General features: G+C 39.3%; 1 protein-coding gene and 1 long non-coding RNA gene across 5 annotated transcripts in view; both read left to right on the top strand.

Moving 5' to 3' along the window:
* Window positions 1-10,106, top strand: part of LOC141276333 (uncharacterized) — a 21,249-nt gene extending 11,143 nt beyond the window's left edge. Inside the window, exon 3 of the long non-coding RNA XR_012325694.1 lies at window positions 9,984-10,106. This is a non-coding gene — a long non-coding RNA (uncharacterized lncRNA). The remainder of the gene's footprint in view (window positions 1-9,983) is intronic.
* Window positions 10,107-19,362: 9,256 nt separating this feature from the next.
* Window positions 19,363-52,138, top strand: PAPOLG (poly(A) polymerase gamma). Of its 4 annotated transcripts, none has more exons than XM_033838485.2 (23): window positions 19,363-19,502; window positions 21,491-21,652; window positions 23,147-23,198; window positions 27,844-27,925; window positions 28,153-28,262; window positions 29,468-29,521; window positions 31,651-31,762; window positions 34,480-34,569; window positions 37,714-37,852; window positions 38,484-38,556; window positions 39,344-39,464; window positions 39,808-39,892; window positions 40,307-40,360; window positions 43,467-43,586; window positions 44,017-44,126; window positions 46,094-46,215; window positions 46,465-46,640; window positions 47,055-47,143; window positions 47,225-47,445; window positions 48,619-48,684; window positions 48,869-48,925; window positions 50,726-50,820; window positions 50,992-52,138. In XM_033838485.2, exons 1-23 carry the CDS (start codon window positions 19,486-19,488, stop codon window positions 51,209-51,211), a joined length of 2,427 nt encoding a protein of 808 aa, XP_033694376.1. In that variant the 5' UTR covers window positions 19,363-19,485; the 3' UTR covers window positions 51,212-52,138. The 4 variants fall into 4 exon arrangements, with proteins under 4 accessions (XP_033694376.1, XP_019798315.1, XP_019798316.1 ...); XM_019942756.3 differs by having other exon boundaries at window positions 23,147-23,213; XM_019942757.3 differs by lacking the exons at window positions 44,017-44,126; window positions 46,465-46,640; window positions 47,055-47,143; ... (3 more) ...; window positions 50,726-50,820; window positions 50,992-52,138 and having other exon boundaries at window positions 23,147-23,213.
* The last annotated feature ends 19,951 nt before the right edge of the window (window positions 52,139-72,089 follow it).

The raw sequence follows: 72,089 nt of genomic DNA, 5'->3' as shown, positions 1-72,089 counted from the left end.
AGAGGCTACTATGACTTCCCACCCCAGGAGGTTATTGCAGCCAGGATTGTGGCCACACAAATATCTGGCCCCTCTCAAAGTAAACTTTATTATTTTCTAGGTTTACTATTTCCTTAATGATATGATTTGTAATGTATTTGAAAGGTGAAATATTCTAGACACCTCAAATCATTTTTTTTTAAGAAGATGTTGGGGGTAGGAGTTTATTAATTAATTTATTTATTTTTGGCTGTGTTGGGTCTTTGTTTCTGTGCGAGAGCTTTCTCTAGTTGCGGCGAGCGGGGGCCACTCTTCATCGCGGTACGCAAGCTTCTCACTATCACGGCCTCTCTTGTTGCGGAGCACAGGCTCCAGACGCACAGGCTCAGTAGTTGTGGCTCACGGGCCTAGTTGTTCCGCGGCATGTGGGATCCTCCCAGACCAGGGCTCGAACCCGTGTCCCCTGCCTTAGCAGGCAGATTCTCAACCACTGCGCCACCAGGGAAGCCCCTCAAATCACTTTTTAAACCAAGTTAGATTCAAATAAGATTCAAAAATTAATATATAATCCCCTTGGTTCTTACCAGCTAGGCAGTCCTGCCCAGAATGCACAGCTGAAGAGATGTAGCAGGTCACCTGGTCCTTCCTTAAAATTTCTGTGCCTCAGTTTCCTCACCTGTACAGTCGTGATCATAATAATTCTTATCTGGTAGGGATGTGGAAGGGATTAAAGGAGGTAATTCAGGTGAAGCATTTAGAACAGTGCTTGCCTCTGGTAGGCCTCCTGAGGAGAAGTGCTCCTAGCCTTCTGCCCACAGTTACTGGGGAGTCGGTCTTTTGCAAGGGCACCAGGGAAACTGCTTTCTATGAATCTCATTCTGTATCCAGACGTGAGTAGTCAACACTGTAGTTGCTCATCACCATTAGCTGACGGCTGATGAAAGGAGATAGCATTAAGAAGCGAAGCCCGAGATCACTCACTGGCTGCCTGCAACTGCATCCATTGATGTCTTATTTGGTCTGATTTTCTTCACCTGCCTGGCCCCCTAAGGCATTTGAGTTTGTGATGTCTGATGTTTTGCTAATCTACATTATAGAATTCCCCACCACTTAGGCCAAACAGCCGTGGTTGAACGGCTGAGACAGAGCAGTCCTCTCAGAGGCAAGGGAATAAAGGAAAGATTTTAGCATTTGCCATCACTTTAGATAAGTCACTTATTTAAAGTTTCTCATGTAAAACCTTAACACTAAGTGGAGGAGGGGCTGAGGGTGGATTTAAAGGATTTTCAAGGGTACTTTGTGTTATCTGCTGTGCAGATGTCTTCTGTTTGCCCTACTGGTCCTCTCTCCACCTTCCCCACCATGCTCTGTGCCCAGGACTGCATCACCAGGTTGTATTGCCCTCTGGCTTCCAGTTGAGTTCAGGCAAATGTTGGGGGTAGGGGTGGGGGACACCAGCAGAGATGGAGGGGCAGGAGAGCAAGGTTGGGGTGTCTCTGCTCCTCTCAGGTGACCATGTCCATACAGCTGAACACTACCATGTCCATACAGCTCTGTCTCTGGGTTCCTGCGACTCCCCTACTCCCTCCCATGGCCCCTGCAGGTCTAGTAGTGGAAACAAAGCTTGCTATTAAACACGCTTGGTACCTACACAGAGCCGACACCTTGGTAAGTAGTCCCTGTGAAATAATAAGGAATATATGTTGGTCTCTGCCCCTGGTTCCTGGTTCCTGACACAGAGCTCCTAAAATCCTTGTAAATAAGGGTGCTAGGAAAATCGTTTGCTCTGTCAGTCAGTCTTTGATCCCTATTCCTGACCCAGAGCTCCTAAGACATTTGTATTGATAATTTTCTGGGTGATAGGAATGTCTTTTGTTCTAATGAGACAAGTCTGGGTGGGCTCCTGGATGGAGCCCTGGTCTGGGAAGGTCCCGCATGCCGAGGAGCAGCTAAGCCCGTGCACCACAACTACTGAGCCTGCACTCTAAAGCCTGTGTGCCACAACTACGAGCCTGCGTGCCACAACTACGAGCCTGCGTGCCACAACTACTGAGCCCGTGCACCTACAGCCAGCGCTCCGCAACAAGAGAAGCCACCAAAATGAGAAGCCCATGCACCACAACTAGGAGTAACCCCTGATTGCTGCAACTAGAGAAATCCCGCACACAGCAACGAAGACCCAACGCAGCAAAAAATAAATTAATTCATTCATTAAAAAAGAAGAAAAGAATGACTCTCAAGTTTCTATCTTAGGTGAATAGGGATTACCAGCTGATAAGGGATAAGAAGGATAATAAACTATTGACACACAACTTGGATGCATCTCCAGGGATTTTTGTGGGGTGTTACAGCACCATGTCAGCAATTTATGCTCAAGTGGTTCAAAGAAAAACTATTCTTTGCAGTATTCTTGAAAGCCTGAAATTATTTCAAAGAGAAAAAGAGTAACTGGCAGAGCTTAAAGTCTAATTGTACACGAGAGAGGCAGGAGTCAAGAATGACTCCCAAGTTTCTGCTTAGGTGATAAGGGTTACCAGGTGAGACCAAGAATATAAGGTACAGTAATAAGAATATAAGGTAGAGATTCCCTTTTAATATTGCATTTTAATTTATCAAGGTTATTTTGACAAATTCTTGTACTTTCAGCTAAATTCTAAAAGTTGCCTGTGGTCAGATGATTTGGTACCAGAAATCCTGAGTCTCATTCCTGGCTCTAAATTAACACAGAACACTTAATTTCTTCAATGCTTGCTTTTTCATTTACAAAGTGAGACATAACTCTAGTCTGCAAAGTACTTTCCTCAGGAGAGAGTCATAATTTGAGTGCAATTAACTGCTTGTAATTTTTCAAACATAAAATTCTACTTGAAGTTCACCTAATAGTATTCAAAACACAATGTCCCAAACTGTTTCCTAAAAGTGATTATTTTTTAAACCATCAATTCAATTTGAGGTAATTTTATGCCATGGAGATTAAATTAGAACTAATTCATATAAAAATAATATCCTTTAACACTAGCCATAACAGTTGGACATTGTATTAATAGGAAGATTGTGCAACACGAGGAAGGTGGGGGAAGAGATAAAAACAGCAAAAAGTCAATTTCTACATAGAACTCCATGTTTCCATAATTATTGGTATCCACTCCTCCTATAAGTTTTCTCAGAAAGCAGCAGACAGAATTATATATAGTCCCAGCCATGAAACTAATGAACGCAATACAAAGAATACTGGTAGACATAATGAGAGATTCTACCGTGGGGTATTAGTGTCAGACTTTAATGCTGAAGGCCAGATTTGGAGCCATACCTTAATCTCAATGGGACTGACGGAGCTATAGAGTGTTCAGGTAGACACTGGGTCCCAACAAGAAGCTTTTGTTTGCATATTGTCAAGCCCCCTCCTTCACCTCATCAGAGTGTCTTTCAGGTTGTTCTTGAGAAGACCAGGAAAGCTGAGGGAGAAAAAATAGTGCACATATTCATCATCTCTCCTCACAGAGAAACAATGATTTTTATAGCACAGTAATTTTTAAAATGTTCTTCCTCCTTCCTATTTTAATGTGAGTTTTTAGTTTGAATACACTCATAAAATGATAATAGTCATAAATTCATGAAATATGCCTACAGTAGCAGAAATAGAAGAAACAAGTGCTTAGAACACGCCAGAATAAGATTCTACAGTCCCTGTAGGGATTTGAGGGGCCATAGGTCACAGAATCATTAATTTCAAAAAAAAATTATTATTGAAGTATAAGGTACATACAGAAAAGTGCACAAATCCTAAATGTACAAATCGATAAATAATAAAAAGTGACCACATCTATGTAACCAACAATCTGGTCAAGAAATGGTAATCTATGAAAAAACTAAATAGTCAGAATAGTGGTTAATGTTGGGAGCTGTCATCTGGGAGGGGGACACACCGCTGGAACTTGAAAATGTTCTATATCTCAATCTGGGCGATGGTTATCATAACTGTTTACATATGTAAAAATTATCCTGCACATTTTCTCTCCTTAAGTTATAATTCAATAAAAAAATTTAAGGATTGGTTTTGAACTGCATGTAAATGGAACTGTACCACATGTGTTCTTTTGTATCTTGCTCAACAGTATGTTTGGGGAATTCATCCATGTAGTTGAATATGTTGCAGTTCATTCATTCTTATTGCCAGCAGTGTTAAATTGTATGAGTATGCCATAGTTTATTTATCCATTCTACTTTTGACTGTATCCAATTTGAGGCTAATATGAATAATATTTCTGTACATGTCTTTTGGTATATGTATGTGCACATTTCTGCAGGGCATATATTTAGAAGTGAAATTGCTGGATCTTAGGGTATGTGTATATTCAGCTGGATATACTGGCAGTTTTACAACATGGTCATTCCAATTTACCTCTCTACCATCAATGTATAAGGATTCCCACTAGCTCCACATCCTAACCAATAATTGCTATGTGTCAGTCTTTGTAATCTTAGTCATTCTGGCAGGAGTGTACAGTACACTGTATTGTTGTTTTCATTTTAATTTCATTGATTTTGAATACTTTTTCATATATTAGTAGTCATTTTGTGAAATCTGTTCCAATCTTTTGCCCATTTTTTAAATAGCTTGTCTGTGTTTGTCTTATTGATTTGAAAGAGTTCTTTATATATTCTGGATATATATCGTACGGCTTGCCTTTTCACTTTCTTAACGGTGTCTTTTGATGAACAGATGTTATTAATGTTGGTTTGGTCCAATTTATCAATCTTTTCCTTCATGGTTAATGCAACTTTGTGTCCTGTTTAAGAAATTCTTTTCATCATGATTATGAAGATTATTTCCTCTATTGCTTTTAGAAGCTTCATACATTCAAATCTGCAATTTCCTGGAGTTTAATTTTCTATATGATGTGATGTAGAGGTCAGGTTTCATTTTTTTTTTTCCGTTTGGATATCCAATTGTACCAGTACTATTTATTGAAAAGATCATCTTTCCCCGCTGCTCTGAAGTGTCACTTTTGCCATAAATCAAATGTTTCTGTGTGTGTCTATTGCTGGTCACACTATTCTGTCCAATTGGTCTACAGACCTTAGTATCTGTCCTTGCACAATACTAAGCTGTCTTAATAACTGTAGACTTGTAATAAGTTTTACTCAGTAGCAAGTCCTTCTACTTTATTCTTCTTTTTAAAAATTGTCTTAACTATTTTTGGCTCTTTGCATTTCCATATAAATTTCAAATTTGGCTTGTCAAAACCCACCAAAACAAGCAAACAGAAAGCTTGCTAAGATTTTTATTGAGGCTGCATGAATATTTAGATCAATTTAAGGAGAATTATATTCTAGTCCATGAATGTGTTGTTTTCCTCCATTTATACATTTGAGAGTAAATTGTAGCCATGATTTCATTTTACCTCTAAATATTTCAATCTGTATTTTGTAAAAGCAATGATATTCTCTTACATAACCACAATACACATATCAAAATCAGGAAATGAACATTGATATAATACTATTCTCTAATCTGCATGCATTATTTAAATTTCATTAATGCCTTCAATAACATCCCCTGTAGCAAAAGAGAAAATAAGTGATGTGGTGTGTTTGGTTTTTGGTTTTTGGTTTTTCTGGTCCAACGTCCAATCCAGAATCACATATTACATTTATTTGTTATGTCTCTTTAGTCTTACTTAATCTGGAACATTTCCTGAGTCTTTCTTTGTTTGGAAATGTTTAAGAATACAGGCCAGTTATTTTTTGTACAACATCCCTGATTTGGTTTTGTCTGATATTCCCTCATGGTTGGCTGCAGGTTATGCATTTGGGGAAGAAAAAACAATGAAAGTAACTTTGTCTCTCTCTTTGTGCACCATATCAAGAGGTACATAATGTCCATTTTTCCCTTTGCTGGTCATGTTAATTTTGCCCACTTGGTTGAAGTAGTATCTGCCAGTCTTCTCAACTGTAAGGTTACCTATTTTCCCTACTTCACGTGTTTTGAGTTTTTTGATGCTATTTTAATGCTATTTTTAAATTATCATTTTCTGATTGTTGATGGTATATAGAAATTCAATTGATTATAGTAGATTAAACTTGTATCCATCAACCTCTCTAGACTCTCACTTCTCTATAATTTGCAATGTTTTAACTTTTTAAATTGTTTTCATTCTAATAATTTATTGGTAGATTATGAATTTTCTACATATACAAGTTTGTCAGTTATATATAATTGACAGTTTTTTCCTCCTGTTACAAAGCCTTATACCTTTTATTTTGTTTCTTGCCTTTTGTACTGTCTAGGACAATATTAAATAGAAATGGTGATAGTGTATATCCTTATCTTGTTCCCAATTTCAGGGGGAAAGGTTTTGATATTTTACTCTTTAATACAATATTTGCAATAGATATTTGGAGAATCACTTAACGTATTAGGGAAGATTCTATCAATTGGCACTAGACCTTTTTTTTCAGTCATGAATATATGTAGAATTTTACCAAATGCCCTTTTTTCTCTATTAAGTTAACAATACTTTGCCTTTATTCTGTAAACATAGTTAATTACACTGATTAACGTTTTAATGTTAAACCAACCTTGCACTGCTGGAATAAACTCAACCTAGTTATATGCAATTGTTAAGGTATTTGCTAGGTTCTTATTTTAAGATTAAATTGCAGTTACCCCCAAATGGCTAAAAAAAAAAAAAATCCCAAATATTATTTGGTTTAATTTATGCCCAGGTTATGGTCAATTTTGGTAAATGTTTTAGGCTCCCTTTCCCATGTGCTACGGTCATGTAACAAATCACCAGAACTTAACAGCTTAGAACAGTAATAACCATTTTTATCTCTCATAGTGTCTGTGTCAAGAATTTCAGAGCAATTCAGCAGACTCAGTTCTGCTCAAGGTCTCTTATGAGGTTTAAGTCTGATTGGTTGGGATTGGAGTTACCTCAAGCTTCTTCACTCAAATCCCTGGTGCCTAGGCTGGGGAGACTCCAACAACTGGATTTTGGAACACTTGGGGCTCCTCAACCATCCCTTCTAACTCTGTGTGGTTAGAGCACATCTCCAGCACAGCAGCTTTGGTGTGGTAGGACTTCATATATAGCAGCTCAGGGTTCCCAAGGCACATGTCCCAAGAGGCAGGCAGAGGGAAGCTGCTTTGCCTTTTATGATCTAGCCTTAGAAGTCACACAGCATCATTCCACCAAACTACTGGTTACAAAAGCCCACTCAGTTTCAAGGGTTGGGAACATAGGCCCCATCTTTCAGTGGAGGAGTGGCAAGTCACATTGTAAGGAGAACATGTGATATATATTGGTGAGGCCAGCTTTAGAAAATGTAACCTGCCAGAGCCACATCCCACAAGCCCCACAGCTTGTGGGATCTTATCTCTACCCCCAATAGCATAGTGCCCATCTTCTCTTCATTGTCCTTCACTCACAGCCGCATGGTGAAGTCTCACAAGCTCGCTCTTAAGGCCCATCTCTCAAATATCCTCCCTAGAGTTTTGGAGGGTGAGGAAGGGCCCTAGTGGGCTTACAAAATGGGTGTCACGCATCACCCAGGCTAGAGGTCCTGAGAAATGCCATTATGCCCTTGGGACAACTGGACAGACCCCTGAATGCCTCTTCATTTCAATGTCCCAAGATGAAATTCTTTCCTCAATGCCTCAAACATCTCCTCAGTAAGGGCCTCCTCCCGACCAGGATTGTGTTAGGAGCTGGTAGCGTGGAGAGATGTGTCTGTAGACGTGTCAGACGTGATCCAGAGGACCTAGGGGACATTAAAGGATGTTAGGCCAAGAAGTATCACGAGCAGGTTTGCACTTTAGAAAAATCATCGCTATGTGAATAAGTAATGCAAGAGCAACATTTTAAACCTTCAGAAAATAGCAGAAAAAATACAAGAGAAAAGTGAATGGGTGTCAGATTCGGTGCCAAAGACTTGAGAAAAAGTCAAAATGCAGAAAAAAGGAAGAGATTAAAGTGAGAATAAATAATCTATATGGAAAATAGAGGAGTTGAAATACGCAGCTCGTTTTCTTCTTGAATAGAACATATAGAATAAACTTTTCAAAGATAATAGAAGAAAACATCACCTAATGTGAAGGAAAACGTAAATGCACAGATCATAAGGATTCAATAGAATTTCTGATTCAAGCTGATTGATGGATTTCACTCAAGAAGGATGCCACCAACAGTCAAGAATATCGGGAACTTTTTGGAAAATATAAAGCAGGTGAAACAAGACTGATGGAAAAGCTGAAGACAAACAAATATGAGTGTTCTGAGCAGACCAAGATGCCAAGATCAGTGGCAGTAAGAAGTAGGAGTAAGATTAGCCTACAAAGTTTTGAGTTGGCAAAGTTTTTAACTAAGGGACTGTGGAAGAGTTGAACCCACGTGCCCTTCGGAATACCTAGCCCCATATTTTTCCCTCAGGTCAAAATCTTCTAAACAAATCTCCAAATAGAAGAGACTGCAGGGCTTCCCTGGTGGCGCAGTGGTTGAGAGTCTGCCTGCCGGTGCAGGGGACGCGGGCTCGTGTCCCGGTCCAGGAAGATCCCACATGCCGCGGAGTGGCTGGGCCCGTGAGCCATGGCCGCTGAGCCTGTGCGTCCAGAGCCTGTGCTCCGCAGCGGGAGAGGCCACAACAGTGAGAGGCCCGCGTACCGCAAAAAAAAAAAGAGAATACAAAAGAAACCCAATATATTTTAAGATTTAGAAATAGATAATTTCTGGATATCTCACCCATTTATTCATATATTCAGTAAAAATATATAGACACCTAATATATACCAGACACCATTTTAAGCACTAGGCATGTAATATACCAAGAGAATATGTTATAAACATATATCCAAACAAAATATCATTAAATTATTTAAAGCAAGTACATTAGAAATACATTGTATTAGACTTTAAAGCACCTTTTTCATAAATGGTCATATTAAGTAAAAAAAATATAAGATCAGAAATAATTTTAATAACAAAATCAATAGGTTTGATTTTTTCCTTAGTTTCTTTTGTATATATTTTTAAATATTTCTAATTTTTGTTACAGACAATTCATAAATGCATTATTTTTCAGTTTCAAATAAAAGAATATAGGAAAAAAAAAAGAAGAAAAATCATCGCTATGTTAAAGCAAAGTTATCCTTGTTCCTTACTGCCAAGAACAATACTCAGTGGCACTGTGTGTACAAAATCTCCATTACAATGTATTAGACCCGAGGGAGATTTCTTTGATATGAAGCTTCTTTGAGAGAGAATCATCCAGACCTTGCTTGTTTATATACACGCCAGGAAGCACACATTGAAGAAAACCTGCAATGGAATGGAGTTTGTTTTCCTCAGTTCAAAAGACAGAATTCAGAGCTATAGTAGCAACGACCTCCTCTTCAATTTTTTTTTTGTTGTTGTTTTTCTGCGCTGCGTGTCTTGCGGGATCTCAGTTCCCCAAGCGGGGACTGAACCCAGGCCACAGCAGTGCAAGCCTGGAATCCTAACCAGTAGGCCACCAGGGAACTCCCCAACCTCCTCTTCTAAAGAATTTACTCCAAATTCAGTTCAGAGTTAATTTTCACCATCCCATCAGATAAAGGCTCATTTGATCCCTTAGCTATGAAAAAAATGAGTATAGTAACATACTTTGTAAAATACTTGGGTTTGTTAAAAATGCCAGGGATGCATTCAGCAATGGAATCCTATGAAAAGTCATTACAAAAGGTGCTATTTTCATAATCGCCTTTTGTGGAATCCAAAGCGGCAGCAACAATTCCTGGTAGGACTGTCTTTTCCTGTACCATAACCGAGATTGGACAAGGAAACCGTATACCTGATTGATTCAGGAAATCAAAGTAATAAAACTGCCAGCAACAATGCGACCAAGCTATTAGAAGAAGCCTGGTTGAAAATTTAAGCACCCTTTTACTCATTAATCTCCAACTGCTAAAGACAAACAAAAAGTAAAATTAACATGATTGTAAACTAAACACTTGTGTCCTGCAGCTACCGTGCTGGCCTGCTGAGAGGGAATGAGCTGATCAAAGCCAGCGAGTCCACGGAGAACTGCCGGATTAGTGCTGCTTCCGGGAGCGCACAGCCGGGATCCATTACCCAGCCTGTTTCGGGAACAGGTGAATACCGTAATTTAATCTTGGCTTCAGTTTGGAGGGGAACAGGGAACCTACCTGCCCTGTCCACTAAGTTTATATGTTAATCCCCCGAGCTCTGGGGAAAAGTTTTTAAATTGGTGTAAAGGCTTTTTCTGCCCTTCCGAATGTGTAGAGAAGAAAGAGCTGGGAAGGGTTGCTGAGATCCCTAACTTCAGGCAGTTAAGACGCCTCCCAGGAAAGCTGTTGATTGCTGCCTTGCTTGGTGTGACTCATCAAAGCGCCCAGAGCAACGGCTCTTCCAATGAAGCTAGCAGGATTTTAATGCAAGAAAATACTTGAAGATGCAGGGGCCCACAAACACAAACCAGGAAATTCAGATACTTGGAATTGGAGTTGCTCTCAGGGGCAAACTCATCTAATCAATGGGCTCTTGAATTGCTTAAATCATGTCCAGGACTTTACATATTATTCTAGATAAAGAAAAATGAATAGGCACCTGCCTTGTCCCTCCTTTGCACCAAATTCATATTTTTAGGCAATTAATTGTACAAACAAAATATCTGCATCAGCAATAGAAATTTCACAGTAGAAACACTGAGGGCTTGCACTAAAATTCAGTGCTGAATGAACTGGGTAGCAAAATAAAACAGAAAGCAATCCTTTTTCTTTGAGGAGACAACAAATTATGGATGTAAGCAAAAGATGCTAGACGGCGTCCTCTGACACCCCTAACATGGAGTGGTAGAGACCACCCTGTCACAGAGAACTGAAGAAAAGCAGGTTGAGAGGCCTGTTAGGAATTGTAACACTTGGGTGCCCCTCCCTCGTTGACATCCTTGGTGACAGGCTGAGGCCCCAGTGAGGCACAAACTAGTCATCCAAGCATAAAACCTTAAAGAGTAAGGTCCTTTTCCCAGAGACACTACACACATTGATAAAAACGTGGTTTCACTATGACTACCTCCCCCATTCCACTCTGTCCTCCCCCACAATTCAATTCGATAACAAAATATTACTACGTATCTGAAATGTCATTGTTGCCCACTTCTTTTCCTTTTTATTTCATCTGGATCTAATGTCCTACTATTAAAATTTTGCTTGGGGACCTGTCTTAGTTCAGGCTGTTATAACAAGATACCATAGGTTTGGTGTCTTAAACCGCAGAAATTTTTTTCTCACTGTCCTGGGGGCTGGGAAGTTCAGGATCGGGGTACCAGCAGATTTGGTGTCTGGTGAGGGCACTCTTACTAGCTTGCAGATGTCAATCTTCTCATTGTATCCTCATAAAGCAGAAAGCAAAGAGAGAAAGCAAGCTTCTTCCTGTTTCTTTTTCTAAGGGTACTAATCCCATCATGAGGACTCCACCCTAGTTCTAACCTTTGAATTGGAGAGTGAGGGGCACAAACAATCAGAACCTATATCAATTTCTGACAGTATCCAACTCCTATTTGTTCAAAGTCAACTGAGCAATATTGGACATGAATCCGTGGAGAACAAATTCAACCATATATTTTATTTTTGTTGTTCAAAGTAGGGAGTTTTGTTGTTCAAAGTAGGGAGGTTGCCACCAACATGGTTGCCACCTATCATGCAACAGGGCTTGAGGTGAATTCCACATGGTCATTCAGCTTGAGTTAAGGAACACTCTTTAATGGGGAAACTTACAAGCCAAGGGTCAGGAAGAGAAGATGGCATGGTCTCAGGTCTTCCCATTATCCTAGAGAGAGGGATGCTATGGCTAGGTGCTGTGTGTATTCCAGGAGAGGGACATGTCCCTTGAGATGATACTTTCTTAGAGTAAAATTGTGAAAGGGCAGCCTTGTCAGAATGTGGAAACAGAGACTAGAGCCAGCGTGACTGAGTTTAGGTGCCAGCTGCCCAATACCTGGGGATCTCAGGGGCCCTTAAGAAGTTGCAGCCCAGGACTTCCCTGGTGGCGCAGTGGTTAAGAATCCGACTGCCAATGCAGGAGACATGGGTTTGAGCCCTGGTCCGGGAAGAGCCCACAAGCCATGGGGCCACTAAGCCCGTGTGCCACAACTACTGAACCTGTGCTCTAGAGCCCAAGAGCCACAACTACTGAGCCCGCATGCCACAACTACTGAAGCCCACATGCCACAACTACTGAAGCCCACATGCCTAGAGGACATGCTCCACAACAAGAGAAGCCACCACAATGAGAAGCCCACGCACCACAACGAAGAGTAGCCCCCGCTTGCCGCAACTAGAGAAAGCCCACATGCAGCAGTGAAGACCCAACACAGCCAAATAAATAAAATAGTTAAGGTTTAAAAAAAAAAAGAGAAGTTGTAGCCCCTTCTGTTAGGGGTAGAAATCTATCCTAGGAAGCTAAGTTTGGGCATAGCCCATCCTGCTGGCAGAAGGGGAGACCCTAGTCCTTTCTGGCATGATATGTGGGCAACCTCAGTACTAGCTCCCAAGGTCATTTTGGGATGATCATACTCTTCTATTCATTTTTCAAAGAGTGTTAGTAATAACCTGCTAATGGCCAGTGTAAACAGTACCGTGCTACAACAATCTGCTAGGTAAAGGAAGTACTTAGATTTAATGGAAGATTGTTCAAAGATGGAAAACTTTTATTGAGTACTTGTATTACATTCAGACACATCAGAATATTAAGTTACAGGGAGAAGGCAAAATGGAGATAGCCTATCAATTGGGGCAAAAAGATGAAGATACGATGAGATGAAGAAAGATATAAGAAAGAATAATACTTGAAATAAATTAATTTGACAAATATTTATTGAACACCTGTGCTAAGTTCTGAGGATGAGCAGGTGAGCAAGACAGATATGGCCCCTACTTGTCCTACAGACAAGTAAACAGCCCAATATATCTTAAAAAGCTAAAATATTAATTTTTAAAGAGTTTTTCCTGAATTACTTGTACTAACATTTTAAAACTCTCTCAAGGTGAAACCCTATTTACCTGAATGAACCGAAAAAAAAAAAAAAAGCTGATTGATAAACAGAAGCGATAATAAATTTTAAAGTAGAAATAAATTTTACCTAATCTTTTAAAAAGATTCAGAAAAGTTTTTGAATGTTTATTTTATTCCAGACATATTTTAGGAAAAGACTGTCATACAAAGGCCTATTTAGGGAGAATTTTTAATGTTCAAAAATAAGAATCTTACAAGTGTCCAAGACCCTTCAGGTAACAATAAAGCAACAGTTACCAAGCTTTCAAGGAAATGTTATTATCAAATAGAAGGGCATTTTCAAATATGCCAGAACTAAGAACACATACCCCCTTTATGAATAAGCTATTTCAAGACACATTCTAGAGCAAGAGATGATCAAAAGAAAAAATTCAAGCATAGGGAAGTTGCAGCTGGAAGAGACTGGCAATAGTACTGAAAACATTTCATTTGTAGGGATGAGACTTGATAATTGGTGTAAATACACTTATAACCCCCCCAAAAAAGACAAAAAAATATGAATAGGCAAGCCTCACAGAAAGAAATACAATACAAATGGCTGGTAAAATATGAAAGATGATCACTTTCACCACTGATCAGAAATATGCAAGTTGAAATCACAAAGAAATACCACTTTCCAACCTATTATATTAATTTAAAAGAATTCTTTTTGAATACTAACAGAGGAATCAGCTTGACAGAGGAACCTATTGGCCAAATTTGGGACAATTTTAGCATCAAAAGAACAATGGCTGTAATTGATTGAAAAACACTGACTATACAAGAAACCATGAGTCCATAAGATACTCAAAGAAAAAAAAAGTAAGAATAATAAAACAATCAGGCAAGCAAAGAAAATAAATAAAAACTTCTTTGCAGGTGACCATTACACCAAGTTCTTACTCTGAAAGGGACAGGAATATTTTTCATTTGCAATAGTAATTGTATCACAGGGTGACCTAATAGTCCTAGTTGATGAGGAAAAGCACTTCTTTCAAGAAAAATGCCAGCTATGAATGTAGACAAAATTTGAAAATCACAATTTGCAACCCCTAAGGACATAATTAAGTCAAGAATTATCAGTGAATGCTAAAACTACTAGGTAAAAGTTTGATAGAGAGCTGGATCTTCACCTGGTGCCAAAAGTATCACCTCACAGATCACTAGCTAGTTCCAAGATGATTGTCACCACATAAACCCAGTGGTCAATCTTAATATCGCCAACAATGGAATAACCAGAGCTTCATTATGTGACTCCTAGTTACACCATTATGTGATGCAGTGTTTAACCTGAATCTAACTAAGACATCAGTGTCAACTTCCAATAATAAAAAATATGGGGGTTATTGTTAAATGACAATCAGAAAAATCCAGAAATTAGGACAGTCTAGGGGAACAACTATCCTGGTCTTTCCAAGTCAGTGTCATAGGAAAAATAAAAAGCTGGAGGGTTTAAGAGGGAGATAAGGAGGGATAGGAAAAGGAGTGTCTGTTCTAGATTAAAGTACACTTCAGAGACCCAACAACCAAATGCAATCATAGTTCTTGATTGGATTCTAATATGAACAAACTTACTGCAAAGACATTTTGGGGACAAGTGGGGGAAACTTGGGTGTGTTGATATTATTGTGGTTCTGTAGGGAAGTGTTCTTATTTAGATATGCATATCAGAACATTTAGGAGTGAGGTGGGGGTGGGGGAATTGGACAGTCAAAAGGTACAAACTTCCAGTTACAGGACAACTAAGTACTAGGGATGTAATGTACAACATGATAAATACAATTAACATTGCTGTATGTTATATATGAAAGATAAGAAAGTAAATCCTGAGTTCTCACCAAAAGAAAAAAATTTTTGCTATTTCTTTAAATTTGTATCTATATGAGATGACAGATGGTCACTAAACCTACTGTGATAATCACTTCATGATGTATGTGTTGGGTTGGCCAAAAAGATCAAGTTTTTCCATAAGACGTTACAGAAGACGAAATTTTTGGCCAACCCAATAAATCAAATCATTATGCTCTACACCTTAAACTTACAGAGTGCTATTTGTCAATTATATCTCAACAAAACTGGAGGAAAAAAAATATTAGGAGTGAAATATTTAGGAGTCACAATGTCTATATTTAAAAAAACTTCAATTTAAAAAAAGTGAAACATATGACAAAATGTTAAAGTAATTATTAAATCTAAGTGATAGGTATATGGCTTTATTCTACTACTCTCTCTACTTTTCTGCACATTTATAATTTTCATAATAAGGATAGAAAGCATTTTTAATATCTAGCATTTGTGAAGGTTTAAGGAAATAGACCATGTCATACACATTGTTGGTTAGAGTGTAAATTGGTATAACCTTCTTAGGGGATAATTTGGAATATATAAATTTTATTTTATTTATTTATTTATTATTGAAATATAGTTGATTTACAATGTTGTGTTAGTTTCATGTGTACAGCAAAGTGATTCAGTTATACATATATGTATAAATTAGATTCTTTTTTTAGATTATTTTCTAAATATAAATTTAGAAAATTTCTAAATTGAGTATAGTTCCCTGTGTTGTATAGTAGGTCCTTGCTGTTTAATATCTATTTTATATACAGTAATTTGTATCTGCTAATCCCAAACTCCTAATTTACCCCTCCCCCCTTTCCCCTTTGGTAACCATAAGTTTGTTTTCTATGTTTGTGAGTCTATTTCTGTTTTGTAAGTTCATTTTTATCATTTTTTATTATTTTAAAAATATTTATTTATTTATTTGGCTGCGCCAAGTCTTACTTACAGCACGCGGGATCTTTAGTTGTGGCATGTGAACTATTAGTTGCGGCAGGTGGGGATCTAGTTCCCTAACCAGGGATCGAACCCCGGCCCCCTGCATTGAGAGTGCAGAGTCTTAGCCACTGGACCACCAGGAAAGTCCCATTTGTATCATTGTTTTAGATTCTGTGATATGTTTTCGATATCATATTTGTCTTTCTCTGTCTGATAAATTTTATTTTTAAATATACATACCCTTTGACATAGTAATCCCATCATTAAGAATCTATTAATGACTAGTGATACAAGTGTAGAGGATATATGTATAAGGATGTTTACTATAGCATTATTTATAATATAAACAAATCTGAGACAAATGAACCAGTGAAATGGTTAAATATATTTTGACAAATATTACATATTATTTATGACAAAGAATACCATATTACTGTGAAAAAGTAGGTGTGTACTTCCTATATTGGTTTGCTAGTGCTTCCATAAGAAAGTAACACAGACTAGGTAGGAGGCTTAAACAACAAAGATTTATTTTCTCACAGTTCTGGAGGCTAGAAATCTGAGACATGTCAGCAGGGTTGGTTTCTTCTGAGGCCTCTCTCCTTGGCTTGTAAATGGCAGTCTTCTCCTGTGCTTTCACATGGCCTTTCCTCTGTGCCATCTGTGTCCAAATTTCCTCTTCTTATAAGGACATCAGTCGTACTAGAGTAGGGGCCACACTAATGACCTTATTTAAACTCTTCAAATATAGTCACATTCTTGGGTGCTGGAAAATAGAACTTCAACATATGAAATTTTGGGGACACAATTCAGTCCATAACATTTACTAACATAGAAAGATGCTCATGATTTTTTTGGTTAAAAAAAAAAAGGAGCAGGACAACATGTGCAGTATGACCCCTTTATTTATTTTTCAAAATTAAAAAACAATAAAATCAAAACCTCTGGTACATGTTTATATGCGGTTTGGGTTATATCGAAAACATTCTGGAAGGATAGATACCCAGCTGTTAATAATGGTTCCCTGGGGAGTAAAAATGGAGTTAGGAATGGAAGGGAGGGAGAGATTTCCACTCTTTCTTTTCTTTTTCTTTTTTTTTTTTTTTTACAAACATGGGTTACATTTGTGTTTTTTTTTGTTTTGTTTTTTTTGATGTGGACCATTTTTAAAGTCTTTATTGAATTTGTTACAATATTGCTTCTGTTTTATGTTTTGGTTTTTTTGACCATGAGGCATATGGGATCTTAGCACCTCCTGCATTGGGATCAGGGATCGACTGACCAGGGATTGAGCCCACACCCCCTGCATTGGAAGGCAAGTCTTAACCACTGGACCGCCAGGGAAGTCCCATGGGTTACATTTGTAATTGGAAAATTTTAGCTTAAAAAGTACAGCTACAATGTAGACCACCGCCCCCCCCACACACAAAGGAAAACATATTCTTCCTTGAAAGAAAGTGTCCTTATTGAAATGGGGGTTGGGGACTGGCATTCAATCCCAGGTAGATTAACAAAGATGGGGAAAATGGGGAGAAACAAATAAAAATGAGGCAAACTACAAATAACACGTAAAACAGAATTAAAAAGTATTGTTCTGATGTTGACTTTGATAATTACATAAATAAAGGCTTAAAGCTGTCTTTGAAACACTTTAGGATTTCCTTGAACTAGTAGAATTGAAAGCAGAGTTTACCTTTCTTCCAAATTCCTGCAGCAGGTAAGAGCAAACAAAGCATTGTATACAGAGAAAAAAGCAAAACAAAAGCATTCTATAAGAGAAAAGAAAGAAAGGCAAGAAGGAAAAGAAATATTTCAAAATTAAATACATAAACAAAGAGAAAAATTAGGAGATAAGAGTTATGGCAATCAATGTAAATAAGAGTTAGATTTATTGAATCCTATGTTCCTGGCGCTGAGCTAAGGACTCTGCCCTGTGCAGGTAACAGAATCAACCTGCAACTCTTTCTGGCTTTGGGGTTTGAAACGAGGCTGAGCCCTGAAGAGAACTCTATGCAACTAGTAACAAATGTCTTGGTTAGAAACCTTGAGGAAAGGAGACTTTCTGTCTCCCAGTCTGGCAAGATTCCCTAAACTGTTGGGGAGATGGGGAGAGGTGGGAGAAGAATTAGCCCTGTGATGCTTCTGGGCTGAGACCACAAGCCCTTCCAATGAGCCCTAGACAAAACCTAGAGGCAGCAGGGACCCTCGAGGCCCATGTGCCAAGAGAACAGGAAGGTGCTTTTACCAGGGCCCAGGGCCAGATGTACGCAATTTGCCCTAACTCCTCCATCAGCGAATACCCTGTTCCAGGAAGCCACTATTGACCATCCCAGCCCTCAAGTTTAGGCAGCCTGCTTTAGGCCTCCCTAAATGCCCTGACCCCATCTTATCACGGACCATACCATATTTTAATCTTTGTATATGCTTGTTCTCCTTCACTAGACTGTGAATTCTCAAGAGTGGGAATTAAGTATCTCCTGTGCCTGACACATAGTAGGCGATTTAGTTCTACAACAGAAGAATATCACTTATATTTGACTGTTTCCTCACTAAACTCTAAACTCCATAAAATTAAAGAATATACATCTGGTTTTATGCACAATTAAATCACTGGAGCCTCACACAGTGCTTGGGACAGATTAGATTATCAATAAATATTTTTGAATGATTAATTCTGTCTTCTCTATGATTCTATCTTCTCTATCTACTGTGTCACGTTCCAAGAAAAAGCATCTTCTTGACATTCTTTTCCTTGTAACGACTTAGTGTTTTAAATTGTTTCTGCCCTTTAACGTTTTAAAATTTGTCATCATTTTCCCGTTTTCATCCTCACACTCACATGGCACATGATCTCCACTATTTGAAAGTGTGCGATTTTGATTCAGCCTTGTATTTATCCTCCTATTGCAAACTGCCAGCCTTCCTATCAACCTCCGTTACCTAACTGCTAGAATGCCATGAACCAGGGGCGGTACTTAGAGGTGAACAGTTAGCTTCCAATTTACAAGCTTGCTTCTCTCCGGGGTAACTGCAAAGTCACACGTTCCTGGGTGTGACCTTTTCACGACATAATCTCCTCCACGAGTGGGTTAATTAGATTATGTATGACTATAACCGATTAAATTAAAAGTGTGGTATAATGGAAGAGTTAAAATAGTATTCGCTGGGCAAGGTTGTGGAGTTTTTAAAAATATATGATATAGGCTTTCATAAGAGAATAAGAGAAACAAGGAAAACATGTTCCAAATTACCTTCCAAGCAGTTAGTCTGGATTGACAGTCCCACTGACAAAGGAGGGGACCAAACGCTCCTTCGCACCGGTGTCGGCAGCCGCAGCCGGCGCCTCTGTGGGCGGGGCCACCGGAGCCTCCAGGGACGCAAAGGGAGAGGGGGCGGGGTCAAGGCGGGTCCAGGCCTTCAGGGGCGGGTCCTCAGCGGGCGAGGGGCAGGCTGGGAAGAGGCGCCATATTGGCGTCGGCCGCGCTGTATTGTCATAAATAGAGCCGGTTTTCTGGTGTTTTCACTACTCGGTTGGATGCCTCGGCCGTAGTAAGTGAGACAGTGAGCGAGCAAGCGAGCTACAAGCGAGCGGAGGAAAGTGGACAGGAGGAGAAGGGAAGAGCAAGAACAGGACTCCAGAGCGAAAGACTCGCCGGTGAGGGAGGCGCAGGAAGCGATGAAAGAGATGTCTGCGTAAGTGGTGGGGGCCGGCGGTTGGGGGCGAGGCATAACGGGGTGGGCTGGGGTGGCCGGCCTGGCACCCGTTTCTGTTCCCTGCCCCTCGCGCCGTGCCCTGAGCTCTCTCAATGGTCTCCTTCCCCTCTCGCGGCCGTTTGGCAAGGGCACCTCCCCTACACCCGGCGGCTCACCTGGTCACCGCTGCACAGACTCGGGGACTGCAGGAGTCCCCATCTGCCCCTGGCTGCCCTACCTCTGAGGACGCCCCCAGACAAGGTTGCGGCGGAAGAGAGGCGCGTGTGTCCGTGGGGAGAAATTGTCGGTTACTCTCCTGCCCCCAGCGCTGTCTGAGCCGGTCTCTGCTCCTGTCTGCATTGGCGCAAATACCATCCCCCTCCCTCCCCCTCCTCCCTTCCTGACCGGCTGTCTCCACGTCTCCTGGAGTGAATGACCTATCCCAGCCCATGGGTTTCTCTTTCGTAATGACTATGGTCTCCCTGGTCTCCCCACCTATCCACAGTACATCTGCCGGTCTATACCTCCTGCTCATACTTTGATAAGTCAGAAACAGTGTCCGTGCTTGGCAAGATTTTGTTGTAGCTTCTTACATTTTAGTTTATTAGGAAATAATTTAAACATAAAGAAAAATGCAGAGAATAACATAAGCATCATTTGTGTAGCCACCATCCATCTCTCCCAAAGCATAACTTTCCGTGTGTGTGTGTGTGTGTGTGTGTGTGTGTGTACACACATATCTTTATTTAAAAGAAAACAAGCATACCGAATACATCTGAAGGATTCTGTTACCTTCTTCAGTGGTCCATCCACCTCCCTCTCCAGAGTTCCCCACAGTTCCAAATTTGATGCTTATTGCTGCATGTTTTTTTATGCTATTACTATACATGTATGTGTCCATAATCGGCATTGTTTTACTTGTTTTTAAGCTTTATATAACTAGTATCACACTTGTCATTCAACAACTTCTTTAGTACACATAATATCTTTGAGATTTGTCCATGATAGTATTTTCAGCTCTAATTAATTAGTACTACTGTATTGTATTCCATTTTAGGGATACACCCTAATTTAGTCCTTTTCCTGTTAGTGATTATTTTAGGTCATTTCTAAGTTTTTTTTTTTAATGTTACAGTGTGGCAGTGAACATTTTTGTACATGTCTCCTTGTACACTTGTACTAGACTTGCTCCAAGGGTGTTTACTTATAAGTGGAATTGATGAGTGGAAGGGAATGTGGAATTCTGTTGCTTGCCTTGTTTTCCTGTCTAGATGAGGGAGGTTCAGAATAATGGATTTGGAATTTCAGTGCTAGTAGGGACCTTGATAGTCAACTTTTTCAGCATATAGATAAGAAAGTGGGGCCCAAGGTAGCTGGTGTCATAGACTTCACTTAGACAATGAAGAAAACAATTAACTAGAGTGACAGAATGTTAGGACTATAAACTCTGATGCAAGCAAGGAATGTTAATGTATGTTTTGGGAACAAATCTAGTTGTGATTGCTTTTTAAAAGCTAGACTATTTCACTAGGACCTGCTAATGGGATGTTTTTGTTTCTTGCGGGGGGGGGGGGCATTGTTTTTACTTAGAGCTTTCTTTCAAGTGGCTGACTGCTTTTCAAAGACTGACTGTAGATGGTACTTGACTTAAGTCTGCAGGGTGTGTAGTGGAGGTGGCCCTGGCCCAGCTCCCATTCAGGCTCTTTGCATTTGAGCTGAGTGGTGTTGGTACAGCTGTCCTGATGCCAACACAGGCTGCTTTTGGCTTGAAAAGACATACTAACCATGAAAGCTTGAGGCAGTATGAATAGTCCTTCATCAACATAAGCACAAAATATCCTTTTTTCGTTAAAAAAAAAAGGCGGGGCTCCAACCATTAGTACTTACTAAACTTTTAAGGTAGCTAAAGTAATGAGTGGATTGAGAGATTTAATGTATCAGTATATGGTACTTTAAATTTTTTCTGCTGTTTCATTTTTCTTGAACAGAAACACCGTGCTGGAAAGCCAGCGTCAACAAAAGCATTATGGAATCACCTCTCCAATTAGCTTGGCATGTCCAAAAGAAATTGATCATATTTACACACAGAAATTAATTGATGCCATGAAACCATTTGGAGTATTTGAAGATGAGGAAGAATTGAACCACAGGTATGTCACTTAACAATGCAAAATATTTTATAGTACATTCTTTAATCATTAATTCTGTGAACATATATCAAGTACCAATTATGTCCCTGCCTAGGGATATAAAAATGACAAAATGAAGAGAAAACTTGGCCCTCCTGGAGTTTATATTTTAGTTGAAGGTTAGAGGAGGAAACTAACAATTAGCCAAGTAAGTAAAATAAATACAGTGTTGCACTTGACAAGTGCTGCTGAGAAGAATGAAGCTGGGAGAGGAGGTTGTCAGGGAAGGCCTCATTGACATTTGAGGGAAATTTTAAAGGTGAGAGAGGAGCTATGTGGGTATGAGGGAAGAGCATTCTAGGCAGAAGGCTTGAGGTGGGAGTGTACCTGGTATATTTAAGAAATAGACAGCAGGGTAGCCTAGGTATGTGAAGCAGAGTGAATAAGAAGGGAAATGTGGGCTTAAAGTAAATGAGGTGGGAAGGAGCTTGGAAGGAAAGGTCACTTAGGACCTTGAAAGCCATTTATAACGGTTTTGGCTTTTACTCTGAGTGAGATGGGAAGCTGTTAGGGTTTTGAGCAAAAGATTGACATGATTTACTCATGTTTAACATAGTCACTCCGGCTGCTTTACCGAGCATAGTCTGAAGGGGGGTCAAAGGCAGAAGCAGGGAAACTAGTTAGGAGGCTATTATAATAACCCAAGGAAAAACATGATGGTGGCCAGAACTAGGGATGGCAGTGGAAGTGATAAGAAGTAGTAGAATTCTGGATGTATTTTAAAAGTAGGGTGGTTTAATGACTGTGGAATGTGAGGGGGTGGGAGGGGAGGGGTCAAGGACGATGCCAAGATTTTTGGTCTCAGCATCTCGAAGGATGGGATTCCATTACCTGGGGAAGGCTGAAGGAGAAGCAGGTTCGGACAGATCAGGAATTCAGTTTTTCATGTGTTATCTTTGAGATGCCTAAACTCTTCTATCTTTCTTCTTTTTTTTTTTAAATCTGGATTTGGATATGCCATTGGTTGCAAGTTTGTTTTAATATCAAATTGCTTTTATTAAGTAAATTTTATAAAAATTAGCCAATAAATTATTTACCTGTTTTTATTATCCAAAAACTCATAACTGTCAGTGAGAGAATGCTAACCTCTATTATCACCACACTGAATTGATTTTATTCCATAGTAAGGCCAAGAAAGTTGACAGTTCAGTTGGCCTCTGCAGCTTTATTGAAGGTAATTTTGATTTTTTTATTAGGCTTTTTGAATTTTGAAAATAGCTCAAAGACCAAAATACTATCAATCACATTTATCGTCTCTTTGGAACTCTTAGGAACCTAAGAATGCCAAAGAGATGTGCCATGTGTCAACAGATGTGATAGCATTAGCACGTGTATAATATGCTTTTACTCTAGCACCAACACAAAGGTACTGCCTATATGTTTAATTACTTTTTAAAATAGTTTGTTTTTGGTGTGTGTTTGTTTTCATCTAAAGCATGTTATTTTTTATTATAGGCTGGTTGTTCTTGGTAAACTGAACAATTTAGTAAAAGAATGGATTTCTGAGGTCAGTGAGAGTAAGGTAAGACTCTAAACTAAATTGAATTCATAGTTTCATTATGTCCTGGTAGTAAGATGCAGAGTTGAGAATAATCAGAAATACATTAAAACTTTTTAGTATACTTGGAAATGAATTGGTGTAGATATTGAGTCCTAAATAAGTGAGGATTTACCCCAGAGGTAGCCAGTGTCTGACTGGAGTTCACATTAAATGTCTTGCTTGACTCACATGTAGTAGATCAAAATTTAACTACTGAGATTTTACTTTAAAAGCCAGATTTCAGACTTCTTGTGAAATACCAGGTCTGGCAGCACTGGGCCTTCCTTTGTGCAAGGCAGGAAGAGGCTTGAGTGGAATTGGGCTCCTCCCCTTCAGTGCTTCATGGTCCCCATCACTCCCTGCTCTCTCTGACACAGCAACTGTCAGTTATCAGTTTCTGTGTTTCTTATGTGTATACTTTCGTCATTTGCATTCCTGCCTGGCCCATGAGACATAGGAGTTTGCAAACCCTAATTTATACTTACACAACTTTTTCCCCCCTCTGGTAGCTTAACTATTTTTCTTCTAAAATCGATTACATTTTTCTTGCTTTCTTAGAGTATTTTGAGTATAATTGAATTCTCATTTGTCAGGGAATCATCACTATGAATATTATTTTACTGGCTGTAGTAAAATGAGGTGTAGGGCATGTTCAACTGGGTAATACTATTTGCCCCTTCACGAAGTGGCTCAAACTGTTGTATTTTAAATTTTAGGGTTGTTTTTTTTTTTTTTTACAGTTTTCCCATCTCTTAACAGCATTCAGCTGAAAGTTAATGGCTCACAGCAGTAGTGTCTCTCTCTGTCAAATCCCTTTCTGCCCACTAATCTGCATCAGTTTAGAAATTAGATAAACACCTGTTAGAATTCTTTCTTTTACAACTTTTATTATTTCCTTCTGTACTTATGATACATATATAAAATTGGTTCTTTTAAAAAATGGGCTCTGAATAAGGTTATGAGGGACTGTGCTAATCTACAATCATTGAGTTTAAATAAATGGTCTTTACGCTGTTTACTTTTGCTGCCAAATGACTATCTGGCTCATTTCTGAGCTCACAGCAGGGTTATCAATAGTAGAGGTTTTCAGTTAGGTTGAATTCTGAGCAGGTGAAATGCTAGTCATGAGTAATAAAAAAAAAAAAAAATCATGCTTGTTTCTCTGCTACTAGCTGATCAACTCCTTAAGAAATAAACCTTATTCACCTGTGCAACCTCAGGACCGAGCTCAGGGATTGAATAAATGTCAGCCCATAATTGCTATGGGTATGCAAACCAGATACACAACTTGCTAGAATTCTTTTAAAATCAGAGTATCAAGCTTTATGACTTCTTGTGTGGTCTTTATGTCAGCTGATGTGGTTGTGCTGAGGTCTTTGCTCCCATCCATATTCTAGGATACATCAAGGGAAGTCAAGTGTTAAACTATTCACAAAAGAGGCTAGATTACTTTATTGAGAGATACACCTAACTAATTTTCTTACTGTGTGGTTTTTTGCACCTAAAAGAAAAATCCAGTAGAATCTGTTCCAAGGTCAAAAGGTTTTTTTGTTTTTAATTATTTAAATTGCTTTTTCTCTCATTTCATTCACATCAGTGCTTTAATCTGCAAAGACCAGTAGCTGGTTTCCATTTAATTTCTAGGCATAAAACCATTGTTAAAAATTTGAGGCTTTGCCACTGTTTGGCATTTTTTAAGCAAAGAAAATAAAATATGTAATCATTTTAAAAATTTTAATTGGTTTTAACATCTTTATTTGCATAGATAAGGTGATTGGTCTTTTTTATATCATTATAATTCCCTTTCATTTATGCATATTTTAGTTTGAAAAATATCTGAAGGATTTGAGTTAGATCAAAGATCATTTTAGTATTCTACACACAGTTGGAATATTTAAAGTTTAAACAGTCCAGAACTCCAAGTCAAATCATTTTAGTTAAATACTGTGGTTTGTGGGGAAAATACTTTACTCTGTGATTCAGTTTATCACTTTCTCATAAATCAAGAAGAAATCATGCTTTTCAAAGTAGGAAGGTAAACTAAAAGGGGCTTCTCTATCCTTTTGATTTATGTTAGTCATCAATAATTTTATTAACTCTTTCTAGCTATTATTTGTGGTACTCTTGAAACATGTCCGTTAAACAGAAAATAACAAACATAATGTCCTGTTATGCAGATACTTTTAGTCAAGTTCATTAGCAGATATTACTCTCTGGAACTTGGACTGGGCATTTTGGGGAAATAGAAGTAGTAGACAGAGTTCTCACCTTCAAGGAATTCAAATATAGTTGAAGAGATGGAACTAACATACACAGAATAAAAAAAGTCAATAAATGTAGTATAAAAGTGGTTAAAGATAATAACAGTAGAGGAGCACAGGGGGAAAAAGGAGCTTGCTACAAGATGGATAATCAAAGAAAGCTTCATGAGGGAGGTGGAACTTGAAGTGATCTTTGAAAAATAGATGGTATTGAGATACCCAGAGAGGATGGCAAGCATTTGAGAGAAGGAAAATGGCAAATGCAATGGAAAGGAGACTAGGTTATGTAACGTGTTGGCAGTTGGAGCTTCAGAAGGGAATATTAGGAGACAAGGCAAGAAAGATCCTTAAGAGCATACTGTGGATGTCCTTGGGATCCAAGGATCAGAATCCGTAGAAGAATGCATTGGCAAGTTTTGAGCAGAAGAGTTATGTAATAGAGTTAATTTAAGAACACCAGCCAGTGAATTTTTAACAAAATGGAGTAAGAAATAAAGACTAATGGCAAGAGGGTAACTTATGATACTGTCAAATAGCACAGAATGGGAGTGGGTGGGGAGGAAGTGACATGTGAGGGATATAACCTAAGAATTGGTAAGCCAGGAAGAATAATAATGACTTATAGGTATGGGCAGTAAGGAAAATAAGGAACAAAAATAGAGAAATCAGGAGGTATACCTGGTTTATCATAGGAAGAATTTTTTGCTAGGTTTCAGGCATGTATACTGAAGTGGATCAGAAAGTCTGAGTGAAAATATCTGATGGGCAGTTAGAATTGGCTCTAGAGAGAGGTGAAAAGTAGCATTGTAATTCTGGTACAACCAAAAATATGTTAATTAAAGTTGTTAGATTAGGTCTCATAAGGAGATCATGTCAAGAATTACCCCACTTTCTGGCAGAAATATTACAGAGCTAGAATCAATAAGTTAAGCATATCTGTCACAAAAACTAAAGGGGAGATAGTATTAGTCAAGAGTATGATAACTGTAGAGAGCTGAAAGTGCATTAATTTGGTAGTTCCAAGTTCCTTGGTGACTTTTAAGTGATGGAGCCAAATCAGGTAATTTGGGGGGACAGGTAGGGTCAAGTGATAAAAAATGTTTTTCTTAAGATAGAGATGTGTGCATGTATGCTGGACACAAATTTGTCGTGTCTTTCCTCTGGAAATACCTTCATTACTTCAGCTGCAATCAAAAAAGCTCTGAAGTACTTTTACAAATGTCAGGTCACCAAACTTGACAAATGTAGTACATATCAGTAGCATTTAGGCAATTTTTTAAAATTGAGGTATAGTTTATTTACAATATTATATAAATTTCAGGTGTACAACATAGTGATTCTCAATTTTTAAAGGTTATATACTCCACTTATAGTTATTATAAAATATTGGCTATATTCCCTGTGCTATACAGTGTATCCTTGTAGCTTATTTATTTTATACATAGTAGTTTGTACCTCTTAATTCCCTACCCCTATCATGTCCCTCTCCCCACTAGTGACCACTAGTTAGTTCTCTGTATTTGTGAGTCTTTTTCTTTTTTGTTATATTCACTAGTTCGTTTTATTTTTTAGATTCTACATGTCAGTGATATCATACAGTGTTTGTCTTTCTCTGTCTGACTTATTTCACTAAGCATAATACCCTCGAAGTCCATCCACGTTGTTGCAAACGGCAAAATTTTATTCTTTTTTATGGCTGATATTCCATTCTGTATATATACTGCATCTTTATCCATTCATCTGTTGATGGACACTTAGTTTGCTTCCATGTCTTGGCTATTGTAAATAATGCTGCTATGAACATTAGGGTGCATATCTCTTTTCAAATTAATGTTTTCATTTTCTTTGGATATATACCCAGGAGTGTAATTGCTGGATCATGTGGTAGTTCTTTTTTTTTTTTAATTATTTATTATTTGGTTGTGCCGGGTCTTAGTTGCGGCAGGTGGGCTCCTTAGCTGCGGCTCAAAGGCTCCTTAATTGTGGCTTGCTGGCTCCTTAGTTGCGACGCATGGGCTCCTTAGTTGCGTCATGCAAACTCTTAGTTGCGGCATGCATGTGGAATCTAGTTCCCCGACCAGGGATCAAACCCAGGTCCCCTGCATTGGGAATGTGGAGTCTTAACCACTGCACCACCAGGGAAGTCCCTGGTAGTTCTGTTTTTAGTGTTTTTTTAGGAACCTTACTACTGTTTTCTACAGTGGTTGCACCAATATACATTCCCATCAATAGTCTACAAAGGTTCCCTTTTCTTCACATCCTTGTCAACATGTATTAGAGCATTTAGACAATTTTAATGCTAAATAATTTGAACAATTGAATGCCTTAAAAATTTTTTTATTTTATTTTAGAATCTCCCACCTTCTGTTGTGGCTACTGTTGGTGGAAAAATTTTCACCTTTGGCTCCTATAGGCTTGGAGTACACACCAAAGGTAATTGCTTTTCTATGTTTTACTGGTAAGAACTTGCAATAACAAACTTATTTGTTGTTCATAATCAGAAAATACAGAGGAAAAAATTCCCATTATCTCACTACTAGAGTACTATATTATTTCCTGTACTCATCTTACGTAGTTTCTTCTGTACATATGTTTGTGTATACAAAAATGTAATACATATTCAATATACTGTTCTTGATAATAAATACTTTGATTTGCAGGAGCTGACATTGATGCACTTTGTGTTGCTCCAAGACATGTGGAGAGATCTGATTTTTTTCAGTCTTTTTTTGAAAAATTGAAACATCAAGATGGCATTAGAAACTTAAGAGTAAGTATCCTCTCGTATTTAATATTTTGAATTTGTTAACAGATAACTGCAAAAGCTAGGGCTTATGATGGTTGATGTATTTCTTAAGAAGTTGCTGTATCTTGTTAAAATAACAGTAATGACTAAAAACATGGGCTTTTTAGTTATACACACCTGTGTTGAATCTAGAATCTACCACATATTAGCTTGTGGATTTTGGTCAAGTTACCTATTCTCTCTGAGGCTCAGTTTCCTTAGCTATCAAATGAAGATCTAGTGATAACATTCTTATAAAGTTTTTTGGAGGATTGATGAGATAATTTACATAAATCATTTACTATAATATCTGATAAATGGTTGGTGCACAGCAAATGGCTCATTATGTATAAGGTTCAACTAGTAACTCTTTATGTGTGTATATCTAGCCATTCATTCAGCAAATAAAATTTCAGCACCAATGATTCATCAGATACTGGCCTTAGTCCCACAAATACAAGAGCGAACAAGATAGTTTATGTGAGGGAGGGACTGGGGGTACTAAGCAAACAGGTAGTTTTAATGCAATCTCAAGTGCTTGGATAAGGCGAAGCTCAGAGGATTTGTGTTATTTGGGTGTCTGGGAATGGAGAAGGAGGTTAAGAATTTGTTAGGTTGGGGAATTCCCTGGTGGTCCAGTGATTAGGACGCCAAGCTACCAGTGCAGGGGCCGAGGGTTTCATCCCTGGTCGGAGAACTAAGATCCACACATGGCAGTGGGGCCAAAAAATTTACAAAAAAGAAAAAAAAATTGTTAGGTTGGGGGATTAAAGAAGGCTCAGAGAAACGTTTCTACTAAATCCAAGTGATATAGATTTTTTTTGATAGATTAGTCATGGGATCTGATATTTTAATATCTAACACTAGTGCTTTTTGTAAATAATCAGTTTTCAGCTAAGTTCAACAAATAGTAAATACCCAGATGATAGCAGTTCTGCCTGCCAGTTTATGATGAATATTTTTAGAAGGATAATATGTTAGGTAACTACTGTCATGGACATTTTGCGTATCTTAAACAACACAGTCACAAAGTAGAAGTGCTTGCTTAGGTAGAATGAGAAACTAAGAAAATTTTCAGTTTTCCTACTGAGTTAAAATAAAAATTGGGAGAAAAAGTATTCATGTTACTGGCATTTGGGAAGGATAAAGGATTACACCTTATTTGTTATAATTGTTTTCTTTTATTGTAGGCTGTAGAAGATGCCTTTGTGCCTGTTATAAAATTTGAATTTGATGGAATTGAAGTAAGTGTTAAATATTTTTCTGACTTTATAATTGAATTATTTAACCTATATGGGTTTGTTTGTTTGTTTTATAGTTTAAAAATCAGACTTACATAGGCACAAATTTTAAGGAATCAAATACTCTAGTCATGGTGAGTCCTTCCTCACCATGGAAAAGGAACCAGCCTCCATCCCTACCCCCAAGATGTTTATACACATCCTTCTCATTCCCATAATCTCCTAAAATAATTATATTATTATAGTTTTAGTTGGAGCAGTATTCAGTGTTTATATTATTACGGTCTTATAAATAATATTCAAAACTGAGCACAAAACGTACTAGGTTACCATTCTTTGCTGTGTGTCTTTTGTTTTCTTGGGAGTTAATGTTTTGTGTTTTATTTGCTTGATGTTTATACTTTGACTAATTCAAATTCAGTCTCTCCTAGTTGTCTAAATCTCCGCTAAATAGATTTGGATTTCTCAGGTGTCCTGTCATTATCGTCTTGAAAAAATATCTCACTGATTCTTCTCACTTCTTCTAATCCACACTGATTGTTCTCCATGACTGATAATACAGCTGTCATTCTGACATCTTTCTTCTCTCATCCTGGGATTTCCTTTTGCTTCTCTCTTGAGTTTTCTTCTTTCTTGACTTACTTTCATTTTAGTGGCACTCATCCACCAGCTTCCTGAAAAAGAGCAGATATTTTTGAGATCTTGAATGTTTACAAATATCTTTATTTTGTTCTCACACCAAATTGATAGTTTGGCTAAGCATAGACTTCTAGGTGGGAAATAATGTTTCTCAGAATTTTGAAGGCCTTGCTTCATTGTCTTCTAGCTTCCACACTCTGTTGAGGAGTGTGAGGCCAATTTGGTTACTCATGGTTTTTATGTGACCTATTTTGCCTTTTTGGCCACTTGTGTGATTTTCTTTTCTTCTTTTTTCCCTGGTCTTCATAGTTGTAAAATTTTTGGTAATACACTTTGTTTTGGTATGTGTCTTTTCAACCAAATGTGCTAAGGCACTCAAGTAGTTCTTTCAGTTTGGAAATACCTGTCCTTCAGTTCTTGGAAATTGTATTGAATTCAGTTGTGTTGCCCGCCTTTGTTTTCTGTCTCTTTCTGGAACTCCTAACATTTGTATGTTGGACCTCCAGGACTGCCGTGTTTTTTTGGTTTTTTTTTTTTTTTTTTTTACTTCTTCCTTCCCACTTATAACTACATCTTCATATTTTTGTTCTGCTTTTTGGGGGTTTTCTCATCTTCTAAATGTTCTCTTGTTTTCCATTTCTGCCATCATATTTTTTTTAATTAATTTTTTTAAATTTATTTATTTATCTTTGCGGTACGTGGGCCTCTCACTGTTGTGGCCTCTCCCGTTGCGGAGCACAGGCTCCGGACGCGCAGACTTAGTGGCCATGGCTCACGGGCCCAGCCGCTCCATGGCATGTGGGATCTTCCCGGACCGGGGCACGAACCCGTGTCCCCTGCATCGGCAGGTGGACTCTCAACCACTGCGCCACCAGGGAAGCCCTGCCATCATATTTTTAATTTCTAAGAATAATTTTTTATTCTCTAAATGTTCCTTTTTATTTAAGAACTTATTTACAGCCTCCTGTCCTTATTTCCCAGATATAATATGTTTTATCTCTGCTTCCTTAGATCTGCTGAGTCTGTTACCATTTGTCCATCTGCTTTCCAGATTTCATGGTTTTTACCGTTGTCTCCTTCTGTTCTCTTTGACTTAGTGGGTTATGCCTTTAAAAACAAAATAAAACTAAAACAAAAAAACAAAACAAAATTTTGCTGGTATTTTAGTGGGGTTTCAAGAGGGAGTGAATGTAAATGTGTTGGATCTGTCATCTTATCTAGAAATTCACTTACAAGGTTTTGATTTTTTTTAATGATTGGCAAAATTAAAATGCTTACTCTTAATTTGAAAATTATTCTCCCAAAACTTTGCAGTGATTTTCCAATGTGATATTACCTGCATAGGCCTTTGGAAGTTTTGGTAGAACTTCCCAAACTAATAATTAGAACTTTTTACATTTTTGAGGTGGGAAGGGGGGAGAATGGACTAAAAGGAGAAAAAGTAATATTTCTCTCTCTCTCTCTCTCTCTTTTTTTTTTCCATCTTTCCAAAGATTGATCTAGTCTTTGCAAGACTGTCAATACAAACCATATCAGATAATTTAGATCTAAGAGACGACTCTCGACTGAGAAGCCTTGATATAAGGTGTATTCGCAGCCTAAATGGTAAGCTTCTAAAGAGAAATCTCAGATACCTACTTGAAAACAATTAGATGAATAGAGATCTTTTTGCAAAACTATTAATAGACGTTTTAAGAATTAGACAAACTCAGTTAAAAATGATGTAATTTTCTTTATACAAGTAATCTGATCACATTTAAGCATCTTAAAACACAAATTTACTTGAAATGTTTATGTTTATAGCAGTGGTCCTCAAACTTACTGGTCTCAGGACCCTTTTATACTCTAAACATTTTTTGAGGACCACCCCCCCCAAGATCTTCTGTTTATGTGAGTTATATTTATCAATTTATCATATTAGAAATAAAAACTGAGAAATTTTTAAGGTGTTTAATTATTAGTTCATTTTAAAATAACAATAGTAAACCCATTATAAGTGAATATAAATATATTTTTGTGTGAGAGTGGCTTTTTTATTTTTTTGCATTTTTGCAACTGTTTAATATTTGATTTAATAGAACACAGCTAGATTCTCATATCTGCTTTTGCAGTCAATCTCTTGTAAAATTTTGTTTTGATTGAAGTATAGGAAGAAATCTGGCCTCTTAAAGATATGTAATTGGAAAAGGAAGTATTTTCATAGCCTTTTCTGATAATTGTGGATATTCTTTAATACTACACCAAAACTTGACTGATGACAATTTCCTTTTTTTTTTTTTTAAATAATCTTCTTTCTGGTGGAAGCCTCTTTTTATTTATTTATTTATTTTTCTTTTAAAATTTTATTTATTTTTTGCTGTGTTGGGTCTACATTGCTGCGCGCGGGCTTTTCTCTGGTTGCGGCGAGCGGGGGCTACTCTTCATTGCGGTGCACGGGCTTCTTATTGTGGTGGCTTCTCTTGTTGCAGAGCATGGGCTCTAGGCGCATGGGCTTCAGTAGTTGTGGCACGCGGGTTCAGTAGTTGTGGCTCACAGGCTCTAGAGCACAGGCTCAGTAGCTGTGGCGCACAGGCTTAGTTGCTCTGTGGCATGTGGGATCTTCCCGGACCAGGGCTCAAACCCATGTCCCCTGCGTTGGCAGGTGGATTCTTAACCACTGGACCACCAGGGAGGCCCAATTTCCTTTTTCTTTTCAACAGCTTTATTGAGGAGTAATTGCATACCATAAAATCCATCCTTTTTAGGTGTACAATTCAGTAGTCTTAGTATATTCACAGAGTTGTGCACCACAATCCGATTTTAGAACATTTTCGTCATTCTCAAACGATCCCTCATACCCATTTGCAATCATTCCTTTTTCTAACCTCCAATCCCAGGCAACCACTAATCTACTTTCTATCTCTATAGATTTGCCATTTCATACAAATGGGGTCACGTAATATGTGGTCTTTTGTGTCTGGCTTCTTTCACTTAGCATAATGTTTGTGAGGTTTATCCATGTTTGTAGCATATATCAATAGTTTGTTCCCTTTTTTGCTGAATAAAAGTGATCTTTTTAAAGTGTTAATTAGAATATCAGACCTAAAACTGTATCAGTTAACTTTTTGTACTCTGTTGCATTAAAATCTGTTGGTCTGTCTTATTCTTTGAATGGATCTTTTACCCATGCCTGATTTTGTCCTATCATGCCTTAGTCATTTAGAAAATACTGGCTCACAAAGTTATTTGGATCGTCTAAATGTTAACACACATTTCATTATAAAATAATTTTTAAAAAAATCACATTCATTAATGTCACCACCAATCTCATTAGAAAAGTCTAAGTCTTGGAAAGCTGTCAAGCTCACACTAGCAGATACCAGTTGTCCAAAATTCTAATTTTTACTTGAAACTTCAAGTTTTATTATTGGTAACAAATTTTGTCATTTGTTTTCCTAGAAGTGAGGAGCTCACTTTGTTCATTTTTTAGGAACTGTCTGCTAAATACCCAAGTATGAATAACTGTAGTTGTCTTGTCAATCATTCTTTCAAGTAAAACTGGTGTTCCTTGAAAAAAAACAGATAGTTCAGCTTACCTTGAAAATGTTCAAACATCACACACGTTCCTTTCCTGTTTTCTAACTGCAAATTTGTGGTGAAGATAATATTGTCTACTATTTCAGTTTGTTGCCATGGCTTTGATTCACTGCTAAGATACCAGCAGTTTTACCCACCACTGGTTTGGCACCATGAGTGCAAATGTTAACACAGTGAAACAGGCAAAGAAAGCATTAATATTATAGAAATAGATTTGACCTAATAGATTCCCAGCAGTCCACTGACCACACTTTGAGAACCACTGGTTTGTATTGGATTGGCCAAAAAGTTCATTCAGGTTTTTCCATAAGCTGCTATGGAAAAACCCAAATGAATTTTTTGGCCAACCCAATATTTTGTTTAACTTAATCATTGCATTTTGCTGTATTTCCAGAGTGCAACAGTAAATCACAGTATTTGTGGATAAGGTTTGCATTAAAGCAATAACAGTTTTATAAGTTGGAGGCATTTGATTAACAGTAAAGCCAAAGGTGGAAAAAAGCTAAAAAGATATTCAGACTCATCTCTTATTTTAATATTGGATTGTATAACCCATGTGCTTTTTAATTCTTTGTAAGCAAACTGATTTCTCTTATATAAGAGCTACATTTAAAGTACATAAAGAAATTAAGCCTCATATTTTAGTATCTTTGATATTTTTAGCATTTGAGAGTCAAAGTTAGAAGGACATTTGAATTAACTGGAATTTGTTGCATAATGAAAAATGAATGCTTTATGTTTTTCAGGGTGTAGAGTTACTGATGAAATTTTGCATTTAGTGCCAAATAAAGAAACTTTCAGACTCACCCTAAGAGCAGTCAAACTATGGGCAAAACGTAAGTATCCCAAGTCTTTTATTTTACGTTTGCATTATAAAATTATAATTTTCAGTTGCTCATGGTAGAAGCACATATGGGAATTCCTGAACCTGTTGATACCTTGGGGGATTGAGGTGCAGTAAGCTTTGGAGAAGCTATTTCTTTTTCACGTGTGATGCTTACCAGTGCTCTGATGTGTGACTTTACCTTCTTCTCCCATGGGTGAAAACTAAAAGCCCCTGACTTTACATCTTGGATTGCAGCCAGGGAGTCAGAATGAGTTAGAACTTGAAGAGTAAAACCCTTACTTGTGTTCGAGCTGTCTATGGACAGGACCATCTCATCATCTCTGTCTCCCCATTCCAGCAGAGAGGCTGGTGTATAGCAGGTGTTCAGTAAATGTATTAAGTGAAGAACCTACTGTGATAGTTTTAACCTTTTGTTTTTACCTTCCAACACTCTTCTAATAAAGCCTTGAACTGTACTAGTTTATATATATATAGGATGTGGTTCCTAAAAGACCCAGCCCTGAGCTGGCACAGCACAGTTTGTATTATTTGTAACTACATTTAAGCTGTGCTGCACTTCTGGCACCAGGTTTTACAATCTAAAACAGTGCTTTCCAATCAAACCTTCTGTGATGATGGAAGTATTTCATATCTGTGCTGTCCAATACAGTAACCATATGGCCGTTGAGCACTTGAAATGTGCACCTGAGGAACTGAACTTAAATTTTATTTAATTTTAATTAAATTTAAAATTTTAAAATATCTAAAGTGAAAACATAGGTCCTCACAAAAACTTTTACACAGATGTTCATAGCATTATTAATAATGTCAAAGTGGAGACGGCCACAAAATGTGGTATATTCATAATGTGGAATATTATATGGCAGTTAAAAGGAGTGAAATATGGATACATGTTACAACATAGATGAACATTGAAACCATTATGTTAAGTGAAAGAAGCCAGTCTGCATATTGTATAATTCCATTTATGTGAAATGTTCAGAGTAGGCATATCTATAGAGGTAGAAAGTGGATTTAGTGGTTGCCTAGGTCTGGGAAGACTTGGGGGAAATAAGAGGTGTGTGACTGTTAAAGTTTTCTTTTTGGGGTGATGAAAATGTTCCAGAGTTGATTAAAGTAATGATTGCACAACTCTGTGAATAGAATAAAAACCATTGAATTTTATACTTAATTGATGAATCTTATGGTATGTGAATGATAGCTCAATAAAGTTACCAAAAAAATACTATATATAGGCACATGTAACTTGTGGCTACCATATAGGACAGTACACATCTAAAAAGACCTTAAGCAAGTAGAATTTGTCCTTGGGCTCAATTATATTGTGTAGTCAGGGTAAAGTAATCTGCAGTAACGGGGTATCATGAACAATTTGTTTTTCCTTATAGATTAAATACCATGTTTTGTCAATTATTAGATGCATGTTTTTCACATTTAACATAACTGAAATGATATTTTGTATTTTTTTCTCTTAATGGGACATAAAATCATCTATATTATATAATAACTGAGAACATCTTAGTTTTGATGAAATATGGTAATGCTTCTTTATAGATTGCTGTAAGAAACAGTCATCCAAAAAAAGAAACAATCATTCAAGAAAATGAGTAATATCAATGGTTGTATTGTACTTTATGGAGAGATATACAAATTTTTGCACAATACTGAAGTCAGTCCCCAACTTTACAGTTGAATTTTTAAATGCCCAAGAACATGATTAGGGTAGTCCCCCCTTATCTGCCATTTTGCTTTCTGCAGTTTCAATTACCTGCAGTTAACTGCAGTCTGAAAATATTAAATGGAAAATTTCAGAAATAAACAATTCATAAATTTTAAATTGCATGCTGTTCTGAGTAGTGTGATGAAATCTCTCGCTGTCCTGCCTGGGACAGAGATGGTATTGCAGTACTTGTGTTCAAGTAACCCTTATTTAACTTATTAATGGGCCCAAAGTGCAAGAGTAGTGATGCTGGCAACTTGGATTTGCCAAAGAGAAGCCTGTAAAGTGATTCCTTTAAGTGAAAAGGTGAAAGTTATCAACTTAAGGAAAACAACCGTAGGTCGAGGTTGCTAAGATCTACATAAGAACGAATCTCCTATCATGAAATTGTAAAGGAAGAAAAAGAAATACGTGCTAGTTTTGCTGTCTCACCTCTGTGAAACTGTGAAAGTTATGGCCACGGGACTTCCCTGGTGGCGCAGTGGTCAAGAATCCGCCTGCCAGTGCAGGGGACACGGGTTCAAGCCCTGATCCAGGAAGATCCCACATGCCACAGAGCAACTAAGCCCATGCACCACAACTACTGAGCCTGCGTGCCACAACTACTGAAGCCCGCGCGCCTAGAGCCCATGCTCTGCAACAAGAGAAGCCACCGCGATGAGAAGCATGCACCGCAACAAAGAGTAGCCCCCACTCACTGCAACTAGAGAAAGCCCCAAAGACCCAACACGGCCAAAAATAAATAAATAAATTAATTAATTTTTAAAACGTTATAACCACAGTGATAAGTACTCAGTTAAGATGGAAAGGGCATTAAATGTATACAATAAGATATTTTGAGACAAAAAGAGGCCATATTCACTTAACTTTATTATAGTACATTGTTATAATTGTTCTATTTTTATAATTGTTGTTAATTTCTTACTGTGCCTAATTTATAAATTAAACTTTATCATAAATATCAGTACCATCCCATGTTTCAGGCATCCACTGGAGGTCTTGGAACGTTTCCTCCACAGATAAGGGGGAACTAGTGTACTGTTGAAAAGTTTTTCTTCCCTACTTGTGGACCCTCTGAATATCTTTCCTCCTCCCTTTCATTTCTCTCTCAACCACAGATATTGAAAGGTGGGAAATTCCAATGTCATATCAGTAGAGCCCAGTTGGACAGTCAGAACTGAGGCAGGGAACTGAGATGTCTGTATTGGAGGGCAAAGTAGGGGGTAAGATGAGCAGCTTAGGGTTTACTGATAAGAATGTGAGCCTAACATGAAGGTCTGTTTGTTGATTTTAATGTTTCTATAAGGGAGAAAAGTTCTAAGCAAATCTTAGGAGGGAAGTTGTACTGTTCCTTACACTTGAATGTCATGGATAGTAGGTCCTAACAATAATTAACAACTATTAATTTTCTAGGACGTGGTATTTATTCCAACATGTTGGGATTCCTTGGTGGTGTCTCCTGGGCAATGCTAGTTGCAAGAACTTGCCAATTATATCCAAATGCAGCAGCTTCTACTTTAGTTCATAAGTTCTTCTTAGTTTTTTCCAAGTGGTAAGTATTCATATGCATATTTTCACTACTTACTAACCTCTGCCTATATGTAAATTTGTTTGCAAATTTAAGAGTTTTGCTTACACCTTTTGTCGTCTTACATTCCTTTTTTAAGTTAAATTTAAAAACATCAAAATTGAGGCAATGATGGGACCCCAGATGGTGCTTTCTTCTAGGGGGACTGTGAATGTGGGCCTTTAGCTTATGATAGTAGTCTTTGCTAATTACTAGCTATATAGAGGTTAAGATCTCCTCATATGTAAACTAAAGATGATAACTATAGCTGCTTCACACAATTTATTAGGAGTATTCTCAGTAAGTGTTAGCTGTTGCTGTTATTAAATTATCAGAGTTAAGTCCATGAAAGCAAATGAGAAGGAAAGAAAAAATTCAAGTTTAAATTAGTTGCAGCTAATGGGCAAAGTAGTATTTGCCCTTTCAGAGAACACTGCTTTAAAATAAGCAGCTTTTTCCTTTGTATACTCCCTTCGTCAGTTTCTTTTTTTTTTTCAATACCAAATACCCATAACATTTGCTGTGTGAAAGTTGGAGCAGCATCTAATGATTTTAACATTTCATATAGTTCCTGAAATGAGGTCTTATGTGAGTTTATTTGCTTATTTCATGTTAGGGAATGGCCAAATCCTGTGCTGCTAAAGCAACCGGAAGAAAGCAATTTGAATTTGCCAGTTTGGGATCCTCGGGTATGTGACTTATTACGGCATTTCATTAAAACCTTTTAGGAATAGGATGATTCTGTAAAGTGCAGTCTAGTTAAGGATAATTCCTCTTGTTCCTGTTCATCTTCCTTCTGTGTAACTATAGTCCTTTCCCTCCCTCTACTGTGTTTTTTCGGTGCAGATGATTTGTATCTCCAATCCAATCCAAATGTTATGTCATTAAAAATCACCCATATAAGACTTGAGTGGGTATATCAACCAAGATGTTATAATCTATTGTTAAAAACTGTCTTACAAGTAATTAGTTACTAATAATAAAGTACTGAAGTATATAAAGGATGTACTTTGCAGTACAGTTTAAAGCAGATTCATGGTTCCAAGATAGCATAACTCTCACTCACCTTGCATTTTAATGTGCTTCTAAAGTGATACTCATTCCTCTGAGTAACCAAGGGGAAGTCATCTGTTGAATAGGTGCAGAAAGAGGATGGAGAACCACTGGACCAGATAATGCTTTTTGCACTTATGATATTGTATTTCCTTGGTTCTAAAAGACCACTGTTTATAAGCTGCACCATCCATTTAACAGCTTTTTGGGGGAGAAATAAACTTCTGCAGAGTTTTCTTTAACTTTGATTATCAGACACATCTGACTTCAGAAATAACTGAAGTTGGGGAGGGGAAATGTACTTCTTAGAACTGAGGAGATGTAGTATTAAATTTATATTTCATATTCTTCAGACTTTTGGGGATGAAGTGAGGACAACTGAAATAGGAGAATAGATCAATTATTCTGCTTCTAATTTCACAGGTAAATCCATCAGATAGGTATCATCTCATGCCCATAATCACCCCTGCCTACCCACAACAGAATTCTACGTATAATGTGTCCACATCAACTCGAACAGTAATGGTAGAAGAATTTAAACAAGGTAAACCTGTCAGCCCTATTACCCTTTACATGTTCCCGCGAGTTTTTGATTGACAACAGTGTTATTCTCTATTGCAGTTATGCCTATTATTTCTAAAAGTTCTTTCAAATGTGTATTTTTTAAGTACTTGGTTTTGCAAAATATATGATAATATGAAGGCCAAAAATAGAGCCACCCCGGTCTGGTTGAAATTGACTTTTATGTTCTAAGAAAGAGCATAATAAATCTACACTTTTTTTTACTCAGGGATTTGGTAGGGTTAGAACTTTGGGCGTAGGGTCACACAGGAGCTGATAATACGATGGTCAGTTTTCAAAATCACTGTCTGTCTCTCTTTCTTTAGGTCTCGCAGTCACAGATGAAATTCTTCAAGGGAAATCAGATTGGTCCAAACTCCTTGAGCCACCAAATTTTTTCCAAAAGTATAGGTATTTGAAATTTTGCATTTTGTGTGTGTGTGTTTAAGGAAGAAGAATGTTAAACTTATAAAGTTAATACACAATAGGTGACGTCACTTATATTTTAAGTGAGGTAAAGGATAGGTTAGCAGAAACCCTAGGTGATGAGAAAGTCTCTGTATTCTAGTAGTGTCTAACCCAGTATTTGTGGGCTTTGGGGTTTAGTGAATTGTTTTTAATTAGAAGGTCTAGAATTAATTTTGTGAAAATCAGAGCATGTTTTAATTTTCATAAATGTGTGCCTGTATTAGCTGTTTTGTTCATTGGGAGGGAGAAGGAGTAATAAAGAAAGAGTAAAAAAGAAAAAGTAATAATGGAAAGTCAGACCCTAACAATGTTTCTCTGGCTTTTTTCCCCCTGATTATTGCTGAAAATTCTTCACAGACATTATATAGTATTGACTGCCAGTGCATCAACAGAAGAAAATCATCTAGAGTGGTAAGACATTTCAAGTTCTCTATCTACTGTGTGATGATAACATATTTATATGGTACTTTATCATTTCTAAAACACTTTCTCTATTTTCAAAATTATTAAATCTTATTGATGACTGTTGTACTTGACCATGAAGCATCAGTGTTTAAGAAATGCCATCAAATTAATGTTTCAGAATTGGAAGTGACATGAGATAAGAATATATGTACAGATTTTTGCCTTTTGTCACTTCTCAGAGTCAGATTTAAGCAAAATTTTGAGGCAGTTTGAATGATTCTGATACCTAGCCTATTACCATATATATATATACACACACACACACACACACACACACACACACACACCCCCCAGACTATATATACACATATATGTATTTTGAAGTATAGTTGATTTACAGTATATTAATTTCAAGTGTATACCATAATGATTCATTATTTTTGCAAATTGTACCCCATTAAAAGTTATTACAAGATAATGGCTTTAATTCCCTGTGCTGCACAACATATCCTTGTTGCGTATCTATTTTATACATAGTTAAATCTGTTAATCCCATACTACTAATTTGTCCCTCCTCTTTTCCCTCTCCCCTTTGGTAACCACTTGTTTGTTTTCTGTTATCTGTGGGTTTGTTTCTGTTTTGCATATACATTCATTTGTATTATTTTTCAGATTCCACATATAAGTGATATAATACAGTATTTGTCTTTCTCTGTCTGACTTATTTCACTAAGCATAGTATTCTCCAGGTCCATCCACATTGCTGCAAATGTCAGAATTTCATTCTTTTTACGGCTAAGTAGTATTCCATTTTGCACATACACCACAACTTTATACATTCACCTGTTGATGGGCACTTCAGTTGCTTCCGTGTCTTGGCTATTATAAACAGTGCTGCTATGAACATTGGGGTGCGCATGTCTTTTTGAATTAGTGTTTTCATTTTTTCCGGATATATACCCAGGGGTGGAATTACTGGATCATATGGTTCTGTTTTTAGTTTTTTAAGGAACCTCCATACTATTTTCCATAGTGGCTGTGCCCATTTACATTCCCCCCAACAGTGCACAAGGGTTCCCTTTTTTCCACATCTTCCCCGACATTTGTTATTTGTGTACTTTTTGATGACAGCCATTCTGGTAGGTATGAGGTGACATCTCGTTGTTTTGATTTGCATTTCCCTGATGATTAGTGACTTTAAGCATCTTTTCATATGCCTGTTAGCCATCTGTATGTCTTCTTTTGAAAAACGTCTTTTCAGGTCTTCTGCCCATTTTTTGATTATTGTTTGTTTTTTTTTGATATTGAGTTGTATGAGCCCATATATTCTTTTAATTTAGGAGATGGTGGCATGAAAGGCTTCAGAATCTTAAGCTTCTGTCAACAGATAGGAGATATTTTTGGTCAAGGACTAGTACATTCTTTTTAGCGCATCTGAACTGATTCCTTCTGCCTCCAGTGTATTGACTTCACTAGCTCCATCAGGCAGAAACTGTTAGACCACCAAAGATGGTTGTGCTTTCCTCAGGTCTGCTTTTTGGGAAAGGAAAACATATTACTGTCCTGTTTTTGCTTCAAGGGTTTAATGCTTATTTCATTGACAATTAAAGAGACCTTGGGAATTCCCTGGTGATCCAGTGGTTAGGACTTCATGCTTTCACTGCCAAGGGCACAGGTTCAAATCCCTGGTTGGCCAAAATGAATGAATGAAAAAACAAACAAGAAAAAAAAAATTTAAAGAGACCCTGAAAAGAATCCTTTCACTAAAACATTTTATTTGTCTAGATTAGGGGTCAGAAAACTATGGTATAGTGCAAATCCAGTCTGCTACTTATTTTTATAAATAAAGTTTTATTGGAACACAGTCACACTCATTCATTTATGTATTGTCTATGGCTGCTTTCCTGCTGCATGGCAGAGTTGAATAGTTGTGACAGAAACATATGGCCCACAAAGCCTAAAATATTTACTCTGGCCCTTTACTGAAAAAGTTTGCCAACATCTCATTTAGATAACACAGAGGAGTAACTAAGTGTTTTGTATATCCGCTGTTGAAGAACATATAATGTGTAAGCTTTTTCAAGCGTTTGAAAATGTGAAAATGTTCTTGTAGTTATTCTTTGTAATTCATAAAATCATTAATAAGTTAATAAAATAAGTGACAGTAGTCACATTTAAGTGAGGTAGAAAGTAAAGTTGCAGGTATCTGATGAAGTTTTTTTTTTAATAAATTTATTTTTTATTTATTTTTGGCTGCGTTGGGTCTTCATTGCTGTGCGTGGGCTTTCTCTAGTTGCGGCGAGTGGGGGCTACTCTTTGTTGTGGTGCGCAGGCTTCTCATTGTGGTGGCTTCTTTTGTTGCAGAGTACAGGTTCTAGGCGCACTTGCTTCAGTAGTTGCAGCACGCGGGCTCAGTAGTTGTGGCTCGCGGGCTCTGGAGCACAGGCTCAGTAGTTGTGGTGTGAGGGCTTAGTTGCTCCACGGCATGTGGGATCTTCCCGGACCAGGGATCGAACCCATGTCCCCTGCATTGGCAGGCAGGTTCTTAACCACTGTGCCACCAGGGAAGTCCCTGATGAAACTTTCTATATTTTAGTAGTATCTGATCTGATTTTAGTGAATTCTTTTTTTTTTTTTTTTAGTGAATTCTTTTTAAAATTTAATATCTAGTATCAATTTTGTAAAGATTAGAGCATGTTTATTTCATGAATTAAGTGCTAGTTATTAGCTCTTTTTGTTAACATTATTTAAATATATGTTAGCCTTAGGGTTTAGGCATAAGATTTGAAAGTAGAAAAAGATTTAGAACCAGGTTAACGAACAGTTTTTGTTCATGCTCCAATCATGACTATTTTATGGTCTTAAAAGGCAGGGTATTTTAGATCAGGAATGCATTAAATAGATCAGTTCTTCTTGAAAAAGAAAGGGAAGGAAACAGAAATTCACTAAGTAACTTCTCACTTACCTGAATGGTATTTTAAACAGAGTCCCTAAAATATTGGACTGAATTTTTTTAATGAACCCTGTAAAGCATCATAGCTAATATGCTGTTTGGTTTACTTGGATGTAGCTTCCACATTTAATATGGAAAAATCTTGTCATTTTATTTTAGGGTTGGATTAGTAGAATCTAAAATACGTGTACTTGTTGGAAATTTGGAACGGAATGAATTTATTACTCTTGCCCATGTAAATCCCCAGTCATTCCCAGGAAATAAGGAACATCATAAAGAGTAAGTTAATTATTTTTTAATATCATATTTTTAAAATAATGGTATCCGAAATATGCATGGTTTAAGATCAGTTGTGAGATGCTATTTAACAGGCATTGATGGAGGATAATACATTGTATACTTGATCACGAGTTGTCATGCATTAAAACTAAGTACATGCTTTGTTGGTAGCCCACAAACCCCAACAAAAAACTCCATCACAATATTTGGAGCATCTTTAAATATATATTTAGTAAGTCATTTTCGAAGCATTTAATCCTCTTGTATAATAACACAGGATAACTTAACAGTGTTCTTGGTGTCAGTTTTAAGAATTTGGCCAAACCATTGACATTTGTATTTATGCTTCCATAGACCAAGTTTTAATTACCAAATAGCATCTGTAAAATTGTAAAAATTAATGGAAATTCTTAAATTTTTTATTTTATAGCAACAATTACGTATCAATGTGGTTCCTTGGAATAATTTTTCGGAGAGTAGAAAATGCAGAAAGTGTTAATATAGACTTGACATATGACATACAGTCATTTACTGATACAGGTAAGATTTTGTCATCATGGAGCTGTGGTGCTCAACCTTGGCAGTAACGCAGTATCACCTGCCTAGGATCTGGCTGGCTATATTTTTTAAAGTTCTGCAATTGGTTAAATGAAGATGGAACAGCTATATCATGAAAATTAATTCTGCTATTAAAAAAGTAAAGGCATGATGAAGCGACTTCCAAGACCTGTTTGTGGGCGGGGGGGTGGGGGGTTGCAGACCAGTGTAAAGAAAGAATATATGTATGTTTGCTTAAAAATATATAGACTAAAAAAAAAAAAATACATAGACTATCTCTGGAGGGATATATAGTTTTTTTAAAAAAGAAACTGGCAGAACTGGTTGCTTTTAGGTCAAGGAACCAGGTGTGTCTAGTGGACAGGAGTGAGGCAACTTCACTGTATACTCTTGAACCCTTTTGAGATTTTGTTGTTGTTGTCATTGTTGTTTTAAATACTTATTTAATTTATTTGGCTGCACCAGGTCTTAGTTGCAGCATGTGGGATCTTTGTTGCCGCGTGCGGGATCTTTAGTTGTGGCATGCGGGATCTTAGTTGCAGCATGCATGTAGGATCTAGTTCCCTGACCAGGGATCGAACCTAGGCCCCCTGCATTGGGAGTGTGGAGTCTTAACTGCTCAACCACCAGGGAAATCCCCCCTTTGAGTTTTGTACCATGTAAATGTATTAACTGTTTTAAAACAAAAAGAAGACTAAAGAAAGTCTATAGGTGATTCTTAGTGTGCACAGCCAGTGTTCGTAATCACAGTCATAAAGACGACTTGCTTTTTACTTTTTTTACATGAAATAAATATCATTCAGTACAGGCTTGCTGAATATGTCTCAGAATCAGTGAAAAGGGTCTTTCACATCTAGCTCCCTAAGAATATCTCCCTGGAATATCTTAATATATCTGTTATAAATTTGGAGTTGTCTTAATAATCTGGAATAGTGTACATTCATACTATTAATATTCTTGGTTAGCTCATCTGAGTTTTCTAAATTCTTTTGAATTAGCACTCACATTTATCATGAAAATCCAGGTTCCTGTGCATCACCTAGAACCACTGAATCACATGCTCTGGGAGTGGAGCCAGGAGTCTGCACACTGAACAAGCACTCCTGGTGATTCTTTTATAAGCAGTCTGGAATGAAAACATAGATATAAATTTTTCCATTCTAATTTGGACTCATTTTTCCAAAATGAGGGGGTTGGGAAGCTCTGTTTATTATAGATTTATAAAATGTTCTTCTTCAGATAGAGATACTGAGGCCCCAAGAGATTAAATAATTTACATTTCACAGTACTTACTGTGCAAAAGAAACCTCCCATCCCTGTCTTGAGTAAGCTTATAATCTAATTTGGTATTCACAATTAACGTACATTAAATAATTTATATGGTAGTTAATAAAAATGATTTTCTTATAAGGAGTGAAAAGCACTAGACTGGGGACCTAGGCCTACGTGTATTCCAATTTTGGCAAGGCATTCAAGGCTGTTGAGCCTCATTTACCCACCTGTATAATAAGGATGTACTTTTAGATGGTTTCTCATGTCTAACATTCTGTGGTTGGTGTAGAAAAAGAAGCTTCATGGAGGAGGAGAGCTTGAATTGGCATCTTGGATATTTGGTATTAGGATTAGCTCAGACTTGGGCAAATAATTATGAGAAGACATTGCCTTTGGGGAAAATAGCAGAAAACAAGATTTGGAAAAAGCCTTTTTTCCATACATTTATTTTGTTAGATTTGATTATGGGGAAGTCTTAGAAGTTGGACATGAGAAAACTAGTCAGTACTTAAATAGGGTTGTGACATTGTGAAAATGTTTTGGAAGTATTTGTTCTGTAAGAGGAATGTGTGTTTGTGTAGTGATGTGGAGATATTAAAGGTATGTATTTCAGAAAAAGAAAACAGCCCTTGGTTCAGAAGGAAGTTCCCCATTTTAACATACTGACTCTGTTACAGTGTACAGACAGGCAAACAATATAAACATGCTAAAGGAGGGAATGAAAATTGAAGCAACTCATGTTAAAAAAAAACAACTTCATCACTACCTTCCCGCAGAGATTCTTCAGAAGAAGAAAAAGGTGAGTTTGTACTCGTAACTCTCCAATCTGAGTGGAACTCAGACGAATGATCCTGGGACCAAATTTGCATTTTTATAACGCCCAAACCTATTGAGAAGAAAGAGGGAAGGTACAGACAATTCAATCTAGGACTAAAATCTTACCTTCATTAATCACCAAATATAATTTGTTTTATATGTACTTCAGAATTGAAACCAGTCATTTTTCTCATTTACTTTTTGAAATCCTAAAAGCTTTCCCCTCTTTCAGCAAAGTCTTTCTGATGTCAGTCGAAGTTCAAGTGGACCTCAATCCAAAAGATCATCTCTGGATAGCAATTGTTTGGATAGCTCCAGAGACACTGATAATGGAACACCTTTTAATTCCCCGGTGTCTACAAACAAGCCTTCCAAGCCTGATAGTCCTCCTTCAGCAGAGACAGAAAGGTCTGTATTTCAAAATTTTCCTCTCAGTCTTCAGCTTATTTGAGGATAATGTAAACTTTTCTATACCTTTGCTAAATACTTTTTTTTTAACTGTAAAAAGATTTTATTTTGCCAGTTAGTAGTCAGTTTCTTATTTAGAATTATTTGACAATTTGTGGTAATCCTCTGGGGCATGGTATAGGTTTATGAGTATGTGGGAGTAGATAAGTACATAGAAATGTGCAGGTTTTCCTTTAATTTTTTCTGTTAATTCTCTCCCTGGGTCCTCTTCCTTTCCCTACCCTTTTCTCTTCCTTCAGTGAAATGTTAAAGTTAGGAGTACTTGAAAGAAATTATCTTAAATGTTAAAATAAGAGTGTTTTAAATGCATACTATTTAAATCATTTAATGATGATATTTTAACACTTTTAACAGGAATAATGCTGAGCCTGCTGCTGTAGTTGTGGAAAAGCCACTGACTGTCCCGCCAGCCCAAGGACTGTCTATTCCCGTCATTGGTGCAAGTAGGTATCTACGCTTTTTTTTAGTAACGATACTACTACATTTGTATTTAATTACTGAAATCTTTCTTTTTTCCTTTTCAGAAGTTGACTCTGCAGTAAAAGCTGTATCACCTCCAGCTGTGTGTACCATTCCTACTGTAGTAGGACGAAATGTCATTCCTAGAATCACAACACCCCACAGCCCTGCCCAGGGGCAGCCACATCTAAATGGAATGTCAAATATAACTAAGAATGTTACCCCCAAAAGATCCCACTCCCCATCCATAGATGGGTCTTCTAAGAGGTTGAAAGACATAGAAAAGGTAAAATTACAACTTCAGTGGTGATTCAGTAGTTGATTTTTTTCAAAGTAAACTTAAAATAGTGCTGAAGAAACTCAAATTCTTCAGTTATCTTAGTGTTCCATTAGGATTTGACTGTTTAAAAAGAGTATTTACCTAAACCCTAATAGGATAATACTAATTGTTCATCTTAAATTCAAATTACTGGGCTTCCCTGGTGGTGCAGTGGTTAAGAATCCACCTGCCAATGCAGGGGACACGGGTTTGAGACCTGGTCCGGGAAGGTCCCACATGCCGCGGAGCATCTAAACCCATGGGCCACAACTACTAAGCCTGCGCTCCAGAGTCTGTGAGCCACAACTACTGAGCCCGTGTGCCACAACTACTGAAGCCCGTGCACGTAGAGCACATGCTGTGCAACAAGAGAAGCCACAGCAATAAGCCTGCCCACCACAAAGAAGAGTAGCCCCCACTCGCCGCAAGTAGAGAAAAGCCCGCGTGCAGCAATGAAGACCCAATGCAGCCAAAAATAAAAATTATTTAAAAATTCAAATTACTAATGTGTCTAAAAATTTGAATGATCTTCGTTTCTCTTTGACTTACATAAAGGCATTATTGGTAACTAAATAATCATGTTTATTGTGTTATAATGTTGATCTCCTCTGCTTCCAGTAGGTGGTGGTAAAACTGTTTTATTCATTATCTGGATAGATTAAACAAAAAGATAAAACTTTAGAAATTAAGGGTGGCAATGGAATTGTCTAATTTAAATTCTCTTCCCTCATCAAACCATGTTCATAATAGGTTTTTTTGTTTGTTTGTTTTTTTTTTGGCTGTGTTGGGTCTTTGTTCGAGGGCTTTCTCTAGTTGCCGCGAGCGGGGGCCACTCTTCATCGTGGTGCGCGGGCCTCTCACTGTCGCGGCCTCTCTTGCTGCAGAGCACAGGCTCCAGATGCGCAGGCTCAGTAGTTGTGGCTCACGGGCCCAGTTGCTCCGCGGCATGTGGGATCTTCCCGGACCAGGGCTTGAACCCATGTCCCCTGCATTGGCAGGCAGACTCCCAGCCACTGCACCACCAGGGAAGCCCACGTAATAGTTTTGATGTTAGCCTGGTCACTAATTAGTTTCTCAGTTTATATAGATTTATGTGTTTTTTATAGGTAATAGCAACTCATTTTAATGTTTATATTTTAGTTTATTCGACTTGAATCAACGTTTAAGGAATCACGTGCTGCTGAGGACAGAAAAAGAAAATCAGTGGTAAGTATATCAATAGTGTGCTTCAAAATATTTACTTTTAAAGAGCCATGTATCAGGAAAAGTACTATATTCAAAAGTAGATCAGATTATATCTGTCAACTCTTGGTTATGTTTCATTTCATGTAGAAATAAGCATTTGCATATAGGAAAGAAAGTTTTCACTTGTATGTAATTCTGTTTTTAGGATGCCATTGGAGGAGAATGTATGCCTATTCCAACTATTGATACATCACGCAAAAAGGTAATAGATAGTCTTATTTGTAATAAAATACGCAGTTAAAAATTCATAGGTAATCTGCAGGTACAAAAAGCTTACTAAGAAGAGCCTAGCATGGGGTGAGGAAAAGAGTAGTAAGATTTTGTCCCTGTCCTCAAAGACCAGCAGTATAGTTGGAAGTTGGGTTGGAAATAGCAAACAAAGTGTATGATCCTAAATGTATGTACCTCAAAAGTCTAGAAAAGAGGGAGTCGTTTAAGACTTTACGATTTATGCAGGTTATGTTCAACCTTTGTTTTCATTTATTTTTAAAGAAGCAGTTTAGTGCTCAGCACAATAATTTCTTACCAACACTTGATAGTCTTTTGTTGTACACCACTGCTTACTGACAAAATTTAGGTTTGATAGTTGGGGACCATAGTTACTAATATTTTGGAGGAACCAAATATACTGGTATACAGAGTAAGTACCTTTAAAACATGAGCTGAAGAGCCCCTAAATCTCAATTTAAAAATTTATTTTCAAAGGATTACCATTTAAGCTAATAATATTATAGGTGCTCAAAAAAATCGGCCTTGTGTAAATCAGAAGAAGCCCTTCTTTGAGAGGTTACAGCAAACAAAATGGCTTATTTTTCACCCCCCATTAAATAAAGTGTTTCTCATCACAGTCAGCTGTCACCCTGCCAGGTTTCCCAGGATGTATTGGCAATTCTAAAGCAAAATAGAAAATGTCCTCATACTTTCTATTAGTTGTAGAATTTGTAAAATTTCTTTTAACGTAAGAGTGGGTTACAAAAAGTAGAGGTGTATAATTATGTATGGTAATGGAAAAAAAATTGAGATGATATTAAAGTGTGAAATGACATGTCTGGGTTTTGCTTTAAAAGATTTCAAGTATAAAGGGTAAGGGGCATAAACCAAACAAATGTGGCAAAATTTTAATAATGTCTGAGTCTTCTTTGTGGCATCTAAGTCTTCATTTGTGGCATTTAAGTCTTCATTGTCCTTCCTATTCTCTACTTCTATGCACATCTGAAATTTTTCATGTCTTTTTTTTTGAATGGATGTGTGTGTGATATAATTTGTTTAGCCTAGGTAACATGCGAGGAGAATTAATTCTTGCAGTCATCTCTTGACAAGAAGCTGATATGCTGTTTCTGTCAGACAACTATCTGTATTTTAGGCTTCTGTCTTTGTTTCTGTCTTAGACTTTGCCTTCATTATATAATAATCTTTAGTGTCTTCAAAAGCCCTCATATAGATGTCCCTGACTTTTACCATCACTGAAGTTACCTACCCTGACTACAAAGTTGGTTTTCCTAAAAACTGAATTATCTCACAAGTTGGGTTATTCTTCTGCATGAATGTATTACAGAAACTAATTGAAGGCTATAACTGGATATCAAGTTTTCCTCTGTATCACACACTCATTTTTTCACCTTGCACCCCAAGAATTTCCTGTTTAGTGACCATGCTCTTCACCTATTTCTCTTTAACATTGCCCGAGTCTGAGGAGGACTTTGTTCTTTATGCATTTCTCAGTCTAGAAGTGGCAATTGATTAAACAAAGTCCTCTTTCCTATTCATACAGTCCTCCCACTTCTACCCTTTCCCTATCCCTCTGCTTTTCACCTGTTTAAAAAAATAATAATAAGTCCCCAAAACAAGGGGACTTGAACATAGGGAAAAAATATTCAACACATACTTGAGTGTTTAGGAACTTAAAGCATTTGGAAAAAAACTCAGAGTTTTGTGACTGATTTACTCGTTGGACCTTTATAATGTGTATTTGTTTTTCCTACTTTGTATTTCTTTCTAACAGAGACTGCCCAGTAAAGAACTACCAGATTCATCATCTCCAGTTCCAGCAAATAACATCCGTGTCATCAAAAATTCCATTCGACTGACCCTAAATCGGTAAAAGCAGTGCCTCCTTACTTAAGTGAATATGCAATCATTTAGTGGCATAGATGCAGCCACTCTTTTTAAGATAGAGGTGGCTGTCATACATAAAATAAGGTGAAAGTTACAGTCATCGGCCTAACAACCTTGAAGTGGTTTTTTGAACTCTCACACTTTGACCTGCAGATGCTGTAGCATTCTCTCATTGATTGCTACATACAGTTCTCTGAGGATGACCTGCTATCAAATTATCATCTACAATATTATGGCTTTGCGTTGGAGGTTTTACTGCCTTAACTTTCGATGCTTGTTTCTCTGTTGTGGGAACCAGTTCTTGGCTCTCTGGACACTGATAAAACAAGTCCTGAACACCGCCCCCCTCTTTTTTTTAAGTCTTATGTTGTAATCATTGTATAGAACTAAAAAAGTTGAAAACAAAAAAACAAAACAAAAAATGTAATTTTCCAAATGTTAACACATTTACTTTATCATTGAAGCCACTTTGTGACACCTGAGATAAATGAATGTGAGGTATCTTCTCTGCTTTCCTCATTTGTGTAGATGTACTTATGTCTGTTCTGTTGATTTAAGTTATTTTTTCTTGGATTGGCACACGGAATATTTAACTTTTTATTGTGCCTTTCTATCCAAATGTTGCATAGTTACCAGGGAGGATTAGTCCAGTGATTACATAAGAGTTGGGCACCATAAATTCTCTATATTTTGCCTCCCATGGAGGCCTTTGAAATGCATCTTTATTAAGAATCAAAATATGACCAGGATACTGAAAGTCAGTATATGAACGGTGAAATTGTTACATATCCTATCTCATGCCATTTCTTGTTAGTTGACTGGTATTTTTTACTGAGGAGCAACTCATTCCGGCATCAACAGTAAGATGCCTTTAAGTATGGCAAACTTGTATTTTTGAAGTGTACGATTAACTTGGCATGATACTTCCTGACCATTACTTACCGCCACAACTTCAAACAGTTCCTTCGTGGACTAGGCATGCAGAAATGAGCAGTGGATTTTATTGAAACCTAAAGGCATTTTTGAATGACATTGTTACCAACCATTAATTGGCTCAGGACCTTTGTAATTTTTATTTAAATATATGAGTTGTCTTTTTTTACACTGCTTTTTTCAGTGCATTTCTTAATATTTTTTAAGTTTCATGAACGCATGCTCCATTTATTAAAATCCATAACCATGTAATTCTTCTTGTAATATGTTGATTCAGTGTTTTGTAAATGAAGTCGTATGTATTTTCAGAGTATTTTTGTATGTACTGTAAGATACCATCTTTTCAAAGAGAAAACTTTAAAACCTTTACTGTCTCTCTTTAGTCTAATTTTTTAAATATGGATTATGCTTGAATTACTCTTTAAACGAAAATGTATAGATTACACAGCCAGGAATGTTGGTATATATTACCTTCTTCAGCTTTCACTCACCATTTAGTAGGTCCAGTAGGAAAAACACAAAATGGTACATTTGAATAGTGCAGGGAAAATCCTTGGTTATATAGTTTATAGGACTCATGGGATGCCATTTAGCCAGTGGAGTAATAGTCCATTTTCTCTTGCAAGCCCTTTACCATTGAGTTGAAATACTTGAATTCTGATTGTCAGAGAGCAGGATCCTCCTTTTCCCACTCCTGTTCCTGACCCCTACGTCTCTGAAATGGAAATTCTAGTGTTTAACTTTTACAAAGGAAGACTTCTTAAAAGTAAAGAAGAGCAAGGGGAAAACAATGGTTGTTCCATTATTCACTTTTTATATAGCAAAATATGAGAATGAAATCCCATAACCAAGTTGTAGCTTCCTTGGCAAAGCTGTTCTCTTAGTTGACCCTTTTTCTTTATTCAAGTATTTTGAGATTTGTTCTATAAATACTCTATTTGAGCAAAAGAGAATGATTATGCAAGGACTGAATAACTGTCACCTGACTTAAAACATTGATTGATTGAAAACTTCTTTAATAAGGGCTTTAAGAATTCCCCATACGTACATCCATGTTTACCCTATTATATAAACCGATTCCTTGGAGTAACTAGCGGAGTTCATCTTTAATAAGAAAGCAACAGGCCTAACCTTTGTACTGTAGTATAGTCATTCCTCTTGTTTTAATGGTCCATTTGACATGGGGTTAAGACATAGCCAAGAGTTTAATGTTAGACTTCTCAAAGATAGCATTCTTCAACCTGTTTGGTAACTGGGGAGTTGATGAGGTGCTTTTGAGATAGCGGGTTTGGTCAGAAATGAAGTGTTCTCTATCCTGAACAGTAGGTAGAACATTGAGTACAGTTGACCCTTGAACAACACAGATTTGAACTACATGGGTCCAGTTATATGTGGATTTTTTTCAATAAATATAGTACTTGTATTTTCATTTCACAGAACTTTAAACTAATTAATTAATTATAGGGGAAGGTTTGATTGAGATCACAATATGTGGAATCGAAAGAACTAGGGTTTGAGTCCTGATTCGATCCAGACTGTTTCAGCTTCCTGCCCTTGGGTGAGTCATGTATCAATTCCTTTGTTTTTGAAGCAGAGATAGCAGTACAGGTGTTTTCAACTGGGGTGAGTGGGTTGGTGCCCCTAACTCCTGAATTGTTCAAGGGTCAACTGTACATTTTGTTACCATGGTAGGAGACCTCCATTGTAAGGGTTCCAAGTAAGTAAGAGGGAATGGTCTGCAGTTATGTGCTGTGTTCACAGGCACTAGGTAGATGCATTTGATTTCAAGTGTAGAGACTATACCTAGAAATATAACTAGAAATATATTTTACAAAGTCAAATAACCTGTTCTTCAGTATGTAGACACATGTTCATTTTCACAAGGGTATTTTAATCTCATTTTTCAGTGACTGGCTCTAAAGAATAATATATCAATGAAACAATTATCTGCTAGTTTAAACCTTAGGGACTTAACTAATTTGAGAGACAGGATAAATGGCTTAAAGCCTTGTAAAATTGGGGCAAGGGGATCTTATAAGACTATGCTTACAATAAGAGTTTTTGTCTTAAGGCAGCAATTTAGTAACATCATTAAAATGCTTACTGTCCTATATAGTTGCAGTGAAGTGAAGTGAAGATGGGCAACGTCGAAATGGGCTGAACTTATTTTCCACTGTGTCCCACAGCTTTGAAATAGAAATTCCTAACCTGCGGATCATGGACTGTAGGGAATCCCTTGCAAATGTATATAAGAAGTTTTTGTTCATATACATTTTTCTGAGGGAAAGTTCATAATTTCATCAGCTTCTCAAAGTGGTCACGACCCTTAAAAAAAAGTTAGGAACCACAGCTTTTCAGGATTGAATAATCCCAAACTCTTGGCAGTTTTCTTCTTAAGATTTTTCTGTGGTGTATTTCTGAAAATGTACTGTGGCTCTTAACTAGTAAAGTGGGCTAATGAAGGACTCTGGAACACTGAATTTCTCTCCAAGTTTCTTTATATATCTCAGATGAAACTTCATCAGTATTTAGAAAAAGGTGTATGATTAGGTTTATGTCTTCACTTAACTTAGATTCATTAACAGGGTCAAACTTAAGTTCAACAAATTTCAGCCTAAGAATGATCAGAGTAGAATAGCTTAGAGTAATGATTAGAAATGGTAAAAAAATAGGATTTATCATTAAAGATCCTAATCCTTTGATTTTGGTAGGCTTAAGTTTCTTATTTCTCCATGTTTGTGGTTCAGATCAGAACAGACTGAACAGACCAATAAACAGAACTTTAGTGTAAAAAAATTTTTTCTAATAAATAAAATTGTGTGTGTATTTAAATAAATAACTATTAAAAATTCCAAAGCTTAGAATTTAGGTCATGATAATAGTGATGAATATAGTGCAAGTGGTGGAAGAAAACTGGTCTCAATAATGGTGACTATTTCCTTAGGATTTTTTAAAAGAATTGTACAAGGTCAGACTCTTCCCAAATTTCCCATTTTTTCTGGAATAATTTTATATTTGAAGTAGTTGAACATAAGATTATCATCAGGCTTGCTATAATTTTTAATGTATTGCTGCATTTTTAGCAAGGACCCACGTAATTACCTTAAAAAGTGCTTAGGATATCTTTGAGGTCAATGGTGCTACATCACGTCACAGTATTATGTAAGATGAATGCAGCTCCTGTTCCTTTTTAGCTAGCTGTTTGTGTAGTTCATATTAATTTTTCCTGCCTTTTATCTGGATTGTCTTAATTTCTTAGTTGTACACACGAGCCTCATTATCTGTCTGGAATAAGTAATCAAATAAACTTGCTTTGATAAATAGGTGTTGATGATTGACTGATATTATTCGGGAGTAACTTAACAGTACCAGACGTCTTTAACTTATTTATCAAACTGACAGCCAATTCGGTCCTTCACCACTCAGAGTCTTTGGCAGGTAGTGGTATCCACAACCTGCTTAACATAAAAGCAAAGTTCATACTCAGTTTGCCTTACACGGAATATCTGATTAAACCTTAGCAAGCAGTAGCATCTGCCTCAAGTGTTGAGGGCAAAATTCTATCACCCTGTGGTCAACATCAGGCAACCAGAATACTCTCCTAATGGCTGGACAGAGGTGCACTTAGCAATCAGATCTTGGGTACTGTCCACAGAAGTACAAGCTACAGAGCTTGTTACATTCTTGTTAATGACTTGTTTTTAGTCTATCCACCTATCTTAAATCAGGTACTGAATTCACAAATAAGAACCTGCTGTCTACATCAAGATTATTAGCAAGCCACTCATGGCACCAGTGGAAACACACTTGACATTTATTAAGCTAATTAGCAAAGCCTCCTGTATTGAGTGAGCTGTGGATAACAGAAGGGCTTCTAATAGTCACTTGTGAAGTACACTGATTGGAGTGCCAGCTGACCATCCCTGGAGTGTGAATTTCTGATTAGGGCAACTCACTGCTCCTAGGATATAACTTTAACACAATTATCACACTATGCTGAATGTGTTAAATTAACATCATAACAGGTTCTTTGTGGCTCTGAATGCATTAAGCTATTAAGGGCAAGATAGAATTCGATGCTTTTAAAGCGCATGTTCCAAAAACTATCTTTCACACCATATCCAGCCAAACTATTACTTACTAGTCCTTAAAAAGACACACTTCTAAACCTTTCCTTGCCAACCTCTGATTACTGACATTTTGAGCCTGATGGCCACATAAAGCCTTCCATGATAATCTGGTCAGAATCAATCATCCTACCTTCCCAACACGTTACTTGTGACTTTTCAACGTTTTAGTTACTCTAACTTGCATAATGTTCCGTTTACATACTTGCTTTCCCCTGAGAGGTTGTAAGTTGAGAGTAGGAAGCTATATCCAAGAATATGTAGTGGGTACCCAGAAAATCCTGAAGAAGAAAATGTGTGAGGGACTTCCCTGGCAGTCCAATGGTTAAGACTCTGCGCTTCCACTGCAGGGGGCATGGGTTCCATCCCTGATCAGGGAACTAAGATCCCACATGCCGTGCAGTGTGGCCAAAAATAAATTTTTTTAAATGCATGAGTTCTGTTTCGTTGGTTGGTTTTGATTTTTTTCTTTTTAGTCTGAAGAGGGTTATCTAGAAGAGAGACCTGATGAAGGAACTAACAGAAGCAAACAAAACTTAGTGAAAGTCATTAAGGCACGTTTCTTTTTCACTGTGAAGATCATTAAGATGCATTTTTCAAACTTTTTCAACTGTAAAACTTAGTTAAAAACATTTTAGGGCTTCCCTGGTGGTGCAGTGGTTAAGAATCCGCCTGCCAATGCAGGGGACATGGGTTCGAGCCCTGGTCTGGGAAGATCCCACATGCTGCAGAGCAACTGAGCCGGTGCGCCACAACTACTGAGCCTGCACTCTAGAACCTGTGAGCCACAACTACTGAGCCCATGCACCTCAGCTACTGAAGCACATGCACCTAGAGCCCGTGCTCCGCAACACGAGAAGCCACTGCAATGAGAAGCCCGCGCACCGCAATGAAGAGTAGCCCCCGCTCACCGCAACTAGAGAAAGCCTGCTCGCAGCAACGAAGACCCAACACAGCCAAAAATAAAATAAATTAAAAAAAAAAACATTTTATATTGCAAGCCAGCACATACATGAATATGTGTGTGTATATATAATTTATATATGTATATACACACATAGGTAATTAAAACAAGTTTCACAAAATGCTCTCCTACTATGCGAGATGCAGGTTGATATTTTAAGAGCCAGCTGTGATCTCACTAAGGTGATTTCACAGCCTCTCCTGAGTTGTCACCTACAATTTGAAATACACTAGAAGTTCTCTTCCCAAAAGTTCATCTCAAACTTGGATCATCTTTCTTTATTCAGCCTGTTTTAGAATGCAAACTGTTACAGCAAATAGTACTGAAAGGCTAGTAGGGTGAAGCATGGTGGAGAAGTAGATGAGGCTAGCTACTCCTTTCTCCCAAGGAAAAATGTTACCCAAAAGACTTAACATCTTTGCATCAACTGACAATAAAGAAAAAAAAATCATGAAAGCCAAAAAATCAGCAAACGGCAAGAATTGGGACGTTTGGATGGTATTTATTTTAGTATTGGTTAGTTGACCTCAGCTGACCAAGGGGTGTCATCAATCCCTGGAGGGTGCACTGGGGATGGACTGAAGAATGACAGGCTTAACTTATTAACCAAAGTCACTAGAGTGAAATGTATAAATTTCTCATTTAGAAAATTCTATTGTACACACACAGCTCTCATATAATATCCCAACATGGTCGAGGAACTCAAGGGTACCAGAGAATTGGGGTCCAATAGTAAAATTATTACTATCTCCTGTGGAATTCTAGACCATAATTATAAATGTTTAACATTTCCTAAGCAGTTAGCATGTGCCTTTTTAAACATTATAGCACTTAATCTTTACAATGATCCTAATAAGGTAGCACTGTTGTCCTTATTTTACAAATGAGGAAATTGAGACAAAGAGTTTATGTGACCAGCTCCAAACTTCTAAATATTAACTGGCAGACTCGGGAAGTATTATGATTCAAAGTATAGCGCTCAATCATATCTCCCATTTATGAAAGAACTTACATGGAGGTGTGGATCAGATTCCTGCCACCTTGCATTCTTCTGTGGAGTCTGGAACTTTTGAGGGAAGGCTGACCAGCAGCAGCAACAGTCATTTGTGCCAGGCTGCAGGGGGCACTGTGGCCTCCTGCAGGGAGCCCAGGGCTAAGACTCAGGAAAGCCCAGTTCTGCCCAGGCTCTGCCACTTACATCTGTGTACCTTCAACAGACACTCAACCCTCCTGTGCTTTGCTTTCTCCCACCTGAAACACTTGCCCTTCAAACCTCATGGGAAAGCTGTGACATGAAAATATTCCAAAAGATTGGCAGGTTCTACAAACAGGATGGACAAACAGACTGTTACTCTCCCAGAATAACAGCTGTGTAGCATTCCTTAGCCATCAGTCTAAGAGCAGGAAGAAAAGGGATCCAGGGGGAATATCGCCAAGAAAAGAAAAGTAAAAATGAAGTTTTACTTGATATGCTTGATCATAGTGAGAGGATATTAACACTTCTGTCAGAGTTTGAGAACAACCAAATAATTTTTTAAATGACACATCTTAGTTTCAGTGAAACTATATAAAAGGAAATATATGCTTTATATTATATATATATTTTATATATAAAGCTATATAAAGAGGAAATAAATCCACAGTATATCACATGGCTCAGCTATAAACATTCATATAGTCATAATAATATAAGTAGAGAATATTGAACTAGCCCCAAATTATACCTATACTGAGAAGGGGTCGCAGAGGGCGGGGGGGAGAATAGGGTGTAAGAGAATGAAATCCTCACCTTCAGTGGTAGTAAGTAGAAAATATCTAAAACCAAAAAGTGTAGAATAGTGTAAGCATGTTATTTAGAAATAATAGAAAAATAAATAGTAACTAGGAATAAATAATAGGAGAAAAGACTTGAAAATAAATGGCTCTAGGGAGCAGAAATCAGGACTGAGGAAGAGGAAGGGAGAAGACAACTTTTTGTTGTTTTTTAAGAAGAGTTGTAGAACTTTTTGCCTTTTAAACTAGTATATCCACTATCTCTAACCAGTATGCAGTCAGAGAATGTTGTAGACTTTGGAACAGAGAGATCTTGGCTCCAACCCGTACTGCTTGTGAGACCTTGGGTTCCAGGTTCCTAATCTGAAAAGTGAGACTATCAATACCTGTTTCGCCAGTGAAGCATCGAGAAGTGGTTTAGAAGCTCTGCGGCCAGACTGCCTAGGCTCAGACTCCAGCTCCGACTGACTGACAGAAGTTGTGAAAATTCCTTAATTTCTCTGTGCCTCGGTTTTCTCTTCTGAAAATGGTGGTTATGATCACAGAACCTACCTCAAAGAGTTGCTAAATGGATTGAAAGAGAGATCCAGAAGCTCCTGGCACATAGTGAAGTTCAATGAATAACTGAGGCATTAGAGGGTTACACCAAACAGTGCATCATGCACTATGCGTGGTGCTTGACCCTGAACGGGCATCCACTTCTAAACACACATCCAAAGAATCAGGGAAGAAGCCGGCGCTGGTCTCCCCAACCAGACTGAAGTACTAGATCTCTACCTTCCATGCAATGATGTGAAGATAAGTGGTCCCTGTCGGGCCACCAAGCCCCTCCCTAAACGTACTTCCTGGAAGAGTTGTTTTATTTGGAGAAAGTATGTAAGACTCATTTAATTCTTACAGAGTTTCACTGGCTTGTTCTTTGGTCTGCTTAAATGTTACAACGGGTTAGGCTGAGATGAGAGTGGCTATCAAGGCCGTTTGTGCCAGCCAGGACTCACGGAGCGCCTAGCGGGGCAGCTGCACCACCAACGTGCAGTAGACGCTCTCTGGCTTAAACAAGCATCCTCTGATTTCAGGTGAGCCTACACCTGTGAAACCTGCCCACGCATGGAGAGATGGCCACAGGCATGATCCAAAGCCACACCTGTCCCCAGACATACCTATACCTCTTTACTCCCGCCTCTCCTGGGAGACAAGACTAACCCAGCTCCAAGTCACTTCCTGCCAGGGCTTCAGGGCAATTCAAAGAACATCTAAGTGCAGGTTCTTTCCAAATAGATTGGTTTCTTGAAACTCACAAGAAGTCAAACATCAGAAAAGAGGGGATTTCTGAAAGCCACCCACTAGGATGGCAACTGGTCCTTGGTAGTTTCAAATATTAAGAAAAGAAAAACAAATCGGCGTTGATTAGGCAGTATCTAATCTCCCTGAGCACAGGAAGTGAAGGCAATTGAGCCTGATTTGCAGGAGGCCCTGAGGGTGTACAAAGCAGCCACTCCTCTAGCAAAGCCCACTCACCATCTGCAGAGACACCTGCTTTTCCTGCCCCAAGCTGAGCACACCAGAGGGAAAGCACCATTAAATTCCCTGTGAGCTCGGGGCCCACTAACTGCATCAAGGTCACCAGGTGAAGGGGTTGGGGAAGGAGGGAAGAAAGGATGAGATCAGTTTGACAGGCTAAGTTGATGGGGTCAGTGGGAGACAAGAGCCATGAAGCCATTCATTCCACAAATGTTTATGGAGCCCCCAACATTCACCAGGCATTGACTTAGCCACCCAGGACACAGACAAGAATGAAACTTGTCTCTGATCTGAAGGACCCCCTAAGACTGGTAAGAAGCTGACTGACATCTTGGTTCTGCCACACCATGGGAGCACAGCAGAGGGACCCCTTACTTCTGCTTTGGTCAGGGATGGTGCTAGGGAAGAACGACCTTAGGGTTGAAAGTTGTAGAACAATTAGGAGATTTCCAGGCAGACAAACAGTTGGGGGAGGTGGGAGGGTGAAAAGCAATGAAGAGGAAACCACATGTGCAAAGGATGGAGGTTCTGGAAATTAGATGGTGTAGTGGGGCTGTGTGAAAGGAGTACTGGATGCATTTAGGGAAAAGGTGTAAGAAGAGGCTAGAAATGTCGGCAGAGTCCCAATACCTGTGCATGGGAGAGGGAGAGAAAGAGGCAGGGAGACGGTGAGTTTCCTGCTATGGTCTAGCTAAGAAATGAGGAGAGCAGAAACCACAGCAGCAGAGAGGGGACATATTTCAAGAGGTTTCTGGGGGTAGAATGGATGGGATCCGCGGACAAACTGGATTAGGGAAAGAGTAGAAGGTAGTTCCCACGTCCTTGGGTTGGAAGATACTTTTCTGTCGTTAATTCCGAGAATACAGGGGCAGTGTTGGGGAAGAGGGTCATGAATTCAGATTTGACAGCGTCAAATTTGAGCTGCCTCAAGCTCACCCTCATGAAGATGTGCAGTAGAGAGTGGGAAACACAGACATACCTCATTTTATTGCACTTTGCAGATACTGTAATTTTTACAAATTGAAGGTTTGTGGCAACCCTGCATTGAGCAAGTCTATCAGCACCATTTCTCCAACAACATTTTCTCACTTCCTGTCTCTGTCTCACATTTTAGTAATTCTCACAATATTTCAAACCCTCCACCAGCAAAAAGATTACAACTCGCTGAAGGCTCAGATGCTGGTTAGCGTTTTTTAGCAAAAAGTGTTTTAAAAATTAAGGTATGTGCTTTCTAGACATAATACTATTGTACACTTAACAAACTAGCGTATAAACATACCTTTTATATGCACTGGGAAACAAAAAAAATTTGTGTGACTCACTTTATTGCAGTGGTCTGGAACTGAACCCGCAATACCTCCGAGGTGTGCCTGTGTACTGGTCTGGAGTCCAGGAGTGAGGTCTTGGCTGGAGGTTCAGGTTTCACAGTTTGGCAGGGTTGGCTTTACAGATACTTGTTAGTGGGGAACTAGCCTTATGAGAGGGGTTCTCCTACTGGAGAAACAGAGGGGACAGCTTATCTGATTGGTCATCTTGGGGAAGGAACTAAGCAAGTGCAGCCAGGCCCTGGGGGCTTACCCACTCTGGATCTATCCTGCTGTGTGCTGAGTGGTTCCCTGGGACTGCAGTGGGTGGTCTGTAGAGAGTGAGCCACTTGAAGCAGACCCAAAGCTATGGCCTCCAATCAGCATTTTCAGTAATAAAGCGAACGTTTTGATCGCCATCTGTCTTCTACAAACTCATGAGGGAGAAGGTGTTGTTTATTGAAACCACTGCCAAACTCCCAACACTACTAGTGTACGTTTTGTTTGCTGTACTTTTCTCTCCTCTGCATTCCAAGCAGGTGGTCAGGCCTGTTAGTGGAAATATCTTTCCTAAGATGTTTTTGCAGGGTGAGAAAGCAATCACTGGTAGCCTGTGCATGGTGTTCCTGGGGCCAGGGCTTTGAGGGCTGCAAGAGGAGACAGAAGAGATTCGACCCTGGACTGGGAAGAGGGAAAATACCAGCAGGTCCCCGAGGAGGACTGGGGTCTGGATGCTGCTCTGTGTCAACTCGCCAGGGAGGTGACAAGTCCTCAATGAGGGCAGCTGAGCAGTGCAGTTGGGAAGGCTGGACCCCAGGCCCAGGAGCTCTCACTTTACCAAGGATTCCTTTGCTCCAAGCAGTAAGGCCACTGGCCCTGAGGAACCATGGGCCCAGACCAGGGAACATCTCAGCAATTATCAGCCAGACCAAAGACCAATGGCTTTGCCTGGAGGGGCCTCCCAGGAGGAGCTGACTTGGCACACCCCTGGGTGGAAGGGGGGGACGTTTACCGAGATTAATTTCCTGCCAGCACAGTAGAATCGGGGCTCATTGCCAGACTGAAGTTGATTTAAACAAAGTCAAGAAGTGTATTTCCTTCACTTCAGAGTTGGAAGACTAGGATTCACAGCTCTGACCGTAGTTATCAGAACACAGGGGTGCTGGGAGTACTGAATGCGGGGCTCAGAGAGAGTGAAGCCAGGGAGTGTGGGCAAAAGCCTGGACAATCTCAGATTTAGGGGTAAGTGAAGAAATAAGGGGCTGAAAAAGCAAAATCAGCAAGGCAAGAGATGCTAAAGAGAAGAGTTAATAGCATTAAGTACCGCATGAGTCCACTAAGACTAGGACTGAAGTGTAGCCATGTGATCTGGCTGACCTTAGGATGACCTTAGCAGAGCAGTGCTGTGGAGGTGGACTCGAATGCAAGGAATAAAGGTCACATTCTCAAGAAGAGCAGCAGGGGAAGAAGGGAGAATCAGGGGTCATAGATCGAAGTGGAGGGAAGGTTTATTTTGGACTTAAGAGATTTCTGAAGGTGCCTTAAATTTGAGGAGAAGAAGCCAATGGAACAATTGCGGATACTTCATAGCACTGGATCCAGAGGACAGGAACATTTGCACATGTTGAGGAACGAGCCCAAGCAGGGAATAGGAATATGGAAAGGAAGGCAGAAGGTAGAAGTGATGGTAAGCTGCCACTTTTTAAAAAAAAAAAAAAATTTATTTATTTAGGTTGCACTGGGTCTTAGTTGTGGCAGGTGGGCTCCTTAGTTGCGCCTCATGGTCTCCTTATTTGTGGCTTGAGGGTTCCTTAGTTGCAGCATGCGAACTCTTAGTTGCAGCATGCATGTGGGATCTAGTTCCTTGACCATGGATCAAACCTGGGCCCCCTGCATTGGGAGCGCAGTCTTAACCACTGTGCCACCAGGGAAGTCCCAAGCCACTTCTGATATTACATTATAAAAAGACTATGCCTTCCCTCTTGGGCACTCTTGTCTTGCTCTCCCTTGAGTCACTCCCCCCTGAGGGGAAATCAGCTGCCATGTGTAAGGCAGCCCTATGTAAAGGCCCATATCAGTGACCCTAGAAGAGGATCCTTCAGCACCAGCTTGATTGCACTCTATGAGAGACCTTGAAGGAGAGGCACCCAACTAAAGCACAGCCAGAATCCACAAACCATAAGATAATAAATGTTCATTCTTTTCAGCCACTAAGTTTTGAATGCAGCGATAGATAACTATGAAGAAGTAGATATGTTTGCATGCAGGGAAGGCAAACATTTGAGGGAGCATGTGCCTGAAAGCCTTCCACTTTCTGTGCTGAGAGCAAGTTGAACAAGAGAACAAAGGTTTGGCATGGCTACATAGGAAGATGAGAAATTCAGCTGGCTAAGGGTGCATGAAAGAATGGGCCAGTACTCGTAAGAGCCCAGCTGAGATGGGTGATTTAAAAAAAAGTTGAAGCTACTGCAATAAGCAGTTAAGGACTTGTTGTCCAGCTACCTTGACACCCTGCAATAGAAGAGAAAGAGGTTGTTGAAATGACCAGGATTGGGAGTTTATAAGATGATGAAGTAGAAAGCCAAAGAAGCAAATCAGTTGGAGATGCAAGAGACGGGCTACAGTGATGGAACCACAGGAGGGGAACAAGAGGTGGTGAGAAGGTCACAACTGGATGGACAGAGAATGGTAGGTAGCCTCAGTGAAGCTGGGGAGCTGCTTAATGGGCTTAAGAGTGAGAGGAATCAAAAGGCCCTAGGCCTGTGCTCAGAGAGGAGCAGTTCTGGGTGACCAGATGACTCAGGCTGTGCCCACGGGTGCAGGTTTCTTAAACAAGTGCCTTCTGCCAACTCCTCCAGTCTGATTCAAGCCAACCTGAGCTCCCTTCATCCCATCACCATGAACGCCATGCTTCAGCCACAAAGGACTCCTGTGGTTCTGTTCTCATGTCGGCCTGGGTTGCCCTCCCTTCCAACCCCGTCTTTCCCCAACAGATTCCTTTTCAACCCTCAAGCTCCAGCTCATGTTCTGCATCCTAAGTGAGCTCCTCACAAATGTCTACTATCTGAATTAATGCCTCCCCACCCCCAGCCCAGTTTTGCACCTATTACAGCCTTGAGTTTGCCATACATTATCATTAGGTTGATGGGGTTTTCTGTTTTCTCCATCGGAAGGTACATCCTTGGCGGGTAGACAGTGCGAGCCAGGACATTTAGGTAGCTGGTGTTCCCAGAAGAGTGTCTGATTTGCAATCAGTGCTCAGTACTGAACTGGATAAAGTAGTAAAATAATAAGGCTGAAGGCACTGAGCATACAGTAAGTACAGTAAGGGCAGCGGGAGAGAGCTCGTCCGTTCACTGTGCGTCTGCCGACACTCACGACAGCTGTGCCAGGGAGCTCTTCCAAGTTTGGAAGACTAAGGCTCAAAGGTTCAGACTTGGCCATCACTTGTCTCTTTACTCCTCCCTAGGGTCTCATCCAGTCTCCAGACTAAAATCCATCAATATGCTGACAACTCCCAGAATTCCTCTCCAGCCCAGAGTGTTCCCGGGATGGACTCTAGACACAACTCCCACTGCCTCTGCCACCTCTCTAACAGGCTCTCAAACGCACATGGTCACAGACTCCTGATTCCGCCGCAAAATGTATTGCTCCCACAGCTGTCTTCATCCTAGTAAACGGTGACTCCGCTCTACCAGGTAGGACTAAAAAATATCGACTCCTCTCTTTCACACAACCTCCGTCAGTGGTCCGATCGGCACTTCCTGTCAGCTCCACCACCCGCGGGTGTCTACATTCAACCACCCACTCCCCTGCTTCCAGCACCTGCCACCTGGATTATTGCAAGCCACTCCTTACCACCTGCCGGCTTCCCGCCTGCCCCCTTCAGCCAATTCTTGGCACAGCAGCAGAGAGGTTCTTTTCAAATGTAAACCCCATCTTTCCGCTCTCCCGTTTAAAACCTTCCGCTAGCGCCCCATCTCAGATCCTCAGATGGCCTACCAGGCCCTGCCTGATCCGGTCTCCTGTCAATCACTGCTGATTTTTTAAAATAGCTTTTCCAGATATAATTCACATGACATACAGCTTGCCTACTTACGGTGCACAACGGTGTGGCTCTTAGCACATTCCCAGAGCTGTGCAGCCACCATCTCAATGAACGTTACAACGCTTTCATCATTTCAAAAAGAAACTGAATCCCCTAGCCATCACTCCCCCATCTTCCCCTCTCTCCCCGTCCCAGGCACCCGGCTTTCTGTCTCCACAGATTTCCCTTTTGTGGATATTGCCTTGAAATCTCTCTGAGTTTCTCTCTGCCTCCTGAAAGCCCCTTCTGCCCACCTTCTCCCTCCTCCTCTCCTACCCCACCCAACACCTTGGCCTCCTGATTCTCCCTGAACACTCCCTTCTCAGGGCCTTTGCACTTCGGTTCTCTCCACCTGAACCCCATGGTCCCCAGATCACGGCCACACCTCATGTCTCCACTCAAATGCCACCTTCTCAGGGAAGGAAGCCTTCCCTGACCGCCATACAAAACAGCACTCCCATCATTCGCTTACCCCGCACCTTACTTACTTTCTCTGCGTCACTAATCATGATATATAATATATGTAATTTATACAATATATATATAAAATTATGTATGATATCAAGCATGCATTTTTTTTCCTTTTTTAATTGCCTGTGTCTCCCTGCCACCCATGGAATATAAGCTTCAGAGGGAAGGGGTTACCACTTTTGTACCCTTAGTGCCTTGAACAGCACCTGAAATATACTCTATAAATATCGCCAAATGAACAGCAGAAACAGGACTTGAACATCAGTCTACTGGACTCCAAAACCTATAGCTTCAGTCACTGTACTCTGCAGATCTTAGAAAATGGGAAGGATTTGGACAGTGGCAAGAGGTAGGAAGGTCTAACGCCCATGCTCAGGGTGGTGGATGCTGAGGTACGTTGCCCAGGTCTCCCCTCAGGATGGGGTGTTCTTTACCCCAGCTGCGGGGAGCGTTGGCAGCCAGCAGCTCACAGCTGCATCCTCAGGGCTGGCCCTGGCCTAAAGAGAGCCGCCTCCCTCAAGGCCACTCTGCCCCTTTCCAAAGCAGCCTGTATCCAATGGTCAATGTGGGGTATAAAGCCTGCCCCGAGCTCCAACTGTAAAGGGCCATCCTAGCTCCGGAGCTCCTTGTGACATTTGGTGAAGACTTTGTTGGGACAGCATCAAAGTTCAACTTTTCCCTCCAACAATCCTGCTGCCTTTCCTCCTCCCACAGGCATTGATCTTGAGTTCACTCCCCAATAAACTTTGTGCAGGCAAATCTCTGTTGCAGAGCCTACTTTCTGGGGAGCTCAACCTGTGATGCTCAGAATAAATCCTCCAATGACTTTCCAGAAAGGTCAAAAGATCTTTGGGAAACTGGACACAGAACAAATAAGCTGGGCCTCTGAAAGCTATGCCAACAACCAGATGAGCCAGGCTCATCACATCCCTTTTAACAGAATAACATGGAAAGGAAGAGAATGTGGCGTGCGTGGCCCACGACCACTGCCACAGCTCGGGAGTATGCCTCACGTGAAAGCAACTTCATGTCTTAGCCAAGCAGACCTCAGCTTGGGTCCCTGCCTGTGCCATGACCTCACCCTGCTGAGCCAAATCTGCAGCAACTCATGAGTCATCGGGCTCGATCATAATTTCCTATTAGCTACGTACCCCGCCCCAAAGGACAGTGGTTATCTTCACCTCCCCCTTCTGGAGCCTGGCTGCTGAGTGGGAGAGAAGAGGGGAGGGGAAAAGGAGTCATCAAGAAATGACAACCCCAAGGGGGCAGCAGTATCCCTGCCTGAAGTCTAGAGAGGAACAGGCAAAATTATTAAAATCATACTTGCCTGTCAGCCTTTCAGTTGAATAAGAAATTAGAAGGTGGTCTCCTCTGTAGTGTGGGAGCAGCTTGAGGGCAGGCATCAGTTATCATAAGTAATAGTACAGCCATTCATAAGACCATGAGTCATCCTAAGGCCGCTTCTCATATAGAGCCTGGGCCAAGCTCTGTTCTGGGCACTTGACATGTATTCAACTAGTTTCACCCTCTTAACAACGCTTTCAGGTAGGTGCCAATCTTATCACCCTCATTTTGCACAAGACTAAGGCACAGAAAGCTTAAGAAAGGGTAGGAAACTTACTAAGGCCACACAGGTTACAAGAGAGTTTGGCCACTGTACCTACCACACTACCGGTGTGTATAATTCAGGGCCGAAGGCAGTGCTTGGGTTTGGTGGGGTACACTGCCCTGGAGGCCCTTCTCACAGCTAACCGCACACCCCTCAGGGGCAAGTAGGGGTGAGCGGCCCCCTGGGTTAAAGAAAACATGGGTTAAGGAGAAGTGCAGGGGCTTCCCTCCAAGCGCCCCTTCTTCCTGACTAGGGTATGGGCTGTGAACATCTCCCCATGCCTAGATTCACGGCGCCTGCTTTCTCTTTGATGCATTCATTCTTTCCAGATTTTTTTACTTTCTTTCCGTTTGCTCACAAGGGAAGGCCTGCTGGGGCGGAAACATCATGCTTGAGTGAAAGGAGAACAATGGGTGCTGGCGGCCGAGGAAGCCTCGAGTGTGGTGGCTGTACTGCGGTTCCAGAACTTCCTCCAGGCAAGATCTGATCTGACAAGACACACAGCAGGGCTGATGCAGACATTCATCACTTCCTCCCTCAACAAAAGGTGCTAATAAAATAAACTTCTCCTCTCACTGGCCACTTGGCCGCTGTGTTGATTACAGCAAGCTCTTTATGGACTCTGGTTCTTTACTCATCCTTTCCGAGTATTATTTTCCTTGTACCTATAAGCCCCAGCCCCTCCCAACACACACACACAAGAACTTGGCTGCGTTTTTCCTTGGGCGTCTCTGGGTAGTGTTGTTTATTCCCAAGTTACCCTCCTGGACCAAAAAGAGTGATGATCCCCTTAGGTTCCAGATTTTAAGAATGTCTAGGTTTAGCTAGACCAGTGTTTCCCAAGCTGTTTTCATTATTACCCCCTAAAGAGCCTTGTCAGGTATTCTTTTCCTAATCGCCCTTCTTCCCATGACATTACTGTCTACCAGCATATCTCAGGGCCACGAACCATTGTAATATCTAAGATTTTTTTCACATACCTCTGCCCTCACCCCCCACCCCACTTCACCTAAGAAACACCTTGGGGTTAATATCGCCTGCTAAGAATATATGAGCTGGAATCAGCAACAGAGTTTCCAGCCTGGCACTTTCTTCCTTTCAGTGGTGATGGCTGACATCCTGCCCCAGCGCTGCATTTCTTGCTCCTGGTTGTAAATAAACTCCCATCTACCTCTCCCAGTCAAACCTTAAGCCTGAAGTAATTTCACTCGTAGGTAATTACCCAAGAGAAATGAATGACTGTGTCCACCAGAAGACCAGTACAAAAATGTTCATAGCAGCTTTAATTGTAACAGCCCCAAACTGGAAACAACCTAAGTGACCTCCAATAAGAGAATAGACAAAGTAGGATATATTCACACAATGGAATATTACCAGCAACAAAAAGGAACAAACGACTGCTACACATAACAACATGGATAAATAGCAAAAACAATGTAACTGAAAGAAAACAGACACAAAAGAGCATATATGGTATGATTCCATATCTATGAAGTTCAAGAACAGGCAAAATTAGTCCATAGTGATATTCAGAATAGTATTGATAGTTACCTCTGGGACAACTTAGAGGGAAATTTCCTCCTCTATCTTGATCTGACTGATTGTTACATAGGTGTACTCAGGTTAAAATGTGTGTACTTATATAAAAATAAAAAGTCTGGCTATACACTTAAGATTTGTGCACTTATCTCTATAAATTACACCTTAAAATTTTAAACAGGTCCTTGAAAGCTCCTAAAAAACAAATCAGCCAGAGGTGCCTGGTTAAGATACAGATTTCAGGGTCCCATTCAGAGACCTACTCTATGGGGCAGGGCTGAGAAACTGACCCTTATCCAAGGCCCCCGGTTATTCTGATGCATGTTGTCCTGGCATTACCCTCTAAGACACACTGGTCAACAGCACCAAGGCATGTGGGATCTTAGTTCCCCTACCAGGGATCAAACCAGCGCCCCCTGCATTGGAAGGGCAGCGTCTTAACCCCTGGACCGCCAGGGAAGTGCCCAGGTCAAGAGTTTTAGCAGAAGGTATTTACTGGCTTCAGTGGAATCTTGGTACATGTTCCCATTCCATAAACCTGAAGAACTTGGAGTGAATGGAATAAATGTAGCAAAATGTTCCCTGAAAAGCTGTGAGAAATGCAACAAAAACAGACCCCTATGTCCTATAAGCTTAAACTGAATCAATGTGAAGGCAAACTGCCCCCTAGGAATGAACGCTATGATGTTGGAAGCAAGGGAAAAAGGCAGAGAAAGGGACCCTTTAGACTAAACAGTTTTGAATTGCTGCACTTGAGTACTCTGGTTGCATCCCACCCTAGAACACTGTGTGTGGAAGGCAGAGAATCTTATTTGGACCTGAGTACTAGCTCCTCCCGTTGAGCTGTGTGACTTTGGGTTCCTTAACAGCTCTGATCTTCAGTTCCTTCTCTCTAAAATGGGAATAACAGAATTTACTTCATGGGGTTGTTGTAAGGATTAAAAGAGAGAAAGAATATAAGGACATTTTACCATATGTAGGGAAGGAAAAAAGTTTCTTTCCCTCTACCCTGTTAGGTTCTGTACCTGGGCCCTGTAAGTTAGACTGACAAAAGACACATTAACAAGAGAGAAACAAACAGAAGTTTATTAACATGTGCCTTGCACATACCTATGGGAGTACCCAGTGATGTGTAACTCAGAGGGGTAGTTACAACTTGGGCTAGGTGGCATCTTAACAAAAGAACAACACACTTTGAGAAGTGATAAGAAAAGGAAAAGGACTTTGAATTTCTGGGGCAGCAAGTTGTGGGAAGACAAATACATGGGGGAACGAATGAAAGACAAAGTCTTGTTAGTAAAGTTTGTTATATAGATTCCTCCGGTGCCACCTCTGAGCTGATAAGGGTCTAGAGGTATTTCCAGTGATGAATTTCTGTCCTTTCTGGTAGAGAGGGGAAAGGGACACCTTTATAAACTTCTGTCCTGCTTTTAGGCAAATAGGGAGAGGACAGAGAGCTTTTCTTACATCTGCTTCTTCTCAATTGCTGGCAGTTCAGAATCATTCTTATACCAGAGTGGCATATTTGGGGGAGGCATAGTCTGCTACCAGTCATATGCTTGGCATGCAGAAGGAGCTTCTTAAGTGTGGCTTTCCTGAAATGTAAGTTGTTTGCACTAGCTTCAGCTCCTCATTCACACATCAAATATTTACTGGGCACCTATTTTGTTCCAAATACTGAGGGGCCAGGGCTGGAAGGATGGGTGAGATGTAGACATGCACAGCAGATGAGGTGGGCAGAACGACCTGGGAGGACAGGAGCTGGGGATACGCTGCACAGTGCAGGCAGCAGCCCCACCCCAGTCTCGGGGACCAGGGACGGTGTCTCAAGTTCCCCCAAGCTGAGTTTAGCAAGATAAAGGGAAGTTGCCAGAAAGGCTGGCATAAGGACAAACAAAGGCCTGGGGTAAACAGGGCATCTAGCTGTGTAAACTTTCTGGGTTCTCTTTCATGGGGTGCACTGATATGAAAGCCAGCATCTAGGGAGAGATTGCTGTGTGCCAGGCGCTGGGTCGGATGCTGTGCAGAACGTGAGGCTAAGTCAGTCCATGCTCTCAGGAAACTTTCATCTGAATCAAGCCCTCCCTAAACCCCTACAGTAAAAGACATCAGGGGATCGAATTACACACATAATTTGTATCTGACCTATGCTGTGAACCAACTGCTAGTCCCCAGAGGGGAGGGCTGCAGTCTTGGGTGCTCTTACTATTTGGCCCCTGGACCTGGTAAAAGTCTCTGACCATGGAGGGAGTCGGCAAGCATGCTGACTGGCCCAGTCCTACTACCTCTATCACCCTCAAGTTACAGCATTTATGAGGTTCTGCTTCTTGGAAGTCAATTGCCAGGAAACACTCATGAGTGGCAGAAACCACACTCCACCTCTGGTATGTCGGCAGTATCTTTTCCCAGGTACCTCAGGCAGAATCCAAAGGCCACCATGTCACTTTATCATAAATTCTACCTTTTCAAGAAAACTTATGCTCTCTGTGAAATTGAGCAACCTCTCCAGGGCTGTGAAAAGTGGTTCATGCTCAGCGGCATAGTAGTAACTGTTTAACATCGGCTCTGCGGGGAAAAAAAAGCCCTGACTTGTTCACCAATTCCTCTGGTGTAAATACTCCCACCATGACCAATTTCAAGCTACCAAAGCTACGCCACTGAGTGTGGAGTCGGGAAGAGATGTGTACGATCAGCTCTGGCCAGTGGAAAGGAGTCTGCTACAGCACACCCCTGAGTCATGCTCTTGGCAGCCCCTGAAAGATGACTCACCAGAATGATTTGTAAATGCAACCTCAGTGATGAATAACGGCATATTCTTAAAAGCCCAAAAGCATTGTCTGAAACACCTTCGGGCACTAGAGTGACCTGCTCTCCGAGCTGGGCTCACGTATTCTTCTCTAGATCAGGCTACCTTCCATATCAA

The sequence above is a fragment of the Tursiops truncatus genome, chromosome 14, assembly GCF_011762595.2.
Source record: "Tursiops truncatus isolate mTurTru1 chromosome 14, mTurTru1.mat.Y, whole genome shotgun sequence".
NCBI classification, from domain to species: Eukaryota; Metazoa; Chordata; class Mammalia; order Artiodactyla; family Delphinidae; genus Tursiops; species Tursiops truncatus.
The sequence above is the reverse complement of the archived record's forward strand: the minus strand, read 5'-3'. Positions and strand labels throughout refer to the sequence as shown.

What these genes read in the sequence shown, in the direction of transcription:
- PAPOLG (XM_019942756.3), top strand. An exon ending in ACAGTCATTTACTGATACAG is followed by an intron (nt 44,127 to 46,093) that starts GTAAGATTTTGT and finishes ACTCTGTTACAG; the next exon opens with TGTACAGACAGGCAAACAAT. An exon ending in ATTCGACTGACCCTAAATCG is followed by an intron (nt 50,821 to 50,991) that starts GTAAAAGCAGTG and finishes TTTGACCTGCAG; the next exon opens with ATGCTGTAGCATTCTCTCAT.